At 42.4% G+C, this 72,089-nt stretch overlaps 1 protein-coding gene and 4 non-coding genes across 7 annotated transcripts; all 5 read left to right on the top strand.

The window, feature by feature from the left end:
• The first annotated feature begins 8,983 nt into the window (after positions 1-8,983).
• Positions 8,984-37,571, top strand: ZFR (zinc finger RNA binding protein). Of its 3 annotated transcripts, none has more exons than XM_075184699.1 (21): positions 8,988-9,134; positions 12,212-12,337; positions 14,049-14,130; positions 18,572-18,854; positions 19,477-19,618; positions 20,243-20,488; positions 21,772-22,016; positions 22,625-22,816; positions 23,418-23,685; positions 24,595-24,782; positions 25,492-25,611; positions 25,746-25,891; positions 26,429-26,591; positions 27,025-27,230; positions 27,681-27,831; positions 28,715-28,856; positions 31,553-31,650; positions 32,503-32,598; positions 33,660-33,771; positions 34,358-34,455; positions 34,643-37,571. In XM_075184699.1, the coding sequence occupies exons 2-21, from the start codon at positions 12,301-12,303 to the stop codon at positions 34,820-34,822; spliced, it is 3,195 nt and encodes a 1,064-aa protein (XP_075040800.1). In that variant the 5' UTR covers positions 8,988-9,134; positions 12,212-12,300; the 3' UTR covers positions 34,823-37,571. The 3 variants fall into 3 exon arrangements, with proteins under 3 accessions (XP_075040817.1, XP_075040800.1, XP_075040809.1); XM_075184708.1 differs by having other exon boundaries at positions 20,267-20,488; XM_075184716.1 differs by lacking the exons at positions 31,553-31,650; positions 33,660-33,771; positions 34,358-34,455; positions 34,643-37,571 and having other exon boundaries at positions 8,984-9,134; positions 32,503-32,589.
• On the top strand, positions 14,220-14,351 carry LOC142137216 (small nucleolar RNA SNORA66). The gene has a single exon (XR_012687860.1). It is a non-coding gene; the product is annotated as a small nucleolar RNA SNORA66 (small nucleolar RNA).
• Positions 22,369-22,501, top strand: LOC142137219 (small nucleolar RNA SNORA66). The gene has a single exon (XR_012687863.1). It is a non-coding gene; the product is annotated as a small nucleolar RNA SNORA66 (small nucleolar RNA).
• Positions 24,233-24,367, top strand: LOC142137215 (small nucleolar RNA SNORA66). The gene has a single exon (XR_012687859.1). It is a non-coding gene; the product is annotated as a small nucleolar RNA SNORA66 (small nucleolar RNA).
• LOC142137217 (small nucleolar RNA SNORA66) lies at positions 26,732-26,869 on the top strand. The gene has a single exon (XR_012687861.1). It is a non-coding gene; the product is annotated as a small nucleolar RNA SNORA66 (small nucleolar RNA).
• Positions 37,572-72,089: the final 34,518 nt, after the last annotated feature.

Here is a 72,089-nt window from a genome sequence, read left to right on the forward strand (position 1 = left end):
TAGCTAGGGAAATACATGATCAAATACAATGGATGTCTGATCTGCATATCTAAAGCTGGTCTCTGCACAAAGGGTTTACCTAACTCAATTACCTGTTCCTGGGCTCATTTAGTCACACCTTTATCTGAATTGAACATCAGGTGAATTTAGGTATTCATGCAAACATTTATTTGGGTCCTGACATCCAATATTCTATTTCAGCATATCAGATTTATGCTTTATCCTGACATCTCCCCCCTTCAAGAGATGGCATGGGCATTGACTGACAGGTCAATGCCCAAGATCATCTCATCTAATTTCCCCCTGGGTCCACTGTAATAGCTGCTAGCTGGCTCTCACTGTCATTATGAGCCTTCAACCGATTATTATAAAAATTTCTCTCTATCATCCTGGCAGGGGAATCATACCACTGCTTCTGGCTGGTCTGGGCCTGCATCACGTTCTCGTGTACCAACCCTGTTACAGTGTGCACTTTGTCTCTAATCCTCATGTCTTCTAAGTGAAAGCCTGAGGGAAAAATGGCCAGGAATTCCTGATACTGTACTTCTAAGTGGGAACCCCTTAAGGCTGGCACAGCAGAATACCTACTTCTACTCTGCCCTACTCCCCAGTTACAACCTTCCCTGTCAGTGGGACACCCTATGCACTTCTTATCTTGGGGCCTACATAACAGGACACTCCCCTCCCCCTTGGACTCATCTATCTGGGGATGTAGAGTAGCCGGGAGTATGGGCCCCTCATTTATCTCCTCTAAGCCGTTAGATGGCTGGCTAAGTGAGTGTGGGCTAGCAACTGACCCCCTTGTCTCTATGGAAAACTCAGACGAATGGTCAGAACTCATATGTAGATCTGAGTGGTGAACATTCGAACTACAGGTCCCAGCAACAAAGTAAGAATTGCTGTCACTCGCTACTTCCCGTTGGTCAGGACTATGTGTCTCCCCCACATGCTCAATCGCTCTGTATGCAGCTGGTTCAGGCACAGAATATACATCTTCACTCTGCCCTCCCTCCCAGTTACCTGGTACAGCATCTTCCGAGCACATTACCTGGGTAGAAACATTGTCTTTCTCTAGCACAACAGAATTAATCACATTGTCATCTGTCCCTATCCCATGACAAGATGTCAGTGTAAAAACAGGTTTGGATTCTAACACAATACTGTTATTGACATTATCCTCATTATAGGCAGTAGGTCCAATAAGACATTCTCTTTCCTTATCACATCCTGGCACCTCGGGTTCTTCCCGTAAATCATCATAATTGCCAGAGTTAACACTGGCACGTATCAGCTTCTCATCATCACATTTCACTCGCACAGCACCAGATGCAAAATGATTACAGAACAGTTCAGGTTCTTTACACAAAGTCACATCATTGGCAGGTTCAGCATTATCCCATACTACCTGGGCTGAGTCACATGGTGTAACAGAATTAGAGATAGTAGGAACAACATTTGCGGGAACATACTGAGAATTTAACCATCCAAGATCAGTAACTACTAAAACATTTGTGGGAATATCTTCAGGCACTTCCATTTTTCCCCCAGAAATAGTCTTCTCAACAATTATGTCCTCTTTAAAATCAGCCTCCTCCAATAGCAAATTCTGTGCAGCATCTGGTAGTATGCTGCTAGCATCATCAGCTTCCCCCAGCAGATTAAAAGGGGCCTCTGGATGCAAAATCTCGGTAGCATATTCCATGTTATCTGTAGCTGGCAGGGGTACCTTTTCCTCGTGGGCCACCCCTATAGGCTGGGCGATTACTGATCCAGCTTGTGAAAGAAGCTGCTGCAGGTGCTGCCTTTCGTCAGCCACCCGGCGACACTGATCTAGCCAGAATGGGGTATGAAGTCCACCCCTGAAAGATACCTCTTCCTGAGCGTATTCAAAACTCTCCTCCAGATAGTCCAGCCGTTCCATAAGACTCATCGTGTAGCCCGGAATAAGGACCATCATGCGATACTCGCTGAAAGGATGTATCGGGCTTTCCTCTTCCCAGTCGAGGTGTTCGATGATCTCCCTGCGTGTCTTGTTGTGGCAGGAGAAACCTCGCAGCTGAGCTTCTTCAATTAGCTCTGCCATACTCATCATGACAAGTGGATTCTTTGGATTTAAGAAAATGTACCTACTCGGATCCTCTGGTTCAGTGACATTATCCACACCTTGATCCTCTGGTTCTGTCTTGCTCCCCAGCTCAGGTTCCATATCACATTGCTTCTTTGCATCATCCTCCAATAATGCGTGAACCAGCTCCTTTTTAGTTTTATCTGTCCAGTCGAGACCTCGCTGCTCACACAGGGCAATTAAAACTTCTTTGGCTTTTTTCTTGTAAGCAGCTGCCATCCTTGCAGTCACTTTGCAAAATAAAAGATAGAAAAGAAAAACAAGAGAGAAGGGAAGGGAACTGCTTTGCACGTATGTCTTCAAAAATTATAGCCCTGAGTTTCGTCCTTGTAAAACTATTGTATTCCTCGCAAGGTTACAATCAGTTTATAAGTGCAAGGGTTAATTGCTTAAACCATGCACTTAATACTCTAAGAAATTAAATCATCCCACCGCTATGCCACCAATTTGTCACGAACGCGCTCCCAGCTGCCGTGACGTTGGGGTGTTTGCTGTATGAGGTCACACACGATTTCAGCCCGCAGTCTCTCTCACCTATCACACAGGTTCTTAGACCTACGGAATCGCCCCCAAACACAGCGCTCTCACACCCCCCAGACACTTCAGGTACAGCCACCACCTATTGGTTATGGGCAATAGGACCCCAATATACTGTCCCACGCTGGCACACAGGCTCCTAGTTCCACAAACTAGCAAGACTCACACCAGCACCCACAGGGTTAACTCTTCACACCTCCAGACTGTTACACAAATGTACATACAAGCACACACAGCTTGTTAATCAAATGTATCAACCAGTCACACACTGGGTAACCTGGATAAGCAATCTCTCTTCTACACAGGCTATGGATTCTTTAGAGTATCAAGGACGCAACTTATTAAATTTTAGATTTAATATACAAAAGGTACAGGGCATACAGATATAAAGAAAAATAATGAATAAACAAATAATAAATTTGACATAACAAGCAAAACAGTTTAAAATAAAAGAGATAACGTACAGAGCATTACTTACATATAATAATCTGTATGCCTGGGGCAGGCAGAAATGATGGACAGTCCTTCAACTAGATTGATCCCCAAAAGTCTGACAATTTGTTCCCTCAGAACACAGATTTTTAAGCAACCTCAAATGGGTGCGGCATTCACAGGGGCAGGGTTAATGCTAATCGGGGTTGTGTCCTGGGACACCTTTTCAAACCAAATTTACCTGTTGCCTGATTTATTAACCAATTCTACAATGTGATATATTTGTCCTGGACAGCGTTACATCGATCCAATCTTATCATTAACAAATCCCTTATGACTTGGTTCATCTTGTCATATCAAACATGCCTAAGTACAGGGCATTCGCAGAGCTTCCACTCCTTTTCTCCATTTCTCTGTGGGTCAGAATTCTTAATTTACCATATGAGCTGCCCTTCCTCATGCTATTGAGGAATAGGTGGTTGATCTCTGCTTTTATGGATTTTAAGTGGCATATTTTAAAACTGAATTCTTTCTGTCTATACAGTATTACATATAGGCTATGTTATCCCCTGGCCTCATTGAGCCAGGCTACAGGCTGAGCGGTACCTACAAGTCTATTCAAGTGTCACAAGCAAACAGTGCTATGTCCTGGAAGCTGCTAAAAGTGGCAGGCTTATCTCCTCACACTGGGATGTAAAAACCTCCAAACACCATTACATCAGACTCTGCGTCTTTTACTGTTACACTAGCTTATCAATGGATTCATTTGATACAACCTATTTACCCTGCAGTTATGAATTATCCCTTGTAAATAACTGCAAGCTCTCTAATTTACACCTAGGGGTTAGTTTGTGTTTATACTACCTATTGAAGGGAAGTAAATTAGCTAGGGAAATACATGATCAAATACAATGGATGTCTGATCTGCATATCTAAAGCTGGTCTCTGCACAAAGGGTTTACCTAACTCAATTACCTGTTCCTGGGCTCATTTAGTCACACCTTTATCTGAATTGAACATCAGGTGAATTTAGGTATTCATGCAAACATTTATTTGGGTCCTGACATCCAATATTCTATTTCAGCATATCAGATTTATGCTTTATCCTGACACCCGCACACACAGAACTTTATTGGACACAGTAAAAAATATTTTATTTTATATGTTTTGGCTGAAAATCAAAAGAAATAGCTAAGATGTCTTTGTAATATCTTTTTATCATTCCAGTTTGTAAACTCTGTGAAGATCTGCCTACACTGCTGGTCGTGAGTGCATACACACTTCAGAATTTGCTCAACATCGTTCCATCATTTATAGAGAGTTTTAATCCAATTATAGAATCAAATCAAATGATACAATGTGCTTTGGAACGATAAAACATAACACACTAATGCGATATCGACCCTAACAGTTACGACCAGCACTCACCTGAGCCTTCGTAACGTGTGTGTGTGACAAAGGGTTAATCAAAACAACTACCCGGTCTGTCTAAAATGATTAAATCCTTCCCTATTTATACCTCACACCAGCTTTGCCTTATCAATTATGCCACCACCGAGGTTTTTTGTGAAGAGCTGACACTTTTACTCAGGAAGCCTTCGGTTCTCCCTTACAACTAATCTATCACAATTTACTTTAATTAGAGTTATCATAAACCCAAAATGATCTCCCGTTTCAAATATGTAGCGTTTTGACCAAGCTGTCTGACACGTGAATTAGAAGAAAACAATATGGAAAATCAATCCACGATGCTTATGATAAAACAATTAATCAAATAACATACGAAGATATAATGCCATAGTTTCTCGTAAAATAAAAAGGATAGAACACAGAATTGATAATCTCATGTATGATCAAGTTTCTGTTGCTGGGAAAAACAGAAAAAGGGACAATATCAGATTGACTGCCCAAAAATGAACAAGATCTTAGAGTTGCAGGATAGTTTTAAAACTGCTGCAGGGCCCACAGCCCCCCTTCCTGTGATGTGAGAACTAGAAAGTCTGTGTACATGCAAATTAGGGTTTTAAGACTCCTGTTCAAAACAACTTTCAAGTCAAGTTTTATTTATCATGTCCTATCTTCTCACCAGAATGGCTTGCAAATATGATTTTATCCCTACACAACAGGACATAGGTTTCCCTTCATCTGCATACCACAGAAGCATCCTATAAGTATGATATTGGGAAAAATATGATATGATATTTTCCTGTGTCCCAGCTTATCATTAACATTTAACCCAGCTGTCTAGGTCCATAAATATTGGGAAATCGACACAATTCTCATATTTTGGGCTCTGTACACCACCACAATGGATTTGAAATGAAATAAACAAGATGTGCTTTAACTGCAGACTTTGAGCTTTAATTTGAGGGAATTTACATCCAAATCAGGTGAACAGTGTAGGAATTACAACGGTTTCTATATGTGCCTCCCACTTTCACACAAATAACCTCTGGAAATTATTCCCAATATCCAAACATCCTTGGTGGAAGCTGTCCACTGATCTTTGAATAATTGAAGTCGAAGCCCCACCCCCACAGCCGCTAGGAGAGGGGGAATCACTTCATGCGGAAGGCTTATCTGATGTCTTGGACGATGGACGCCTCTTAGAGTAAGAACACCTTCCTTTCTGAGATTGACCTCTAAGAGCGATTGGTTTACCCCTAATGGAGGACTGTCCTCTTGAAAGTGAGCTACCACGAAAGGGCTGCCGAAAGGAACTGAACCGTGGAATTCTGGGTTTAGAAGAATTAACTGGTAGGAACGTACTTTTACCTCCAGTAGTCTGACTGATCATATCATCTAATTCAGAACGGAATAGGACGGACCCTGAAAAAGGTAACGCCTCCAAAGATCTTTTAGATTCAAAGTCCGCATTCCATGAACGAAGCCAAAGCGTTCTTCTAGCTGCCACTGCTGAAGCAGAGACCTTGGAAGAAATTGAAGCCGCATTCTGGGCTGGCTCATAGAGATAACCAGAAGCCTCTTTTAAATGAAGTGCTAAAGGAAGGAATTCTGTATCCTGTAAACCTGCTATTAATTGGTCAGCCCATGACTCCATAGCTCTAGCCACCCACGCGGATACAAACAAGGGTCTAAAAGAAGAGCCTGCCCCAAGAAAAATATTTTTTAGGAACCCTTCTAATCTACGATCAGTAGAATCCTGGAGAACCGCTGCGCCTGGAACTTGCAAGGTGGTATGACGTGCCAGCCTAGCCACTGGAGTATCTACCTTGGGTATCTGTTCCCAGCGAGATACATCCTGTTCCTCTAGAGGATAAAGCATAGCATATCTACGAGGGACTGAAAACTTCTTATCTGGATGTTTCCAGGCAGAATAAGCAATTTCCGTAAGTTCAGGGGAAGTAGGAAAGCAAATAGTTTTAGATCTACTGCGCTTAAATAAACCCTGGATGGAAAGAACTAAATCCTCTTCCATGCGATCAAGGGTCTGACGCACCGCTAACACCAAATCCTGAATCCCCTGGTTTCTGGAATTTTCATCCCAGTCACCTAATTGTACAGAATCTGAATCCTCTCCTACCTCGCCTTCCTCTCCAGATGAACCGTCAGAATCAGAAAGTAACAAAGGATGAGAATGGCGAGGGCGCTTTGCTCTGGGAGCTAAACGTGTAGAAGAGTCTAAGAAACTATTCAATCGGTCCAAACGCTTCCCCAAGGCGGATGACCATGCGGGTTCAGATGAAAATATAGAGGGCTGTACCTGAGACAAGTCATGCACCAAACCGCCTGAGGTCCCAGTCTTAATTATTTTGCTAGAATTTGCAGAAGCAGAGCCAGAATCCACTCCAATTACAGTGGAATTTGTCTCTGCCTGTCTATTGATAAGCTGGGGGAGCATAGAAACAGACTGCGCCAAAGAGGAAACCCATACCGGTTCCTCCACCACGGCGGAAGTGCCACCCCGAGTCTGCTCGCCCTGTGCTCCCGAATCACACTCTGCACACACAGCCCCTTTGTCCACTTGTCCTACTGGTAGTTTAGAAGAACATTTAAAACAAGAAAAATATTTAACGCTGACACTCTTTCCTTTGTCAGACATTTTATATATATAATTCCTCTCACAAATTAAATATAAGTTTCCTGTGCTCTCTTTTTTATTTTATTTTTTTTTAGAAAAAAAATAGCTTTTAGCAAATAAATTTAACTTGTGCACGCTAAAAAAAAATAGGTTACCAGCTCTTATTTCAATAGGGTAAGGGTGGGAATAGTGGAACAGGTTGTGAACTCAGAAAATATCTAATATATAAAAGCCTAGCGGCTTGTGTTAGTGTGTGTGTGTGGAAAAAACTACCGGGTGACAGAGTGCTCAAGCTGCAGCGCCACCTGCTGGGCGGAGTTATATATTACACTGACCTACTAAATTCTTAGCATTATCTAATATACAAAAGTCTAGCGGCGTGTGTGTGTGGCGATGAAGATGACAAGAACCTTTTTAACACCTTTAGCTTGGTTTGACTAGAATGCATGAGTATCATGCACGGGTTAACTTGTATATATATATATATATATATATATATATATATATATATATATATATATAGACTATACCTACATATATATAAAAATATGTATAAATATATATATATATATCTCCCCTATGGGGTACTTAGCATTTTTAACAACGGAGGAATCTGAAGATCCTGAGGGGAGAAGCCAGCAGAGCCCTGTCAAGCAGTCTGTGTCTGATCGAGTCGCTACCCAGTCCTGCCAGGTAGAAAAGGGCGGGAAAATCTCGGGATCTTCCACTGAGCAGCCGGCAGTCTTACACTACCTCCGGCTGTCGTCTTTGTCATAAATAAAACATCGGACAGTTCAGTCCTGTGAGCATATATTGTGCCTCTCCTATCGCTCACTCGGGACTCCTTCCGCATCCACAACACCTCCTGCGGCTATAGAGATCCAAGCCCCCCCTCCTCCTCAGCGGAGGACTTGGTATCTCCCAACCTGTCCGGTCCTCAGACGGAGCACAACACTCTCTGCCTTATGGCAGTGTCGGACCCGCGGGGACAGAGTGATGACAGGCGCTTAGCGCTGTCACCGCTCACTAAATACCACACAAATCGTGGTTTCTTTTTTTAAAAAAAAAACAAAAACCTCCTTTCTTCTTAAAGGAACGGAACTCTGTTCCATTATAGATATCTATGAGGAAAAAAATGTTAACATTAAAACCTCACCTACACTCATTTGAAAACTAATAAAAAATAATAAAATCTAACACTAATCAGCAGGTACTGCTAAGCAGTACCAAACGCAGCCCAACTCCTTGGGCACTTAGACATAACTGATGTGAATAGGGTTGCAGAGGGGAGGAGTCAGCAGCAAGTTTAGTTCTTAACTGTTTAAGAGCCAACTCCAACGCCCTCAGACAACCCCAAGGTAGCAGTGTCCCCCAGAATGGATGATGGAGAAAATAATATACGGCACATGCATTTAGCATGCCTGTAACTGTTACTATTCAGCATGTATGTGAACAAATTGAAAAGCAGCCTGGGTAATCCATGTGTATCTACATGCACACACCTGAACTGGTAACCTTACATACATGTAACAGTACATATACTGTATTCTCCATTCACGTCCCTTTAATGTTTATTTACGCCTGTGTTTATGTAAATTCATCTTTAATACTCAAAATATAGTTTCACACGCAATGACTGCAGGAGCAGGAGCAGAACACACATTTGACCAGCACTAACAGCCATTTATACCAGACTGCTCTTTCCTTCCAGAATATTCCCAGCAGTCAGGCCACGTGACAGGCCGTTCCTGGCGCGGTGACGTCACTGGTTGGCAAGGCCCATGCCGGCTGAGGCGGAATCTGCGGGAGACGCAATGGTTTTTGTTAAGACTCTTGCCAGCTGCAAAATGGCCGCCGACGGCTTGCGTCGGTGTCACGCTCTGCCGCGGTGTGTCGTCACATTCCCCCTCCTCCCCCTTCCAGTTTGGTGCGTGTGCCGGTGGACGTCAGTTCCTGTCGGTGAGGATTGCAGAGTCGGACGCGGGTGTGATCGGGCAGGTGTGTATGAGAGATGGCACCGGGGAGAAGCTGGAGAGGGAGAGACTGTTAGGCAGGAGTGTGCTAGGGCCGCAGGTTGGTGACCACCACCACCACCACCACCACCACCACCACCACCACCTCCGCCTCCTGCAGGGCCCTGTCCTCCAGCACGCCGCCTGTACAGTAACGGCTATAACCTCTATGGAGGCTGCTGTGTCCTCCCTGGAGCAGAGCTGTGCGGCCCGGTCACCTCCAGGATGGATGTACAATCCTGATGACATGAGGAGGGTGGTGGTGGGGGGGGAGAGAAAATGGCGCTGGGTGAGCAGAGCAGGTGTATAGTCTGGTATCTCTATAATTGAGGTAACCTGGCACTGCATTCTACATGTGTCCAGATCAGCTCCATTGTGTACTACTACTACTAATATTTCTTCATGTTTTATTTATGATGTGCTGGCATAATATTCAACACTGAGGGGGCAATATACAAATTGCATAAAATAAAGGAAACATGTCTCTGCCCATAGGAGCCACCTTCAATATTTATGGTATTTTTCAATCATTCAAAGCTGGCTCCTATGACTCTGCCCATGTGAGCTTACACTCTTGAGAGGTTTTTAACTTTCATCAGCCTGTGTATTGCTGTAATGGGAAAAATGGTTAATTCGAATTTATATAACACAATGTTCAGTATTCAATAAAAAAAGTAAAAGAGGATACATGTGGTAGGATATATATATATATATATATATATATATATATATATATATATATATATATATATGTGTGTGTGTGGTTTTTTACTTTCTCAAAAGCGAGTAAGCTCAATGTATGCAATAAAAAACTACAGTTACATAAAACACACAACCAAGATAAAATGCTTTATTACAGTTTTTCCCAAACTGCGCCATGGCTACCTGGGGTGCTGTGGCAAACTCACAGGAATGCCGCAGCCAGGGCCGGTGGTAAGCAAGACGGAGAACCACTTGATAATTATTTTGGCTTAGTGGTGCCTTGAAAAAATTATGGACACCCAAAGGATGCCTCGAACTAAGAAAGTTAGGGATTCTCTGCTTTATTATAATGGTGCAAATAGGAGAAAAATGAGAACTTCATTGAAGTTTATACCAAATGTACAACATAATATCAATTGTAGCAAATTGTAAAATAGAGCAGAGGATATAAAGTCTTATACACACACAAACTTGAGAAATGTGCGTGGTAATAAAACAGAACTGTTAACTGAAACAGTTGGTATGAAAATGAAGTTAGTTCATCAAGTATCTGTCATTAGGTGAGAAGATAGATTAAAAGTGCATGTGATTATACATTTATACACACCACATGCAGATTTGTATATGACCACTTTCCATTTATATAATACGTAAATAATGTTCTTTTATGCCAATAACATAGTGTAAGGGAACCCACAATTTGTAAATGTGCTACGTTATAGTGGCAAGGAGTTATTAATACAAAATGCAACAATGAATACTATCTGATCAGAGAGCTTCTCAAGTCAGCATAGAAATATTTTGTGGGGCAGCTCGGAAAACCGGTGTAGAAAAAGTTATTAACTAAACTACATTTTAATGTTTTGAACAAATTTATCTTCAAGAATAACTGGGTGGATATCTCCCAACTACACTAAGACACCCTGTTACTTGGCTGCTTGGCCTGATCTCCCAATGAACGTCTCTTTCCAATCTACCTAACCCTTGTTTTGCAGCATTGGAAATGGTATTAAGCCGATCAGCATGTGTGTGGCCTGCGTAGGGCGTACCCAACACCATACTTTTGTTGTTGTTTCCATTTATAGTATTGTAACATAACAATAAATATCAAACAATATATCACTTGAGATTATTTATTTTAAAATAAGTATTTGGAGAAGTTACAATTGTAATTGATAAGATGAAGTCTATTGATCAAGGTCTCCCATGGCAAATTGCTGCAATGGTTTGATTTTTAAGAGTTAATATCTTACCCCTCAAAAAATGTTGTCTTTGTTTTTCTCACACACGTATCAAAGCATAGCCAGATGAGTATGGTTCATGTGGTGTCACCAGTACCTCTGATCCTCACCTTCCTGGTAGTTTGGCAGAGAGGGGACATTCAAGGCCTGTGCCATTCTGTCTTGTCATCTTTGTTGCATCAACCAAACTCCTCAGACACAGCACCCACATGCATATTGTTCTGTATTTATGTGTGCAGCTTGTTAACTCCACATGCTCAAATTCACATTTCTACTTTACTTTCATACCATTTCTGTTTTATTTGTTGTTTTTAACTTATTAAAGGACAAAGACAAATAAATCCCAATTACCATATGGCTTGTATACAAAAGCTGCATAGAATTTTCAGATATGTTTGTTTGAGGATCTAGCTGGAACAGACTATGGTAGAGATCGTGCTCATGGTGAAAGTGATTATCCTGCACACAGCAGTTTTCCGGTCATTCTTAATTTTGAAGAAACACCACACTCTGTATAGAATTGCTGATAACAGAAAATAATAGCTTTGTAGCGCAGCAAGAGTGGTGGTTCTTCAATGGGATCAATGACAGGAAGCCAGTTACGTGCAGCAAAATCTTTCCCCACGAGCACTATCTTTAAAAGTAATTTATATTTTAGATTTAATGCCCCTTTAAGGGACACCTCAATATCAAGTTGAATGGGTGTGTTGCGATTCATCTCTAAACTCCCCCCTTCAATATTATAGTTCAGCGATCTGTGTGTACTTTTATCTTGTGTGTTAATGTACAGACTGCGTATACTGCTAGGGCCACGTTTGACACTTGTTCACACTGTTCGACCAGGCTTTGTATGACCCCCTCTGTGTGGTACAGTCATCCTAGTTTATGTGCTTTAGTCATGTGACTGTTCCTTGCTTGGGTTGTCATTTGGTTTCTTGATTGAAACCGTTACGTGACCTTTTTCTGTGCTCTGTGATGAGAGAAAGCTGCGTCTCAGGATTACTTAAACTCCTCCACAGCTCTGTGCAGACTGTAATAAGACAGCAGATTAAGATAAGCTGCTTTCAGCCTCCGTCCTGGAATTCCTCCTCGGTAATAGAATTTGTGCCTCTTTTCACAGGTTTTACACAGAAATCATTCTCACAGCTGTTCGTGTAAGTTATGAACAGGCGATAAAAGTGTTTGGTTTGCCACGAAACAGAAGAACCCATGATTCCTATATGCCCTGTAGTTTCCTTCACCTATGGTGAGTATCTTCAGATCGTTCTCTTTCAATGAGATGGATCATGTTTTCTCTGTGTCAGTCTTTCTATTTCCTACCACTGTGTTATGTAACCTACAAGTATTTTGTTACTTTCCCTTCTGTCCTTGGGAAGATGTTCCCTGTTTATAGGATGCAGAGACGTTATTACATATTTTTTTTTCATTCTTCTTTCCTGTCGTGTTTTAATTATTTTATTCTCATTTCCATCCTCTGTATGTTTACAAGCACGTTTTTATTGGAAATGCATAAGTTATAACAAGTAAAATGAAAATGATTGTATATAACAACGATGACACAGCAGTAGGGAGCAGATGTAGGCCATGTGCGGTTGAATATAAAGCCAGAGGAAAATGTTAGTCAGATAACTTAGATACTAATGCTACCAAGGAATGCCATTAACAAAATCAATGGGGGGAGGTTCAACAGCGTTTTACACTGCCACTTTTACAGAAATGGGGCTTATTGTTTAAGCAATATACAATTGTGGGACACTTATTAAAATGGCTCATGCTTAAAATGTGGCAGAAATAATTCTCCCACTTTTTTTTGCCCACGCTGCCCTATATTTATAATGGGGGTGTTTTCTTCTTTCTTTTTACCCCTACTTTCCAATATTTGTGCTAACGTTTATTTTGATAAGATGGTGTGGCTCAAATGTGTGCAACAATATTTATAGTACTAAAGTCTTGTTCTGCAATTATAATCTGAAGAAAACATGGGCAAAAGTGCCACCACTCCTGGCTAATGGGTGTGGTGTACCATAAGCTGTTTAGGATGTTGTCGGACAATGTAACAGTGCATGTTTTCTTAATATTTGTATTGTACGTTGATACATTGCTTTACTTGTAGCAGATTTGTGTATTTGATTCATGGTGCTGTATGACACTTGTATTTTCTAACTTTAGAACCCTAAGTGCTGGTTTTATAAATGTCCTTTTAAAGAGCAGTGTTTGGCTTTGGGTTTATACTGTGGTACTTGCTTCATAGTGTGGCCATAATAAAAATAAAAAAGCCAATATCGGCACTGTTTGCATTTGATATATAATATATCTTTTATGTATAAGGTTACTGCAGTTGCAACTAATAATAACTAAGGCCAGTGACACGATTTGATATAGTTTGACTTGCTGTATGTAACCAGTGCTTACACCTACAGTCAGTGTTAGTGTAGAAGACAATCCATTAATCCCCCTTGTATATACATTCATTGAACACGAGTGAATGGAGCAAGCACCATCCAAAAGACTCCATGTTGGCGTCAGTAGTAGGTTCCATGCTCACACCCATTTACATACTTTTACCGACGTTAAAATAAAACAATAGTGACCGTATTGTTTTTATCGTCAGTGGGTGGTTTAGATCAGTTCATTCTGGAAAGCTTCCTGGTCCAGTTATACAGAGCTACAAGAAATGTAGCCGAACAATTGATGTTGAGGCCTTAGATTTGTTGCTGTGTCACTTGTATAAAGTACTGTGGATGATGGGATAATAGAATAAACTACAGGAAGCTCTGCAGCCTTTAGATTGTAAAGCCTAGCAAGCAGAGATGTTACCTTCATTGTATTCTCCGGTTCTACGTTTCATCTGCCCTGTTGTACAACACTGTATAGATATCTGTTAGTGCCACAATGTTTTCTTTGGATTGGTAGTGTCTGCGTTTTGTAATCTTCTTTTGAATCTCTTTCCAAATCAGTGCCCAGCCGGCTGGGTGAAGAAGCCAAAATGGCTACTGGCAACTACTTTGGATTTACCCACGGTGGTGCTGCTCAGTACAGGTAATACTTTCAGATTCTTATTCTCCATAAATCTAATAATGATATTCTATAATGCCGTTGAAACTGCAATGACAGTGTAATATGAGTTCTTGCAAACAAGATCACTAGCCCAGCATGTTGTTGCTGAAGCAAGGGGAACATGTTTGCTAAAATAAGCGTGGTTGTAGGAGTGTACGGTCCTCAGATATGTGACTGATCGCAGCTTCTCAGCCAGTACATACTGTGCAATGCATCAGTCATTCTTACTGTAACCTAGATGAATCCACAGATGCTGCATGTAGTAGATATGATGGCTTGTTTTTAAAGTACAATGTCGCTTTCTTAACTAATTTGGTTTACTTAGCATTCTGCTTTTACAGAAATTAAACGTACAGTTAAGCATTAATTTTATGTGACAGTTCAAAATATAGTTGAAGCGTATGGTCCTGCACACCTACACTTTCTGACAAGCTTTCTCAACATGTCCTGCTGTGTTCAGAACCATTAATGCTCAGTATAATGGAGTTGTGTGTCAGTGCTGATTAAGTACAGTGTTGTGGGGAGGAACGCACAGAGTGCTTGCTAAAAACAAGGTCAAAGTAAAGGTTGTTTTTATTTCTACACTTTTACACTGGCAATCCTTTTTCTGTGCCCAAGCTTAATTGTTTAAAACTTTATATATTGTGTCCGTAGAATGAATATAAATATTTATATAAAAAGCTCGGGCCATTTGTAATGCGGCTCAGAGGTTAGCCGCAGCTTTCTTTTCCACAGAATGACACTGCCACTGTAATCAATGGTTTCTTTGGTCGGTCTGTTACTCTATTGTCACTGGTTCTCAGGGAAAATACTTTGTACAGTATTTTATCACTGTGAGAAAACACTGCTCAGTTGTTTGAATGTAAACCACTGGTTTCATGTTGTGATTAAACTCAAATCACATTAAGCTTCATTAATGGTTTGTTTGTTTTTTTTTGCTTGTTTCTTAATCGCCAAAGCGCTGATACATCGTATTAAATGGAGACTAGGAACTAGCTTTTATATACTCTACAAACCGTATTGGTCGCTATTTATTACTGTGTGTCAGTGTTGTAGCAATTACAAATTTGGCATTTAAAGCACAGCGCTTAAGTTCTTTCAGTAGTCTGATGTCCTACAGCAGTGTAAAACACATTTTGCAGATAAAGTAATTCAGTGTTTAATGTTTGCATTTCCATATCAATCTAAGTAGATTCTGGGATCCTCTTGCGTACTGGCAGACTGCTCATTACATAGACAACAAGAGGGATGGAAAGGCAGATAGTGAAACTTTGTAGCAGTGCAGGACATTATAAAATGTGTAACTTTAAGGGCTTTTTCACCCCTGTCTGCTGATGTGCTTTTCATCCACTAATGTCTGAAAAGTGAATTTAAAATAAGATGAATGTTTTTTCTTATTGTTCCCACCATTTTATTCTACAATTTTTAACACTGAGGGGCATATTCATATTCGCGGCTGCGCCTGTAAAGTGCCACTACGGTACCGCAACAACGCATATTTCAGAAATCCGCAATGTTGCGGTACCGGGACCCATGCAGCCGCGCGTAATCGCGGCCGTGAATTCTAATTGAATATGCCCCTGTGAGTTAGTATGTAATATATTAAATTGGTGTGATTCGTGAAAAGTGCATTAAGCACACTCTACTCTTTCCCAGTGTATGTGTTTATGAGACCTATAGCTCCAGTGCTCTTTTCTGGGGTTTTGTTGTGGCAGTGGAAGAACCGCTTGTCTTTTTGTTTTCTAGTGTAGCTGAATATATACAGTGTGGCGGGCAGCAGAAGTGGACATAGGTTATCAGGGGTTGTGTAATTCAGAGATTAAGGATTAAGGCTGTTTAGAATAATAAAGGCTTTTATAATTATTTTTTTGTTGCATTTGCTCTCCAGTTTCACTTAATGCTTCTAAAAGCAGCATTTTTGTTTATATTTTGTTTTATATTCATCAACACTACTACATATAGCAATGTATTTGTAATATATTTGTCCAATAAAAATATTTGAGAAATTCTTGGGGGGAAAGGAACCCACAGAGAATAACAGGTGTCAGAAATACATCTCATTGTGAACGTTCTTTGCGCTGACTTACATTGTGTGACAGCGTAGGAGCTATCCTTCTTTATTTCAACCAGCCAAATTATCAGTGATTCAGTTCTTAAAGCTGCTGTTGTCTATCTGGGAAAGCATTGCAATCGCATGTTTCTGTGTGCCTCATCCTTGCTGTCATTTTACCTAATAGACAGCGCTACCTGTGTATTTTGCCTCCCAAGATACTCCTGTCTGATCTTTAATGTTTACAATGGTTGTCAAGTCACAACAACTTCAACACTGCCAGGACCCGTGTAACACATCTCCCTGTTTTAAGCTCCAACGGAGCCAGTCTGTGTCACCCAGCATTTGAATAACTTGTCCTTGGCAACCAATCGATATCAAGCAACTATGACGTGTTCTTACAATGTCAGTATATCTGTATCTGTAGACCTTTAAAGGTGTCTTTGTGTTTATAGATACTTTATTGTAATATTAGACACCAGAAATACCATCTTCTAAACGCCATTATGATTAGACTTGGGGAAGTTCCCATGTTTGGGTTTCCCTGTTATGTGGTATGATGTGCCTGCACCCATTACAATGTGCTGTCACAGTACAGCACATTACAATCTGCTACAGGAAGCCAGGAACTCCAATTTGAACCAACACTGACATTTAAAAAGAGAAGAGCCTCTTCAATGTTATGTTCATTATTTTTAAATCAATGTTTTCAGCCTCTCTATACATGTGACTATAACCATAACGAAGGTAATTGATAAAGTTGCAAACAAGCAGCCACTAATACTATTGCACATGAGAGCTTGCCGGCAGGACATGTAAAACAATAGTCATCTGGTGTTCTTGTCTGTCCTTACCAGATTACCACAGCCTTGATCATGTTACTAGTCCTTCCTGTGTTACATCTTATTACCACTGCCATAAGGATTGGCAGTGTACATTTCCAGATTATGCACAAACCAATCTGTTCCTTGTTGCACTTGGCTGCATTCATTGCTGGCCCAGTATGTCCTTATTTGAATTTTACTGAGCAATGTGCAATTTTTGTTTGACACTTGTAGCTTTTATGATTTCAGATTGTATATTTTTGCTGCTTATGTTATGAGATTGAGGCTGGACAACTTCTGCTGCTACATTCTTTTGGCTTTTGTTATTTGCCCTGTTGGGCTAGTCCTATTCCAACCATCTTGTTTGCAGTACATTATTCTGGCAGTATAGAATACCTGCAGCTGATGATGCAAAGGTGATTTAGGACTGGGATGGACATTAGCTGTTTGCCAATGCATACATACAGCAGACGGGAATAGGACATATTCCAGAGAGGGTCAGCGTGAAAGAGGTGGAGGGAGCATGGTGCACTCCCTCTTCCAGGTATGCCGTGTGACTCCCTGCACCGTCCAGAGAAGGTCATGTACCGTTGGCTGCCGCCAGTCAGATAAGATCAGGAGCAGCCGGGTGGGGGTGGTGGGTGGATTGGTGGGGCACAGGTAAAGGCTTGGCGGGCTGCCTGTTGCCCACCGGTGACCTATTCTCTGGTGCTGTTTGTAAACCACACATTAAAATTTTGGTTGTGGGTCCCCCAGTGGCAGCCGTTCAAAGTGACCAGAGTATTGGCCACTTTTGTCTTTGTAAAAGGAAATCCCTATGATATCATCATTTAATTTGAGGCTTCTTCTTTTTCATAAAATAAATTTGTGAATTATTTCTCCTGGCCCTATTATTGCACAACCTTTTGAGAAAGTGTTTGTATTTCTGATATGCTCCTGTTCATGGTAGCGCAGCCAGAAAACATTAGGACAATTTTCTGGGGTTGTACAAAATGCATAGTAAAAGTGTGTGAAAAGAATTCAGGATAAGTGTTTTGTGTGTGTGTGGCGGGGGGATTTTGCCCTTTTTTTTTAACCTATCTAATGTCCATGAAATGAAGATACTTAATTTAATACGCCAAATTAAAGCCATATAACTTCTTTAAAGTAAAGATCTACATATTTCCCTGTCTAGCTATGCAAAATTATTTTAATTTTAATAAAATGTTTCAGTTGTGATAGGGTTAAATAGCTCTGTCACCCACACACCTGGATGCTGAACAAATATTCAACCTATCATTCACTGTGAACTAGTGACATCTGGTTAATATTGGAGCAGCCCACAACATGTGTATGCCAGGTGTCTATTTTAACAATGTTCATTGTCCAACTTTGTATCTGTGTGTAAAGTCTGACACAAGAACCAGTTGTGGTTTGTTGCAGGGTATGTTTATAGTAACAGCTGCAATATACAATTGTGTGTAGTAGGACTTGACTTCTTCCGTTGCTGTAAATTCTCTATCTGTGCTTGTCTAATGAAATATTTTTTCACGTTGTCATTTATCATCAGCCAGCAGCCAGCATCAGGAGTAGCCTATTCCCATCCAACCACCGTGGGCAGCTATACAGTTCACCAGGCTCCGGTAGCTGCTCACACCGTTACAGCAGCCTATGCCCCTGCACCAGCCACAGTAGCTGTAGCTCGGCCTGCCCCTGTGGCTGTGGCAGCTGCTGCAACAGCAGCAGCTTACGGCGGCTACCCGACAGCTCATACTGCCACCGATTACGGCTACACCCAGCGGCAGCAGGAGGCTCCACCGCCACCTCCTCCAGTCACAACACAAAATTACCAGGTACTTCTACAAAGACTGCTGCTGTCTTTCTCCCCTAGAGGCTGCTTCTGGCATCGGTTATGTTGTAGCTGTAAGACAATGAGGGTTTGGTCACTTCACCTTGGATTGGATCATATTTGTTTAAGGGAATATTCTTGTTGCTTTAAGTACTGTGGTTATGCTGACTATGCAAAATCTGATGGGATGATCTTATTCCTGAGTCTTTTCTAGTAATTTTCCCATAATAACCAACATATTGCCATTTGTTGTGTTATTCCATGTCTGGGATTGACTTTAAAAACAGGTTCTTTCAAATAAAGCAAATTTGGCAAAGACCGCTTTTGAGTTTATGAATAATCTGTGCTTTTAGCTGTTATGAGCGTTTCGAATGGCAGCCCCCTTGCATGTTCAAAAATGCTAATTGAAATTACAATTATTCATGGCTCATATGTTTTGCTGGATGTTTGTAGAATCTGTATAATTGTCTTTTTTTTTTTTTAAAGTAGTTTCTATTTAATTAGCTTGAATACATCTAATCTAGTGTTGTTTTTTTGCATTATTTGGTGGAAGTAATTACAATGTGGGTGGTGCTTGTAAAAAGACTGTATTGTTGCCCTTAACATTCTGGTTTTCCTTTCTTTAGGATTCGTATTCGTACGTTAGATCCACTGCTCCTGCTGTGGCATACGACAGCAAACAGTACTACCAGCAGCCGACTGCAACCGCTGCAGCTGTAGCGGCTGCACAACCCCAGCCATCCGTGGCTGAGTCCTACTACCAGACAGGTAGGTTATTTTATTGTCATTTATGCTTTGCTATATTGATGCAGTATTAAGTTTTTAAGTAAAAATATTTTAGATGATAGATAGATATAGATATATATATATATATATTTATTCTGTTTAAAGTTCTATAACATATCAGTGGTGCAAAAAAAGTTATTTTTCACAAATGTTACTTTTTAAGCTCTCCATCTGCATAGAGGTTCCAGATCACTATGGCCTTATTCTGTCTGAATGTACAGTGTAGCAGAATATATTCATTACAGCCTCAGTGTAACAGTGGAGTATATTTAAAGAGCAAATGTGGGAAATTAATTGTTATGATTGTTACTTAGTGACCAGAAATAGCTGTCCAATCATAGTGCCTTGCTGAATAGGACGAAGGACTCCAGAAGTCATTTTTATTGGTCAGGATGGAACCTTTTCATTACTAGTTATATAGATATCAAGTGTTCGTAGTATTCCATTATGTGTGAGATGTTTACAATGTATTCTATGTATTTTTTAAAAAAATGTTTACAAGTTATACTGTGTAATAGTGTATTAATTTAGTAACCATTACCCAAACTGTTCAACTAAACCACATTATTTTATGCAACACATCTCTTCTTCCTCCCGTTGTACCAGCTCCTTTCGCCTTGTCTTTTCCAGTTGCCCCCAAGGCTGGCTACAGCCAGGGTGCTGCACAATACACTCAAGCGCAACAGACACGACAAGTGACTGCAATCAAACCGGCGAACCCCAGTCCCGCAACAACTACCTTCTCTATATACCCAGTATCCTCCACTGTGCAACCTGTTGCTGCGGCAGCCACTGTGGTGCCTTCGTACACTCAGAGCGCCACCTACAGCACAACTGCCGTCACATACTCTGGTAATCTCTGCTACATTTTCTATTAAATATACTTGTGGGTGACGTTTCATGTTCAAAAGGGAGTAAAAGTATCGGTGTACAGCTAAAAAGGAATGGAGCAAGAAAATGAGATCTGAGCAGTTCATTTAGGGGAAGGTAGCAGTACTGGTGGTGGAAGGAGTTATTATACCCAGGATGGAATAAGAGACATGGTTGGGGCAATGACTTTCATTATAAGAAGCTAGGTATCTGCCTTAGAATGCCTAAGTATTCAATTAGATCCTTATATCACCATTTATTTATATAGCGCCACTAATTCTGCAGCGCTGTGCAGAGAACTCACTCACATCAGTCCCTGCCCCATTGGAGCTTACAGTCTAAATTCCCTAACACACACACATAGAAACATAGACTAGGGTCAATTTGATAGCAGCCAAGTAACCTACTAGTATGTTTTTGGCATGTGAGAGGAAACTGGAGGAAACCCACGCAAACACGGGGAGAACATACAAACTCTATACAGATAAGGCCATGGTCGAGAATAGAACTCGTGACCCCAGTGCTGTGAGGCAGAAGTGCTAACCACTAAGCCACTGTGTTTGATAACTTCCGGGTTGAGCTTCAGAATATGGTTAACTATATCCTCTAAATATGATTATAACAGATGAAAACGTGAACATACCTACCCCCTTTTAAATCAACATTTGGGAGGTTGTGTCCCGGGGGATTTGTTTTAGTAGTTCCTACCCACTTGTGTTAATAGTAAGCGTTTTGCTAGTGTTTTTTAATGCATGAGCAATGCAAGTAAATAAGTCTTTAAAACAGAATAATTGTGTTTACTAGCATTCTGTTGTATTTTTCTCAACGCATCTTGTTCTAGTTTTATTTACCACAAGTAAGTGTGTTTGGAAAGTCTACATAGACTTCCAATAACCTCACAACAGTAGTAATAAACTCGAATGAAAACACATATAACGTGTTTTCATTTGTTTTTTTAATGCTATTTATAATTTCTCTAAATGGAATTTGGCATTTGTTATTTTAGTGTCTGTAAAAGTGAGGGAAATTCAGATTTATTTTTTGTATGAAGAGCATTTAGCACCAGACTATTTAGGCTCAATCTAAGGAGTCAGCTAGCCAATGTGAATAAATACGGCTGGCACCTAATTTAGTAGAATCCTTTTACTGACAACAATGGATACAGAATTTTCTTCTAGATTTTGTTTCTGAATTTGACACTACTTATTTGCCTGTTTATTGAATAGTATAAGCTTCCACTGATCACTTTGGTTTTCTCCTTACAGGGGCAGCTTACTCTGGTTATGAAGCAGCAGTGTATTCCGCTGCATCTTCCTATTACCAACAGCAGCAGCAACAGCAAAAGCAAGCAGCCGCAGCTGCTGCCGCCGCTGCCACCGCAGCCTGGACCGGGACCAACTTTACCAAAAAGACCCCTTTTCAAAATAAGCAGCTAAAGCCGAAACAGCCGCCCAAACCACCTCAGATCCATTACTGTGATGTCTGCAAGATTAGCTGTGCTGGGCCTCAGGTAAACTGCGCATCTGTTCCTGACCGAAGTCCATAACTGATCCTTTGTATTTCAATTAGTGGCTCCTTTAGTAGCTGGATAATTTGCAGACCTTTATTCACACCACATTATAGTCTTATATTTGGCAGCATATACTAACCCTATCAAGCTACATGTTGGTCAGTGTGGAAATATGTATACTGTCACCCACTCAGTCAGGACATGTATACTGTCACCCACTCAGTCAGGACATGTATACTGTCATGAGTTTTAGAAAGTCTATATGTGGTCTCAAAACAGTGTTTGGTTCCATACACTTCATATTTCTGTCCTAGGAAGCTGTGGTTACGTTTCTTTAAAAATTTGTTTTCAATTGCAAACTAGATCACTAGCCCTGCATCCAGTTGCAGGAGCCAGGGGAACACGTTTGCTATATTACTTGATGTGGAATTTGAAATGCAATAGACACTTGTTTTCTATGGCTTTCCTATTTCTGCACAACAGCCTATAACTAGCCTGTGTTGGCATCAGTCCAACCATTCATTTTCAAGGACTGCAACGTAACAGTCTCTTAGGGCTGTAGCTCTTTTATATACAGTATACTTTATTTTCGGAATGTTATCCAACAGACCTACAAGGAGCATTTAGAAGGGCAGAAGCACAAGAAGAAAGAAGCGGCCTTAAAAGCCTCGCAAAACACGAGCAGCAGCAGCACTGCTATCCGCGGGACCCAGAACCAGCTCCGCTGTGAGCTCTGTGATGTCTCCTGCACAGGGGCAGATGCATATGCTGCCCACATCAGAGGCGCTAAACACCAGAAGGTACGTTCACTTCTCTGTGGCCTGAGGCAAACCGCTCTCAATGATCTATTTTTTTTATGTAACTCATTCAGGGTTTTCTGTTTGTGAAAGAAGCCGTACATGGCTGTAATATTGACCTGATTGTAAAGTGACGTTCTTGTGTGTTGATAATAAGACATTCCTCCTTTTTAATGTAGATTTATTTTTATTCAAGAGTAAAAAAAAAAAAAGAGCTTTTCATCTCTAAATTATTTTTGGAAAAGGCCTAAATTTCCATGACTTAAACAGAATCATCTCCCAGGCTCTCTGCCTATAATGGTTCTCCTTGGTTGCCTTGTTACTGTGCCTAGAAAATATAATAAGGGCTTGTTCACACAACCCCAAGCTGAGGTGCATCGGTGGCATGAACCAATTAGATTACAGCCTATCGGTTCACTGGAAATAGTGACCTTACAGAAGTGCAACATTTAGAGAGAATACTACCAATGCATGTAGGCAAGGAATGGGCACTTTATAATGTGGAAATCACTATAACTAGTACTGTATTTGCTACTTGCTTAAAACTTTTGGACTTGCTGAAAAAAGGTATCAAGCCCGTTTACTCATTTGCATATTCCTTTAGGTTGTGAAGCTGCACACCAAGCTCGGCAAACCCATTCCATCAACTGAACCAAATGTTGTGAATCAATCTGTTACTTCAGCAGCTGTTTCCAAAGCAGCTGCGTCCTCGAACAGCACATCTAGCACTAACGGGAGCTCTGTCGCCACACCAGCTGCAAAGCTACTGACGTCCAGCTCCTCTCTCGGCACCGCAAGCGCCAGCAAAATGTCCAGCATCTCCTCCAACAGCATCGTTAAAAAGATAACCACACCAAAAATAACCTTTGTAGGCAAGTACATTTATTGTGCTATTCTGAACATAAATGGTTGATATAGTAGCTTGCTTAGTGGTTTCTGGTCCTGGTTGAAATTGTTACTATAGAAAATTATTTTTTCTGTAAGGTTTGTCATTGGTTGTCTTTGCTATTAACCCCTTGGGTATCTTTTATGACCTTGCCCTTTTATTTTTTTTCTGAATCCCATTTCTCTTTTAACCAATGTATGGTATATAATGTAGACAAGTGGCTTTACCCAAAATGAGGACTAGCCTCAGTAGTAAGCTCCTCTCCACAATTTGAGAGCCATTGTTTTAAAGGTCTACCCCCCCCCCCCCCCACCCCCCAAAGAATTGATTTTATATCCTTTTATGTCTTCATTGGGGGTTTATGTGGTGGGTAGTATCTATCAATACCGCACCTGACTTAATCGGGCAAAAAGCTAAAATAACAAAGCATATCATGGCCCCATTTCAACTTTTAGCTACTTTTTCATTTTTTTACATTGATTTTCTTTAGTGAGCTTTTGAGTCGTTTTTTTGTATCTTATGGTTGCTTTTTTCTGCAAACCAGATCACTAGCTCTGCATGATGTTGCAGAAGCAAGGGGAACACGATTGCAAAATAAAATTATGCAGAAGGTATATTTTAGCCTTAAAGATTTCTTTCAGGTTTGTTATTCCTTCTCCAACATGTTATCTTGTTTAATTATTCACAGAAATGTTTAGCTGTGGGGAAAAGGTTTGTCTAAAATGCTTTCATAAGTTTTATATATACAGGGTGCGATCAAAGACTATTTTATCTATTGTGCTATGACTATAACATGAAGAGTGAAGCTGTTTTATGTGTAGGGAGTACAACTATCTGTGCACAAAGTGCAATACATGAACCTATAACCGCTGTCCTTTAATTCTTCTCTGATTAGGTGGGAATAAATTACAGTCCACTGGCAGTAAGACTGAAGACAGCAAAATAAGTGACAATGTGAAGGTCACTCCTAGTTCTAGTGTACAGTCACAAGAGGTCAAGATGGATCCGATGTCAGAAGCTGCTCAAACCCTTGCCGCCCTGCAGAGTGACGTCCAGCCCGTGGGTCACGATTATGTTGAAGAGGTGGGTATTTAAATTTCTCTTTTTAATGGTCACTAGACGTTTCCTAGGAAATAGTTTCTCTAACTTGACAGTAATTGCACAGACACAGGCTGACTTGAAGCAAATACTAAAATACTAGTCAGGCCCTTGAGAATGTAATTTTTATGGAAGTTGGAGCTTTCATAACACCATATTGCATTGCTTTTATCTTCCCACCCACAGCTGTGCCTGAGCTCCTCATTGTGAGTGAACAGAGGTGACAGAATTAGTCATTCTCACACTTATTCTATGGAGTGCGCCTTCTTTGTTAGCGCCTTTGATTGGCTGCTCTCCAATATGCTTCCTGTAGCTGGCAAAATGACTGAAAAGAAAACATGTTGTAAATCTTAATGTTGAAGTATTTCGCCCTATAAATAATTGTATATCAGCAGTGTTTTTTCCCTCCTCTTCTCACCTAAGAGTCCTCTGCATGATGTCAAAGCATGTACAGGGTATATGTTGGCTTAACCTCTTCCATTAAGATATTGCCGCAGCGTGCAGAAGTATGCAATAGTTGGATTCCTTTTTTTTTTTTTTAAGCCAAATTGTTGAAAGAAGCAAGGATACTTTTTATGAAAGGGACGGTATTAATCACACAAAGATGTCTAATTTTTTGGGATGTTGCAGGAGATGCCTGCACAAGGTGGCGCTTAAGGTCTGACCCACTTAGAATGTTCTTAATGCTTATTAGGTTCGAAATGATGAAGGGAAAGTTATCCGGTTCCACTGCAAGCTGTGCGAGTGCAGCTTCAATGATCCAAATGCAAAGGAGATGCATCTGAAGGGAAGGCGACATCGGCTGCAGTACAAGGTTAGCACCGAGCGGGCTGGTGGCTGAATCTGTTTTTACACTTATTCCATTTATTGTTCTAAGTGAATGTATGTGGTTATAATAGTTCAGCAATCAGCAGACATCTATAAATAAAATTATTATGTTTGAAACAGAAAAAAGTCAATCCAGATTTGCAAGTGGAAGTGAAGCCCAGTATTCGGGCCAGGAAGATCCAGGAGGAGAAGATGCGGAAACAGATGCAGAAAGAGGAGTACTGGCGGAGGCGAGAGGAGGAGGAGCGCTGGAGGATGGAGATGAGGTAGAAACAGAAACTGCTGTATAGAGGTTAGAGGTCATGATGCAGATAGAGGGTAGGATTCTGAATTTAGCATCTCTGTGCAGGTGCATTGTTGTGGTGGTCACACAAGTCTGGGCAATCAAAATCTGATTAAGTCCAGATTTGATCCAGCTGGGTTGACTAATGACTCCTACAGGCACATGAATATGGTCTCCGGCCCACCACTTAAATTGCAGGGGAGAGCATACTGCTGGTTTGCAATATTTGCGACAGCTCTTTGTCATTTAGTAGTATTGCAGATACCTTCTGCAGTGAGAGTGATGGGCCATTTAGAATGAGGGAAGCAAGAGATCCTGGGTGCAGTTCTAACAAGTAGGAGTGAGGGTAGACTTTACCACAGAAGCAGTGAGCGTTTCTCTGTGCTATGAAGCCTCTATGGTCTCCATGAACAAGGACTATGAACCTTTAAAATATTAGTTATTGCAAAGTAGATCATGTAGTGTTGGTGATATTTTGGTAAAGCAGACCTCTCCATCTAAGTGTGCACATTCTTTAAAGGCGCTATGAAGAGGATATGTACTGGAGACGGATGGAGGAAGAGCAGCATCATTGGGATGACCGACGTAGAGGCCCAGAGGGAGGCTACCATCACGGCCCTCCGGGGCCGCCAGGATTGTTGGGAGTGAGACCAGGCATGCCACCGCAACCTCAAGGACCTGCTGTAAGTTCAGTAGAAGCATCTATAATCTGTGTTGTAGCTACACAATTATTGTTTAATGGTGTTCTACATTATTAGGTATATATTGATTCTAGAACTGTGAGATAAAGTAGTATTCCATTGTATATTATGGTTGCTTTTTTCAGCAGACCAGATCACTAGCTCTGCATGATGTTGCAGAAGCAAGGGGAACACGTTTGCAAAATAAAAAATATGCAGAAGGTATATTTTAGCCGTGAGGGTTTGTCTTACAGGCTTGTTATTCCTTCTCCAACATTGGACTTCATTGCTGAAAAATAAACTCTTACGTTGTGGGAAATGGTTTTTCTGTCTACAATGCTTTGAACATTCATTAGTTTGTATACTTAGTATTATCGAAGACTCTATTTGTACTATGACCATGAAAAGAGTGAAAGTAATTTCTATGTTTTTGCAGCCGTTACGCAGACCAGATTCTTCTGATGACCGATATGTTATGACCAAACATGCGGCAATATACCCAACGGAGGATGAACTGCAGGCTGTACAGAAAATAGTGTCGCTGACAGAGCGAGCACTTAAACTTGTGTCTGACGCCATGGCTGAGCAAGACAAGAGCAAGGAAAAGGAGACTGAGGAGAAAAAAGACCCCACCAAGGAGAGGTATAATTTCTGTTTTTACCAGTCTGAGTCCTACAGTGTAAATATTTTGTGTATGTATATTTTGGTTCCTATATATGTAATTATTTTACTTTCAGCTGTACTTTTTCCTTGCTTATATTCACTTATGATGGCAATGCTTCATGTCCGTCTTTTTATTATTACCAGTTCTCATTACAAGTTGTAGAATATCTATGTACTTATGTGAATGCAGTTTGGGAACCCACTAGAAATCAGAGACCTTATTGAGACACTTTGTGGGCCCAGAAACTGACCCAAATTGCTTTACACATCACACAACTTTTCACCAAGTTAGTACTACAAGTATGAACAAGCTGACAAAAGTTAGTTTCCCATTCGGAAGCCATGATGGAACTTGTGGTATTAGCAGCAGTTGAGTTGCCTAAAACCTGTTGCAGACTATGACTGTGCCTGATTAAATCTTATTTGTAGGGCACTGAAAGGAGTCCTGCGTGTTGGCGTACTGGCTAAAGGATTGCTGTTACGTGGTGACAGAAATGTCAGTCTGGTACTACTCTGCGCCGAGAAACCAACCAAGACGCTGCTGACCCGTATAGCTGAAAACCTTCCCAAACAACTTGCTGTAAGTGATGCGGGGTGAAAACAAGTTCCTGTATTACAATTTAGATTTGTTATTGTTAAATTATACCACTTGTTGATGGATAGCAGGCGGGGTGTTGGAGTAGATCTGCTTGTGTTAATGTAGTGGATTGTTGCCAGGCTGGCCATGGCTTGCTTTAGGGTCATGGTTGATAAAAATGGCGGTGTGTCAGAGTTCACTCCTGTTCCCACAGTTTTGGCCCATCCTGAATACTTATTACTCTGACCACTCCAGTGCGGTCGCCTCTTTGAATGGAGGCAGAGGGTGTGTGTGAGTGGTAGGGCCAATCACAAGCTGCAGTCTCTTGATTGTGGCTTGTGAGATTGGTCCTTCCAACCCATCCTGGTTTTTATTGCAGCTATAACAGACACAAGAGCCTTGGGTAGTGCAGCTCTGAATGGCATATTGCAATATTCTCCACTTGTACGTTTTGGGTTTTTTTTTTGGCAGACGGGAATGTTTTTACAAAAACTTGAAATATTGGGGCAGTTATGTGTAAAGTAACTTGCAAATTCTGAATAATGCTTAACTTTAGAAATTGCTCTTTACAGCATGACCAATTCATTTTTATAGCCTAAAAGAGAAGGGAAACCTTTAGACATCCGTACCGTGCGAGGTCATGGATTTTCAGAATGGTATAGAATGAAAAGTCTAGACCAGAAGTCATCACAAAGACTGCAAGTTGCAGCAAAGCTTAGAGAGAGCACCAGCTTCATCCCCAAGGGATAAACGGAAACGTTGTGGCCAGGTCGACAATTTAATATACAAATTTGTGGATTCGCTTTTCATTTCTTTTGATCGCATTTCCTTCATCCGGTACAAAGCACGTTCTCAAAACAAATGTATTCTGGTTTCTGTCCTGCAGGTAATAAGCCCTGAGAAGTACGAGGTGGCCTGTTCCATCCAGGAGGCTTGCATTATTTTGAATTCTTGCGTGGAGCCCAAAATGCAGGTCACAATAACGCTGACCTCTCCGATTATAAGAGAAGAAAACCTGAGGGATGGAGGTTGGAATAAACTTAACAACATTTCTCCCATCATAACTGTTTATTTTACTTGTGTTTGTACTTTTAAGATGACGTATTCTAGTATAAAACATGGTGTCACTTGTGTTCATGTGAGATGCAATCGATGAGGTTTCAACACAATCAGCAGTGATATCTATCTTTGTATTTTTATTTTCTTTAACTTGCATGATACATTACTTCATTATTTTAATTTTTTTAGTATGCAAGTGACTGTCCACTGAATGATTTTATTTTACAGCGGAATGTTTTTTTGTTTTTTTTTGTTTAGTTTTAATTCTTTCTGACAAGTTTCCTCTACTTGTCTCTCTAGAACCTTTTGCGAACTATGAACCTTTTGCATCTTTTAAATGAAATGTGACACCAGTGTTGGCGATGCGCTATGTTGTGTAACCCCATGAGGGCCTCCACTAGCTGTGAAAGCAGAGGCCGCATGATCCGTGTCTGCAGTATGTTGGTTCTGTCGCTAGTTAGGTCAGATAGAATGACGTTTGTTTCCTAAGCCGGAGACTAGGCCGCTGCACATTGTGTGGAACAGGCAAGTTGCAGTCTGCAATTCTCATTTTCATATTGCTGCAGAATTATCGATGGCTCTTAACAAGCAAACCTGTCCTGACGAGTAGTTTAGAGCTGTGGTGATGATACTTAACCGTCTCGTTTACAACTGTAGTTCTCTCATTTTACAAATCTATTGGAACGTGTGTTATCTGTTCTTGGCTTGCGTGCTTGATTCTCAAAAAAAAAAAAGGAAACAAAAGAGTCGTTTGTCTGACCTAGTGTGGATCAGGTGCTGTCGTCACACTAAACTTTCTTCTGAAAGACACCATTGCAGATATTCTCCCACTGAGTAACTCCCGCTTCTTACTTCCTGCGGCAATAACGAGGTTTTGCAATGCACTGTCTGCCACCTAATCTCGGGGGAAGGCTTTGTTTGAATAAACGTAGCTAAGCTTAGGGAGTCATCTCTGCATGTGTTTGCTCCCGATTCTAGACATCACAGATCCATCACAGGGGAAACCAAAGTCTTTACCTTATGGCGCTTCCATTTGACTTGGTATTGAAACGGTTTTAACCCTTGCTGCTAAACCTTTCCAGCAGCAAGTATATATGTGTTCTTCCATCCTTTTTTTTAGCTTTTCCTCTAAAGCCTTGTAACAGAGAATTGGTTCCTGCCAGGAATTGCTGCCACGACATCGGAAGGATTTTTGACCAAGGTTATCTTAGCTCAGTGTCACACCAGCCTTGTTATGTTAGGAGGGGGCTTGGTTGCATAGTGCAGGCATCTCCTTCTTTCCCTTCCCCTCCCCATTTCCTCTGAAATGTAAGCAGTGTTCACACTATTATCTGACGGTTACACATGTGTTTTAAATGACTGTTTTCACTGTGAGCTACTTGGTAGGCAAACAAGTCATTGTCCTGTTGTCCGCTACAGATAAAACAGGCAGAAAATTGAAGTTTAAGCGTTATGGTTTTTTTTTGTTTGGTCCAAGCTTGCAATCATTACCATCTTCATTAATCAATAAAGAAATCGCTTAAACTCCTGTTTTCTCCCAAATAAGAAGCATGAAATAGTGTGGGCACGGCATTCTTTTCACTGATTAACCTCTTATTCCAAGGGCATTTTACAAATCTTGTTAAAGGAGATGTCCACTTAAATTTTTGTTTCTGTTCATTTCATCCAACTGATAATCAGATTATTTGCAAACATTGACGTTCAATTTTCTGCCTTCATTGAAGATTTCGGTTGCTCAAGCTACCCCACAGCACTATGATTAAACTGTTTGCTGAAAAACATTGTTGTAACAATGTTAAAACAAATAAGCCGTTATCTTGGCTGTCGGAGAAGTTCTAATGTAGAGAATAGTGATGAGAGGACAAAGCTCAGTGCTTTTCAAAAGTAAATTGGTACAGGCCAGTAGAAGTTTCCGTCTCTGAAGTAGACAGGTTAGAAACAACTTTTTAATGGTTTTTTTTTTTTTTGTTTGTTTAATAGTACACATAATTATAATTTGCAAATAGTCTTGCTATCATTTGTGTGATGATGAACTTTCAAAACAAATGTTTGTGTGGAGTTCTCTTTTAATGTATGTGTATATTGCTAAAGTGTTCTTGAACTGAGCTTTTAAGGGGTTGATCAAACCAATGTACAACGAATGCAAAAATCCACCCAAAAATGTAGTCGGTGATTCTTGCCTGAATGGTGCTAGTACATGATCGTTTGGCTGTACAACACACAGGATCCACAGGATAGGTGTGGGCTTATATATGGCTACCGTGGATTTTTGCATCCTTTCTGTTTCGTGATCTTTCTAGTGCATTGTGGACAACCATCCTTCCTTGATCATACAATTTGCTGAGTTGCTCTTTAAGCAAACCCATTCTGTAAGGCCGCTGAAAGCAAGCGTATACCAATGTGGGCCAAAGTGACTCTCTGCACCTAGTGTTTGTCTCATTAGACATTAAAGGCGGCAACGAGAAATCTAGCTATACAGTTTCAGCTCTCTTTATGCGTTACTGACCGAGCATTGTGCAATGGGTTCATTTCAACCTTAGGGTTGCGTTAGTAATTATCCTTTGAATGGCTTGTGTGACACTGTAGCTATATAAAAGGATGTGTCTTGCTCACCTGGTCAAACACCCGTTCCTCACTGCACTTTTGCCAATTCAATTCATTTTAGATGTAACCTCGGGTATGGTGAAAGACCCACCGGACGTCTTGGACAGGCAAAAATGCCTTGACGCTCTGGCTGCTCTACGCCACGCTAAGTGGTTTCAGGTTCGCAACATCATTTTACTTTCTTCTTGTAGCCTTATGAGAGATTAGCACTATCAATGTTTAATTTGTTGTATAGTAAACACGCTTGTCCGTGGTAACATTACTCTTAAATTTAAATGACCAGAAAAATGTCAACAGAAAATTCTTAATTGTTTACTACTTACATCCTACTGTTGCCAGTTTTTGGTTTGTTTTTTTTTGTTTGTTTTTTCTTTTTTCTTCATTTTATGATTTGTCTTTTTGTTTTGTTTTTTTCTGGTCATGGAGTAGTCCTTAAAGACTCACTCACTTTTTTTCCAGTGTCCCCCATCATAAACGGTGTTGTAAATCTGTAATATTCCATAAGGCTGCATAGTATCTTTGCTTAACCAATGGAATACGTGTTAACTGCTTCCTGTTTAGCTTTAAAATGAACTTCTTTTAAAATTCCAGAGTAGGAAGTGAAAGGTACCATGAACCCATTTGGTATTGTGACTTTGCCGTATGGGAAAGTCACAGCGTAGCACCAAACAGATTCTGGCAACCTTCCAGTCCCTACCTGTTGGGGGAGAGGGTTTTTTTTGTTTTCTCCTGTTTTTATTTTCTTTTCTTGCTAGAGCTTTGTTCTTTTCTAATGTACGTATAATGAAATCCTTTTTTGTCTGCAAGGCTTACAAGTCAAAGTTTACAGAAGATCATGAAGCATAGTTTGCTTTTATTTTTAAAAAAAAATTATTTTAATTTTTTTTATTTAGTAAAATCTAAAATACCAATGGAATTGGCAGCCCATGAATTGCGCTGCCAGTTAAAGTGGTATTTTAGTTTCCCCATGTTTTGATGATGTAATAACTGACTCTTATTCTCATACACAAGGCTAGAGCCAATGGTTTGCAATCCTGCGTCATTATCATCCGCATCCTGCGTGACTTGTGCCAACGTGTGCCCACGTGGTCTGATTTCCCAAGCTGGGTATGTATGCTAGGATTATGTTTGCCTTATGGTTTGGTTGATTTGCATATCTGAAGAGACTGGAAATAGCCGTTTTGGTTGGGTAAGCAATGCTAGTTTAAGGCATCGTCCTCTCCAGTCTTTATTCTGTCTAATATATAATTCTTATATTGGTGTCTAAGTTGGTTAGATATACTCTGTTAGAAACTAACACAACGTGCATCTTTGGATCTGTTGGATATATAAAATTTAGTAGATGGAGTTATTTTAAATCAAACGTATGATTATTTGCACATTTTACTTCTCAAGTATACATGTTCCTAACTATATAAACTGTTTGTACTTGTAAGACTCCTTTAAAGATTAGAACATATCACCATGGAATAATACTTGTAGGTGTCGTTATCCGCAGTTCTACAACTAGTAGATGGCTGCGTTTTGGCAGGCATCCGTGTTATCACAATATAGGGAGGGAATACAGACCTATGTCAGTTTTCTGGAGTGCTAAGAAGCTGTCCCTAGGACTTTGTACTATTATAGAGCATGTCCACCATTGCTGGGTCCCCCCTTTCAGTCTTAGGTGTGGTAGTCCCTGGGGAATGTTTGGATACAAGACCCTACTCTGTAGCAGTGTATATCGAATAGTACATGAATTTACAAAAACTGAAGAGCATTTTGTAGTCAGTGAATGGGCATAGTTTTTAGTCCAACATACACTGATGAGTTATCAGCTGGCAAGAGCTGTTTTGAGAAGGAAAGTTCTGGAAACCACCGACATTGGGAAGATGGAGGATGTTGGGTCAGGTGTCAATGCATGTCTGCCTACAATATTCTCCCCCCGAAGAGAGAATGATCTTCAATTTTGGCAAATTCAGGTCCATTACATAAGTTGTTTTTTTTTCTTGGTGCAAGTTGGTGTAGGGCTTTTATTGGTGATATAAACACTTGGGTCCTACTATGTGTAGTCCAGAAGAAAGACATGTCCATAAACATGGATTATGCGAGCAGAGTTTCCGCCTCCTTGTTGCTAACCGTACAGAAACAGCGATGCTGAGAAACTGTCTGGTTCATGTGTTTTGAAGGCTTTAGAGCTATTGGTGGAGAAGGCAATAAGCAGCTCTTCAGGCCCTCAGAGTCCCGGGGATGCTTTGAGGAGAGTCTTTGAATGCATTTCATCTGGCATTATCTTAAAGGGTAAGTGAATACTTGTTTGTATTAGTGTTGTATATTCCGTTTGCCTTTGCTTGAAACGTTGATTAAAAACAAATCTAAAAATAAAAACTTGATGAAATTAGGAGCTTAGCAGTTGAAAAAAGTCACCAGTGTTACATTTTTAGGGGGAAATTCATTTGGCAGTGTTACTGCCGTAAGTAACGTGGCCTGTGCACTATTACCGTTACTACGGGAGGAATCGCGAGCAGAAATCCGGGTTACAATCACCATAGTGACGGTAATAGAGTGCAGGCCGTGTTATTTTCGGCAGTAACACTGCCAAATGAATTACACCCTTAGAAGCCACAACTACCTTGTTTTGCTGGATTTTACAGATCTTCAGGGTTTTTGTTTTCTAATACATGGATTAACTCAAATACACAGTTTTGTGTTGTACAAAGTAAGAATAAAGTTAAAAAATGTGTCAAAAGTATTTATATAACAGCCCCCAGCACTGCACTTGAAGATGTTATAAAGCACTGTTTGTAGTCTGCTCTATTGAAGGACACTTTACCTGTGCTGTCTCATCTGATAATGAGTCTTTCCTCTCCCTCTTCCTATCTGATAGGGGGTCCAGGCTTACTTGACCCTTGTGAAAAAGATCCCTATGATACGTTGGCTACTGTGACTGATCAACAGCGGGAGGACATTACTTCCAGTGCACAGGTAATTTTTCTCTACCTGCAAGAGGTCATTTAAGTCTTACACTTTAGAAAAACATTTAAGATCACTTTATAAGTTCGATGGCCGGTAAGCTACAGTTTTGTATGGTACCTCTGTATTATGTAAGCGACTCGGCTAGTGTGTAATTGTCTCTAAGTCCAGCTTCTCTCTCTCCCTTTCTCCTGGGCAGTTTGCACTTAGGCTGCTCGCATTTCGACAAATACATAAGGTTCTCGGCATGGATCCGCTCTCTCAGATGAACCAGCGCTTCAACATTCACAGCAACCGTAAGAGAAGGCGAGACAGCGATGGTGTGGACAGCTTTGAAGCAGAAGGGAAGAAAGATAAAAAGGATTATGATAGCTTCTAAGAGATCGCCATGATACAAACTCTCGCACATCTGTGCAACCTTTCCCGGAGAAATACATTTCCACTAACAGAGTCGTTTCATCCCGTCTGTCGCAGGGTTACGTGTCCTGATGCAACCAATTGTGTCTTGTGGTTACCTTGCTCCAGACTCCGATGTGTATCCTCTGTAGTTGTTAATAGGTTAAATATTTGTATAGTTGTTTAAAGTTAGAAGTTACTTTCCCCTGCCCCTAACACTGGCCGTACTATCCATGCGCAAAGGGCTGTGTGCATCCAATAACGGGAGATGTCGCTTCCCATCACTTGGATAGGTTTACGGGATAGGTTACATTAAAGGCATTGGGCACCTGGACCGACCCTCACTCCAGTGACGTGACTTTTTATCCGATAGTTGTAGTATTTCATTTTCAGCTGTGCTTCAGTTCTGTGTTAAGTTGTATTTAAAGAAAAAGATTGCAGTGGGGGAAAAGGGGAAATCAGTCTTTAGTTGTAAGTTACTTTATTAGATATGGCACAAGCCGTCACTACTTTTTGTTTTGTTCCTATGTTTTTGTGTCTGTAAATTGATACACATGAATGGATGTTATTGTGTGAAGACTAAAACACATTTTTACTTTTTTTTCTCCTTGTTTTAAACTATTGAGCACTCGGAAGTAAATGGCTCTGGAAATCTTGTGGCATTTGTCTTGATGGGTTGTATAGTTACTAAGGCAGCTTCCTGTTCATTCGTTTGCTCTTAGTCGTGCTAGGGACAGAATAAAGCTAATATATAACTGTTATGGTCTTTCAAACACTGATGCTGGTCAGTATTGCATGACGTCTTTCTTTTGTAGAGCCGCTTTTAGGTCTCATGCCTCTGTCTGCTAATGATTCGGGTTTCAGTATGTAGTAAGGCGGATGAGAATATGGTTCAATTCCTCAGCTAGTTTAAAGTGGTCCCCGTCACCTGCACATTCAGCAGGCAGCCGTCTTTATGGTCTGAACGAATAGGAAGGCATCCTTTAAATTCACATGGAGCTAGTGATGTGTGTGAGGCATCTGGTGCCTCATGCAGTGATGTCACTAGTTCTTTTTAAAATTGATAGGCCGATTATTGGCTTAGCTGGGTCTACCTTAAAACCTTCATCTACCATTCGTAGTCTGTGACTTGTAAAAATGAAACCTATTATTTAAGAGTTCAGACTGGCTGGTTAATATGAATGGTTCAGTACTGTGAATCATGGAGGCAGAAAATAAAAAAAAAAATTATTTTAACATTTACATTTTTTTATTTTATTTAGCTGCCTACCCAAACTCCACATTGGTGGACAACGACAATGTTAATCCTGTAAAACACTACACGTGTACATACTTTATGCTGCTGTTAGGTCTGTAACCTTTTTCCAGCAGCCTTTAGAGAGATTTGCTTTAGATCTGCCCTCCTTTCCACGTGTAATGTTTATGCCACGTTCATAGAGCGATGTGGAACTGGCACTCTTTGGAAGCGGTACAAACTGTGTCGCCTGTTTTCCTGCATGTTCAGGTCACATATAACCTCATCTTCTAGAAGTATAGTGCTGAAATACTGGTGTGTGTGTATAAATTTACAAATTAACATTAAAAGATTACCCGTTTTCGCCAACACCCCCCATATTGTGCTCTTAGGGTGACTGTACGAGGATGTGCTCAGGGATCGCGTGATCACATAGCAGCAGCAACTTTTTACTTTTCTGTTTTTCAGAACTTTCTGGATAATGGATTTTCACAAATAGATCCCATTTTTGTTCATAATCCTGCATTTGTTTTATTTATAATTTAGTAGGAATTCCAGTGGCAACATAATTACCATATCTAAAATATAATACCTTGTAGAACTTTCTAAGCATGAATAATGGCTTTAAAATAAGCCGTTTTCATTTCACATCTGTTACATGTTGCTAGGCTTAAACATCCCATTGGTTGTGGGGCTACAATTCCCAGCATGCCTTGCCAGCCAGAGGCAAGTTGTGACCTTGTAGTTTTATAACGCATGGAAAGCCACCGAATGTCTAATCAGAAGTCAAACATTTCAATTCACTTTTTGTCTTAAAGTAAATGTGTTGAGCAGAGTCCAATAACCAGTAACTCATATTGTGCTGTGAATCAATGTAATTGCTTCTTGACACATTCTCTCCTTACAATTGGAGTTTTTGCAAATAATGCAATACTATACACACAATACTGGTTTTTTTCATATTTCACAGTAATGGGAGTACTGAGCCCTGTCCAGGATTCTCCGGTCCTACTTGCTACCCATTATAGCCAATATAATGAGAGACAAGAATTTGCATCACTTTTAGCTTTTTTTTTTTTAAAAAAATTGTTTTTTAAGCAAGTTTTATAAGAAAAAGCTGATTGTTGTGTATGTTAAGAGAATCGGGAAGCCTGGACAAGGTGGTAATGGCTGTAACGCTGCTGCGTCTGGCCAGTCGGCAGTACAGAAGATGCCGGAGGTGTAGCAACTGTGACTTTAACGCTCATCTGAGCTTTTGAATCCATATATTACAGAGATGCGTAACTACTCTAAAACGGATGCGTAATGTGCAGGAAGTCCGTATTGAAAAGCGAATTGGTCTGGCCTTGCCTTCCATTGTCTCGTGAAAAGCTAGTATAGAGTATAAAGACCGTGATGTACTATAATTTGCATCATACTGTTCATGTAAACTCTGCCGCTGAAAAGTTTGTCAGAAATTGCAGTGAAATAAACCTTAAAGTGGACAATCTTAAGTTTATATCTCTTTGTTTACATGTGTTTATTGTTCCTGAGGAAATAAAACTGGGAAATATTAAGGTCACTCTATCCCTATTTTATTCTTGACATATTCCTTTTGTATTTGCCTTATGTGAAAGGAGTAATCATAGCAAAACCACCTGGTCTGTCTAATGATTAAACTTACCCCACAATGATATTTTTCAGTTCTTTCACCATTATTAAGATGTATTTCCAAAGCTGGTACTTTAAGTAGTCTTCAGTTACTCCCTGATTTATCTCTGAATAAAATCTCAGTCTAATTTATTCTGAGTTATTGTTAAACCAAACAATTATCTGCCTTAATCAAATATAGCTTTTATAAATAACCATGCTAACTTGACACATGAGTTCTTCACAGTATGTTATTAAATGGAGTTTAGCATGACAAAAAAGTCACCATGTTTATTGTGTAATAAAAAGGATAAGGAAAGGACATACAGTAATGTTGTTGCGTAACTATTTCCTAAACTAAACAGGAGAATAACCTAAACTGAAAATTCAAGTACTTTCGTGTGTCTGCTGGGGGGAAGGTGAAACACGGACAGATCTTCCAATAGCAGATTGACCCCCAAGAAATGACTACGTTATAACAGCATGCACGTGTTATTAAGCATTATTTTGCTGACCACTCCAGCCCTCCTGAGGTCCCTAAAAGTTCTATATGCTAATTTATCTGACCCCTTTTTATAACCATATCTGAGCAATTGGCCAAGATCAGATCACCTCTAACATCAATGAAGGGGGGTGTTTTAGTGTAGTTCACAGGTGGCCACACCCCCACAGGCTAATAATGGGCATCTCATAAATATCAAAATGCATGATATTTTTTAAAATACCACAGCATTTATCTGCCACATTTTTCTTAGTGAACATGTAAGGCTGATATCTGCCTGTCGGAAGACTTTGTAAAACACCCATTACATCACAACATCTCTCTACAACCAAACCAATCATACTTGGGAATTGTGATTGTGGAAGTTTGTGTCACCTAATTATGTGAGGTGCTGCGTTTAAATAGGACATTACCAGTGTTTTGTTTTTTTTTGCTTAATTGAAATAAAAATACATAACTAAAATGGTTTGTCACTTTTATGTTCCTTTTTCTGTAAAAATGTTCCATTTATCTATAAACTTGAAATATGCAGCAGCTACAATGCTTTATCAAGAACAGATGGATTCTGCCATGTTTCCACTCTGTAGTAACATCTTTGGTTTCCCGATGACCAGCCATGTGTTGGCTATGTAGGTAACATGGCTTTCTGAAAGATGCAACAACTGAAAAGTGATGAGCGTGTTGTAGTCGCTGCTGGTCTCTTCGCAGCCATTTCCTGCTACGCTTCACAGTATCTGGTGGCAAAAGTTACATGAAGAGTCATACGTGGTGCTTCTACTAATGTGTAATATCATCTGGTACCGAAACTAATATGCAGTGTTCTATCCAGTAATGAAACAAATGTACAGAGCCATATTTGCTTCCACTTTGAAGTTATATCTTTGCCTAGACTAACAATATAATGACACCAATGCCTTGGTGTCATCCTTGACGCCTCTTTCTTCCTCACATCCTGTGTCCTGACGTCTCCCATTTTGATGTATTGCTTTAAGAGCTCTTCTCTTACCCAAAATGCAACTCCAGCTCTTATCCAAACTCGTCATTTCCTGTTTGACTTCTGTGACTTCCCTTTATCTGGCATTTCCTTTCATCTATCAGCACTTCAGTCGGTCTTAAATGTTGCTGCAAGATCTTTCTCTCCTCATCCTCTGCAAATCCTAACTCTGGCTCTCCATATTCTCCAAAAGCAATTTATTTTGTTTACCCTCAACAACCCACATTTGTACATTATAAACACCCTAAAAAATATTCACCTTGCCTCCTCTGATGGCCAGCTCTCACTTCCCCTAACAATACTTCTCTCAAACCACTAGCTTTGAGATAGATGTTACTGACCGCTTACAGTGGTCGCTCTACTGACAGTTACAAACAAGCGGCAGCCTAGCAATAATACAGCATACTTGATAACTTCCCTGCCGGTAGGTCCTATAGCGGAAGTCCCAGGAGAACCGCTCAAAATTCAAGTCTTCCAGATGTTACAGAAGAGTAGACAAATATGCAATATAGTAACCACCAGGTAGAGATGGTACTATGCACTAATCCCAGATTGGTGGCAATGCTATACCCTAGCCATCAGTTTAAAAATCCTGCTATTCACTATCCATTAGATTGAAGGTACTGACATTATTGTAATCGCCTGAAACGGACAGGGCCTAGTCCTATTTAGCAGGTTTTAGGGGGCTCCAAGATTTCTTGCAACTCTAAAGCTGGGTGGAATTTCACCAGAAAGTGGGCGTGACTTGCGCATATCAGGACAAGGATTATTTTGCCTGCATAAATGTTGGGAGTTATGCTGTAAGTATTTCACATCCAAAAGGAAGTCAGGAGCGACATTTTTAGACTGAAAACATTGATGTTACATCGGCGGCCTAGATTTGTGCTTCAAATATAGGAACCTGGGTGCAGCGAGGACTGAGGCTATGGATCTCTGCAGCAGATGGAGTGTGAGGGTAAAATAGGGTTATATTCTTTATTGATTAACGATGTGCCAACTGCTCACCGTTTTAAAATGTCAGAGAAGTAGACTCTTTATTCTCACCTACTGTTCTAAAACAGCAGGTGCAGAACATTGCACTTGCTAGTCCCAAGGGATACAGAAAGAGGATGCCAGCTGTCTATTTCTGATCCTGGCATCCTTGTCCCAGCACTTCTTATTGAATGTGCTGCTTTCTCATTTCAATGGGAAATCCTGTGCCTCACTGCACGGATTGTCAAATCCCACAGCTAGAGGTAGTGTGGGAGAGAGCTGTATTGGGTCCCTCCTGCCTGCTGGTATTCATAGAAGCAGTTCTGTTAGATCAAGTTCAATCCTTTAGTGCTGGCTAAAGGCACGACCATCAAATTTAATAGTAATAAAATAGTTAAAATGTAAATAAAAATTGGAAGAGAAAATAAACATACATGCTTGCATTTGCAGTTCTTCAACTTTAAAATAAACAACACATTTGGAATTGATAGATGCAGGAGAGCTAGCTTATTACATCTCTAAGTAAATTAGAGGCCTGCACTAACTGTAAACATTACAAAGAGCAGTGGTTTTAAGAATCTATAATTCCATAATTCAAATTACTGCCAATATGCTTCCAGGAGACAGTGCTTTTTCTCCTTAGATGTTTTTTTTTTTTAGAAATTTTTATAATTCACGTTGGTAAACTAAAAAAAGAAAAAGAATTAAAGCTATATTTGGGAAGAAAAAAAAGATGTTGCTCAAACCTAAAACGAAAACTTAGTTATAAGGGGGGGGAGTGAGGACACGCCGTTCATGAAGTAGTCAAAATACACATATTTCATGCCACTGCTTCTTATCACAGTAAATACTACCAACCAGAAGTTCTTATGCTCTGTTAAACCAAATTGATTACTCTTCACAAGATATGGTAACTGACCACAGGATGGCAGCATTGTATAAGATATTTTGATCAATCAAATTCATTACGCAGGCAAACACTACTGAGGAAACCTCACTAATAGGATGAATAGTGGTAAGAGTGGGTGAGGAAGTGGGATAATACAAGGAGGGAAGGAAATTATATACAAGGAATAGGTAATTGGGCAATGTATCGGATCTTAAACACCGTAGTAATAACAGGAAAGCCAATAGGATGAATACTATGGCAGCTCTTCCAAAACGCGTTGGAGTTTTTAACGAAATCAGGGAACAGTTTCTGACAACATAGGTACCAGACATTAGCAGACAGATACTAAAAAGATGGACTAATATCAAAGAGGGTGTAACAGAGAAAAAGAAGATTTTTGTACTTATGTTAAATCTTTTTCTCCGATTTCATCTGGGGGACACTGCTACCAATGGGTTGTATGAAGGCACATAGAGTTGGCACTTAATTAGATAACTAAGTTTGCTGCCGACTCCCCCCCTCTGCAACCCCACAGCCCTCAGGAATACTAAAGTCCCAAGAAAAGGGCTCAACAACACAACTAACCGTAGAACAGCAAAAGGGAAGGAACGCAGTGTCCCCCAGATAGAATCGGAGAAAGAGATTTAACGTAGGTACAAAAATCTTCTTTTCTTTTATCTTTCATCCATTCTGGGGGACACTGCTACCATGGGGACCTTCTAAAGCCCCTAAAGGAGGGAATTCTCTGGACTACTAGCCCACAAAACACCGGCCGAAACTGGCATCCGCAAAGGCAAAATTGTTGAACTGGCAAAACCTCATAAAAGGTATGAACTGAGGACCAGGTCGCCGCCCTACCTAGCTGCTCTGCAGATGCTCCATGGCGAGCAGCCCAGGAAGCCCCTACCACACAGGAGTGCGCTGTGAGAACCTGAGGCACAGGTAGATTTATACACACATAAGCAAGCTTAATCATAGATCTGATCCCACGAGCAGTGGTCTGCTTGGTGGACAGCCAACCTCTCCTATGAAATTCGTAAAGAACAAAAAAAGTCCTGCAACCAGCAGAAGTCCTGTCCACATAAAGCCGTAAAGTCCAGACTAACGGAGGAAGAAGGCCCAGAAGGAGCAATCCCTTCTCTAAAGGCTGGAATTACTATCTCATGATTTAAATAAAACCAGGAACCACCTTAGGCAAGAAAGTAGGTACGATCCTATGAACCATCCTATTCTCATGGAATACCAGATAAAGAAGCCTACGGGACAAGGCTCCAAGCGCACACACATTGAGTAGATGCAATGGCCAGCAAAAACACCACCTTCCACGTCAAGAAACGCAGATCAGCCAACTTCAGGTTCGAATGGAGGCCGTTGAAGAACCTCCCACGGGGTCAACGGAGGAACGTTGGGAGGCTGAACATGAATAACCCCTGAAGGAAAGTACAAATGTCAGGCAGGAAAGCCAACCGGCACTGAAAGAAAATAGAAAGTGCAGAGGTCTGAACCTTCAAAGAACTCAGTCTTAGTCCCATCTCTAACCCATCCTGAAGAAAGGCGAGAAAACGTCTAATCTGAAAAAGGTAGGGTTATGACACTTCTTCCCTACAGTACATAGATCCTCCACACCTTGTGATAGATTTTAGCTGATACCGGCTTCCGAGCCTTTATGAGGGTCTCCACTACCCTGGAAGAGAACCTCCTCGAATGCCAGAGGTTGGTTTTAAAGCCAGCCGAGGTAAGTCTGAATGGTGTAAATGGTTCCGGACTGAAAGGATCTGGCCTGAGAGGAAAAGCCCAGCCTGACCTTTCCACCAGAAGCAAGATGTTGGCGAATCAGAGCCAACCGAACCAATTTGGTGCCACCAGAATGACCGGAAGACCTTCCAACAGTATTGGCTAAGAACTCACGGAATCATCGGAATTGGTGGAAAGTGATATCCTAAACGGGATATCCTTCACCGCCACAGCCAGAGAAACTCTGGTTCTTGCGCAGAATCTGGGAACCTAGTGATTGTGTCTGGGTGCCATCAGAACCAGATCTGGCAGGCCCCATTTCCAGACTAACTCCTGAAACACCTGAGGATGCAGTTCCCAATGTCCCGGAAGAATTGCATGCCTGCTGAGATAATCCACTTTTAGTTGTTCACTCTGTGAATAAACACTGCTGAAATCGCTGGAACAAATTTCTCCACCCACAAGAAGAGCTGTCCTGCATAGCTGCTGTGCTTCTTGTTTCTCCTTGGCGATTTACATATGCCACTGCAGTGACATTGAAGGATTGGAGGTGGACTGGTTTTCCTTGAAGGAGAGACTGAGCTTCCTGGAGGGCTAATAGCATGGCTCTTCGCTCGAGAACATCTATGGGCCGAAGCACATCCCTGTCTGTCCAACAAACCCTGGAGACGAAGCTGGAGAACAACAGTTCCCCGGCCCTTAAGACTGGCTTCTGTGGTTACCAGAATCCAAGACCACAGGACAAAAGATCGGCCTGTCATCAGAAGCTCTTGAACAAGCCACCATTTCAGAGGTTGACGAGTGTCCCTGGAGAGTCTGATTCGTTGGGTCAACAGATGAATCTACCATTGTCTTCATAGATTCCACTGGAACGTACGAGAGTGGAAATGACCGTATGGGAGGGTTTCGAATATTGATACCGTCAACCTTAGAATCCCCATGCCAAAGCGCATGGAAGGACCAGGTTGACTCAGGATTAACCATACAGAGAGTTGTAGGGATCTGTAGAGAAGGTTCTGAAAAAGATCTTCTGAAAAGTGGTTTCCATTATTAATCCTAGAAACCTCATCCTCTGTGAGGGCATCAACTGGGATCTGAAATAATTGATTATCCAACCGTGTTGCTCCAGAATTCGAATAGACAGTGTCAGATGCTATTAGAGAAAAGGACCTGATAAGTCTTTGAGGAGAAAATAGTCCAAATGCGGAATAATGTTCTCTCCCAAGGCACGTAAACGTTCTGCCATTACTGCCATAATCTTTGTGAAAACTCTCTGGGCTGGGGAAAGCCAACAGGGAAAGCCCTGAATTGATAATGGGAGCTTCCTTCTGTAAATACAAAGGACTGATCCCACCTAAAACCTGTCTACTCGTAGATGTTGGTTTAGCCCCCTTGAGGTTCAGAATTGATCAAAATGAACCGTCCTGTTTGGGTAGCAAGAACAGGTTTGAATAAAGCCCCTGGTGTTTCTGCCACTCTGGACATGATCCCCAAGATCCAAATATCTTAGGTGGACGCCACCCACTGATATTTGAATAATTTTAGGTGACCCCCTACCTCCACCGTCGCGAGGAGAGGAAGGTCCCGTTGTGCGGATTAGTATTTTTGAAAAAAAATTTAAGATCTTGGGATTGGGACGTCTTCTGGAGTAAGCATCTCTACCCGTTCGCCACTGTCCTCGAGTTGCAAGGAGTCTACCTCTATTGGAGGGCTGAACTTAACCTGTGTTCACAAGAAAGGATTTCCAAAAAGACCCAAAAACACAGAGTTCGTGATTTAGGGACATTCACTGGCAGGAAAGTTGTTTGTTTTTTGTTTTTTTTACCTCCGGTTGCTTGGTTAATCATACTGTCCAGTTCCGGACCAAACAGATAAAAAGTTTTCAATTAAGTGCGTATACATAGCATTATGTGTTTATATAAATACACATACATATCTTCTAACTCTACAGGGATAATCCCAGAGTTGTACCCAACACAATCCTGTGTATATATATATATATATATATATATATATATATATATATATATATATATATATATATATATATATATATATATATATATATATATATATAGTGTGTGTGTGTAATAATCCTCACAATAGAAGAATCTCAACAATAAGTTGACAACTATGTGATGGAATTAGTAAATATTCTATTTGTACATGTGTAAGGCAAAACTGATGTAAGGTACTCATCCCTCCAGAACCATGTCTAGGGCAGAGTACCCGCAAATAGAAAGCAAGACCAGCAAGTCAGATAGACACAGTCTACTGCTGATAGAGAGCAGCCTGTCAGTTAGACACAGTCTACTGCTGATCAGTAGCAGTGATACCCGTAGTACCCACAAATAGAGAGCAGTCTGTCAGTCACACACAGTATATACTGCTGATCAGTAGCAGTGATACCTGTATTACCCACAGATAGAGAGCAGCCTGTCAGTCACACACAGTATATACTGCTGATCAGTAGCAGTGATACCCGTAGTACCCACAGATAGAGAGCAGCCTGTCAGTCACACACAGTATATACTGCTGATCAGTAGCAGTGATACCTGTATTACCCACAGATAGAGAGCAGCCTGTCAGTCACACACAGTATATACTGCTGATCAGTAGCAGTGATACCCGTAGTACCCACAGATAGAGAGCAGCCTGTCAGTCACACACAGTATATACTGCTGATCAGTAGCAGTGATACTTGTATTACCCACAGATAGAGAGCAGCCTATCAGTCACACACAGTATATACTGCTGATCAGTAGCAGCGATACCTGTAGTACCCACAGATAGAGAGCAGCCTGTCAGTCACACACAGTATATACTGCTGATCAGTAGCAGTGATACCTGTATTACCCACAGATAGAGAGCAGCCTGTCAGTCACACACAGTATATACTGCTGATCAGTAGCAGTGATACCTGTATTACCCACAGATAGAGAGCAGCCTGTCAGTCACACACAGTATATGCTGCTGATCAGTAGCAGTGATACCCGTAGTACCCACAGATAGAGAGCAGCCTGTCAGTCACACACAGTATATACTGCTGATCAGTAGCAGTGATACCCGTAGTACCCACAGATAGAGAGCAGCCTGTCAGTCACACACAGTATATACTGCTGATCAGCAGCAATGATACCCGTAGTACCCACAGATAGAGAGCAGCCTGTCAGTCACACACAGTATATATTGCTGATCAGTAGCAGTGATACCCGTAGTACCCACAGATAGAGAGCAGCCTGTCAGTCACACACACACAGTATATACTGCTGATCAGTAGCAATGATACCCGTAGTACCCACAGATAGAGAGCAGCCTGTCAGTCACACACAGTATATATTGCTGATCAGTAGCAGTGATACCCGTAGTACCCACAGATAGAGAGCAGCCTGTCAGTCACACACACACAGTATATACTGCTGATCAGTAGCAGTGATACCCGTAGTACCCACAAATAGAGAGCAGTCTGTCAGTCACACACAGTATATACTGCTGATCAGTAGCAGTGATACCCGTAGTACCCACAAATAGAGAGCAGTCTGTCAGTCACACACAGTATATACTGCTGATCAGTAGCAGTGATACCTGTATTACCCACAGATAGAGAGCAGCCTGTCAGTCACACACAGTATATACTGCTGATCAGTAGCAGTGATACCCGTAGTACCCACAGATAGAGAGCAGCCTGTCAGTCACACACAGTATATACTGCTGATCAGTAGCAGTGATACCTGTATTACCCACAGATAGAGAGCTGCCTGTCAGTCACACACAGTATATACTGCTGATCAGTAGCAGTGATACCCGTAGTACCCACAGATAGAGAGCAGCCTGTCAGTCACACACAGTATATACTGCTGATCAGTAGCAGCGATACCTGTAGTACCCACAGATAGAGAGCAGCCTGTCAGTCACACACAGTATATACTGCTGATCAGTAGCAGTGATACCTGTATTACCCACAGATAGAGAGCAGCCTGTCAGTCACACACAGTATATACTGCTGATCAGTAGCAGTGATACCTGTATTACCCACAGATAGAGAGCAGCCTGTCAGTCACACACAGTATATACTGCTGATCAGTAGCAGTGATACCTGTATTACCCACAGATAGAGAGCAGCCTGTCAGTCACACACAGTATATACTGCTGATCAGTAGCAGTGATACCTGTATTACCCACAGATAGAGAGCAGCCTGTCAGTCACACACAGTATATACTGCTGATCAGTAGCAGTGATACCTGTATTACCCACAGATAGAGAGCAGCCAGTCAGTCACACACAGTATATACTGCTGATCAGTAGCAGTGATACCTGTATTACCCACAGATAGAGAGCAGCCTGTCAGTCACACACAGTATATGCTGCTGATCAGTAGCAGTGATACCCGTAGTACCCACAGATAGAGAGCAGCCTGTCAGTCACACACAGTATATACTGCTGATCAGTAGCAGTGATACCCGTAGTACCCACAGATAGAGAGCAGCCTGTCAGTCACACACAGTATATACTGCTGATCAGCAGCAATGATACCCGTAGTACCCACAGATAGAGAGCAGCCTGTCAGTCACACACAGTATATATTGCTGATCAGTAGCAGTGATACCCGTAGTACCCACAGATAGAGAGCAGCCTGTCAGTCACACACACACAGTATATACTGCTGATCAGTAGCAGTGATACCCGTAGTACCCACAAATAGAGAGCAGTCTGTCAGTCACACACAGTATATACTGCTTATCAGTAGCAGTGATACCTGTATTACCCACAGATAGAGAGCAGCCTGTCAGTCACACACAGTATATACTGCTGATCAGTAGCAGTGATACCCGTAGTACCCACAGATAGAGAGCAGCCTGTCAGTCACACACAGTATATACTGCTGATCAATAGCAGTGATACCTGTATTACCCACAGATAGAGAGCAGCCTGTCAGTCACACACAGTATATGCTGCTGATCAGTAGCAGTGATACCCGTATTACCCACAGATAGAGAGAAGCCTGTCAGTCACACACAGTATATGCTGCTGATCAGTAGCAGTGATACCTGTATTACCCACAGATAGAGAGCAGCCTGTCAGTCACACACAGTATATACTGCTGATCAGTAGCAGTGATACCCGTAGTACCCACAGATAGAGAGCAGCCTGTTAGTCACACACAGTATATACTGCTGATCAGTAGCAGTGATACCTGTAGTACCCACAGATAGAGATCAGCCTGTCAGTCACACACAGTATATACTGTTGATCAGTAGCAGTGATACCTGTATTACCCACAGATAGAGAGCAGCCTGTCAGTCACACACAGTATATACTGCTGATCAGTAGCAGTGATACCCGTAGTACCCACAGATAGAGAGCAGCCTGTCAGTCACACACAGTATATACTGCTGATCAGTAGCAGTGATACCTGTATTACCCACAGATAGAGAGAAGCCTGTCAGTCACACACAGTATATGCTGCTGATCAGTAGCAGTGATACCCGTAGTACCCACAGATAGAGAGCAGCCTGTCAGTCACACACACACAGTATATACTGCTGATCAGTAGCAGTGATACCCGTAGTACCCACAGATAGAGAGCAGCCTGTCAGTCACACACAGTATATACTGCTGATCAATAGCAGTGATACCTGTATTACCCACAGATAGAGAGCAGCCTGTCAGTCACACACAGTATATGCTGCTGATCAGTAGCAGTGATACCCGTATTACCCACAGATAGAGAGAAGCCTGTCAGTCACACACAGTATATGCTGCTGATCAGTAGCAGTGATACCTGTATTACCCACAGATAGAGAGCAGCCTGTCAGTCACACACAGTATATACTGCTGATCAGTAGCAGTGATACCCGTAGTACCCACAGATAGAGAGCAGCCTGTCAGTCACACACAGTATATACTGCTGATCAGTAGCAGTGATACCTGTAGTACCCACAGATAGAGATCAGCCTGTCAGTCACACACAGTATATACTGTTGATCAGTAGCAGTGATACCTGTATTACCCACAGATAGAGAGCAGCCTGTCAGTCACACACAGTATATACTGCTGATCAGTAGCAGTGATACCCGTAGTACCCACAGATAGAGAGCAGCCTGTCAGTCACACACAGTATATACTGCTGATCAGTAGCAGTGATACCCGTAGTACCCACAGATAGAGAGCAGCCTGTCAGTCACACACAGTATATACTGCTGATCAGTAGCAGTGATACCTGTATTACCCACAGATAGAGAGAAGCCTGTCAGTCACACACAGTATATGCTGCTGATCAGTAGCAGTGATACCCGTAGTACCCACAGATAGAGAGCAGCCTGTCAGTCACACACAGTATATACTGCTGATCAGTAGCAGTGATACCCGTAGTACCCACAGATAGAGAGCAGCCTGTCAGTCACACACAGTATATACTGCTGATCAGTAGCAGTGATACCTGTAGTACCCACAGATAGAGAGCAGCCTGTCAGTCACACACAGTATATAGTGCTGAGCAGCAGCAGTGATACCCGTAGTACCCACAGATAGAGAGCAGCCTGTCAGTCACACACAGTATATACTGCTGATCAGTGTCTGTGAGGTAAAACTGTCACTACTTCTGAACTGGCTCCAAGGAACGTACCAATTTGTGAAGGGGGAGCAGTCCTATATGAACGTGACAGGCTCCTCCCCAGTTTTTAACCACTATATATATATATGTGTATAATAGTACTTGTATCTGTAAAGTAAAAATGATGTGTTATTATTGAAAAAGAAAACAGACAGGCCATAAACAATCGCACCACAGAGATTATCACTTTTGTTTTGACCCTGGCTAATGCCTCAAAACAGTATGGAAATTAATTTCTGGATAATAAAATGAACGTCTCAGAATAATTTAACTGAACACTCATGTAAAATACTAAATACTGTGTCCATTAACTTTAGAGCCCTCTATAATAAAACTCTAAACGGTAGTTATATATATATATATATATATATATATATATATATATATATATATATATATATATATATATATATATATAGACAGTTTTCTCTATTACAACAAGGAACCTCATTAATTATTTCTCAGTGGGGTACTTAGCTGCTGAGGACCCAAGGCCTGTATGAGGATGAAGAGGGAAGGAGCCAGCTGCTGTAATTTAATAGCTGATGTCCCGTCTTCTGAGGGGAGCAGTAAACTGTGCGTCTGTCATTTAGGTGAGAAAAATTCCGGCTCTGGGGAATACCAAGTTGTTGGGGGAAGCCTCTCTGCTCTCACTTCCTGCGCTGTTTGTTCTCTAACTTTTCTGACTGGCGAGATCCAAGTTCCCCCCTCTGCCTCAGTGGGGGACTTGGTATCTCCCTGTAATGGCCACTCATCGATCAGGGCTCAGCGCTCTATGCCTGAGACAGCGCGGACCTGCAATCAAGGACTGTCTCTAACTGAAGAACTCGTAACCAGCGTTGCTGAAATGAACAAACTATTTAGTCCTATGGATGTAAGTGCTGCTTACAATATTTACCCCGTCCTAAGTAAAAAATAAACAATAATAAAGAATAAATAAAAGATAATCTAATGTAACTGACAGCAAGTACTGCAGAGCAGCACTGAAAACAACCCAACTCCTATAGGCACTTAAATAACATTGAGGTGCTACAGGGGCTGCAGAGCTTCTGTCAACAGTTACAGTAACAGTTTAATTAGCTATTTAAGTGCCAACTCCTGTGTCCCTTCATATAACCCCATAGTAGCAGTTTCCCCAAGATTGGATGAAAGAGAAAAAGTAATTAACCATACAATACACACAAGAAAATATATTAGGATACCTAGTAACCTGTTTTCTGATCACCTACTGGGCGTGACGGGAGACGAGGAATCTGCAGCTGTCATTGATCCTTTGATCCTAGAGACAGGCAGTCTTCCGAGATGTGCGCACACCCGCCGGGAGCTGGGGGAGGTATGTTAGAAGCAGTCGAGGAGGTGAGGATCATGAAGGGGTGGACGGAGAAGCCCTGGGCTGATCCGCACGGCACATACATTAAGGTGGCTGGTTCCTGGGGAGTAGTCAGCCACCAGGAAGCGAATCAATGTTGGGGCCGGCCACTAATAGGCTAAGGCTAGTGCCATTAGCTTGCGTCACACGGACTGCAATGCTGAGTCCCTACTGTAAAAAAAATATAAATAAATATATATATATATATATATATATATATATATATATATATATAGGAAAAAGGATAAAAAAAAGTCTTCAAGACAGCAACTCCTCAATAAAATTTGGGTTTTGGCTGCTATGGAAATATGTCTGCATACTAATATAAGAAAACCCACAAATTCTCTCAAATTTGGGGCGACTGGTTCTCATACAATAGCCCCCTTGTCCTCGACCCCCTGACTGACCAGGCTCAAAACATTTTGGCTCTCTTCCTATCAGTCAAATTAACCAGGTAAGCGGGAACACGTTCTCCTAATTTTTTCCTGGTTATTTGGGACCTACAGGGAAGAATGTGGTGCATTCTTGACACATTGTTGCAATAGATTATTTAAGTAAAAACCTCAAAATAGAGAACAAAATTTGGTGTACGTTTCCACCACGTTACCATGTACTGGAGGGTGCCCATTTCTGGAGATACACCAGTATTGTGCAAATAATATATTAGTTTCATCAGAAATTTCAATTTGACAAAAGAAAAGTAATTTTAATTTCCAGGAATGACATATAATACCTTCCAGGTCTACATTCCACAAATTTATATAAAGCAGTCATCATATAAAATAATTCTTAGATGCCAGGTGTAAGTGTACATTCGTTAGTATTTTTTAAATAATGTGCACAGGAGACATCTATGTGTATTTTATTATTGTTGTGTTTAAAACGTTTGGCCAGATTGGGTTTATTGGCCAATGAAGCTGTATAGCCAGAACATCTTGCACAACAGATGCTTTAAAGGGTTATTATAAACCAGATCACACAGAGATACAGTTGTTAAAACCAATCTGAAACCACACCCCATCTGCAGACTGGCCTGCTATCTCCCGCAAGAACATAGTTCTTTAACTTAGACAAATATTTTTAGGGGGTATTTCAACTTGCTGTGAGATACCAGATTTTCATTGTCTATTGTCTCTACTAGATATAATCCTTTTATTTCTGTACTGTAAATATTTACTTAGTGTATGTCGTTTTTTAATATTTTTGGATGGCGATAGCTGCCCCGGCAACATTCTATTGATAAATTGTGCAATAGAAGATTTTCTATTACTGCTGTAGGCAGGCATAGAAAATCTTGTGTCGTATGGTCTTAGTAAATAGCCCCTATATATAAAATTTATTCAAATCTTTCATCATCACCATTTATTTATATAGCGCCAATAATTCCGCAGCGCTGTACAGAGAACTCACTCACATCAGTCCCTGCCCCATAATAGCTTACAGTCTAAATACCCTAACACACACACACAGACACAGAGACAAGAGTCAATTTGATAGCAGCAAATTAACCTACTAGTATGTTTTTGGAATGTGGGAGGAAACCAGAGCGCCCGGAGGAAACCCACGCAAACACGGGGAGAACATACAAACTCCACACCGATAATGCCATGGTCGGGAATTGAACTCATGACCCCAGTGCTGTGAGGCAGAAGTGCTAACCACTACACCACCCAATCTTTGAGTTCTTATTTATAGAAACCATGCTAGCAGTTATTATTCTAAAGTATTGTTTTGTTGGATTTATTTTACTAAATGTCTGGTTAATATAATTAAATCAGTGTCAGACCTTGGGGTGACCTATGCCTCCTTAATTATAATATCCATTATAGGATAATTAGAGAGCACTGGTTTATAAAATTAATTCAGTATTAATCTTACGTTGACCTATGTCTTCTTAATTATATTATTAATTATAGGGTATTTGGAAGAGAAAGGTAAATGGCACATACAGCGTGGGAACGCTTTATTGTGCAGACCAGGTTAACCTGGGATCTCTCCTTCTTCCAATTAAAATCCTGGACAGCCCTGATTACTTGACTCATATGTTGGCAAAGCACAATAACCAGTGTTATTCTTTTTACACTTTATTTTTTTTTTACTTCTAAGCAAATATTCTGATTATTCATTTCAGCAAAAAAAAACCCTCTATAATATGAATTATCTCATAATCAGAGTAAACTGAGGGGTATATATATTAAACTATGGGTTTAAAAAAGTTTAGATGTTGCCTATAGCAACCAATCAGATTCTAGCTTTCATTTATTTAGTACATTCTACAAAATGACAGCTAGAATCTGATTGGTTGCTATAGGCAACATCTCCACTTTTTCAAACCCTCAGTTTAGTAAATATACCCCCTGGAGTTCTTTGCACCACTGGGAGTCAGTGAAACTCCGCTCACATAACCCTAGGTTATCCGTCAGCGGAGGTCACGTCTCTAAACTGTTAGATTCTGTACTGTGTGTTACGATTTTGTTTTTATTTTCACCCGATGTTTATGTGACATGATCAACATAAATTCCCCACAGGATTCTGGGAAGCCTACAGGATGCCAGAGGCATGTTTGAAATACTTTCCACTGACTGCCCCACAGATCAGGGTCGCTCGTCCTTCGCTGTACTAAGAATTCTGTCTTTGTCTATGTTGATACTGGTGTTAAAATTCTGCTTTTAAGATGAATTTGTAGTTAAGCACATGTAAATGGATGTGAAAATAAAAATCATTGCACCAAATCAGACAGTACGTATTTGCTTTTTTACATGCACCTAACCTGCATTGCGCTGCAGTGTGTTTTTTAATGGTCCTTGATCCATTAGAGCAGTGGTTCCCAAAATTTTGCAGTTCGCGGCACCCTTAGAATCTCCAAATTTTTTCAAGGCACCCCTCCAAAATAATTATTGAGCAGTCCTGTTTTAGAAGTAGTTGGGTCAAAAAATTGTAATAAGTATTTAGGTCAGGACAGAAATACTTATTTAGTTGTATGCAAAAATGCCCCCTCTGCATCCAGACACTCTGCCCTCAGGCACTCTGCGGCCTCTGCCCTCAGGCACTCTGCCCCCTCTGCATCCAGACACACTGCCCCCTCTGCCCTCTGTCACGCTGTCCCCCCTCCTCTGCCCTCTCACGCTGTGTCCCCCTTCACTGCCCCTCTCACGCTGTGTCCCCCTCCACTGCCCCTCTAACGCTGTGTCTCCCTCCACTGCCCCTCTCACGCTGTGTCCCCCTGCACTGCCCCTCTCATGCTGTGTCCCCCTCCCCATTCTCTGCTCTCTGTCCCCATCCTCTGCTCTCTGTCCCCCTTCTCTGCCCCGCTGTCCTCATCCCCTGCTCTGTCCCCATTCTCTGCTCTGTCCCCCTTCTCTGCCCCGCTGTCACCATCCTCTGTCCCCCTTCTCTGCCCCGCTGTCACCATCCTCTGTCCCCATCCTCTGCTCTCTGTCCCCCTTCTCTGCCCCGCTGTCCCCATCCTCTGCTCTCTGTCCCCCTTCTCTGCCCCGCTGTCACCATTCTCTGCTCTCTGTCCCCCTTCTCTTCCCCGCTGTCACCATCCTCTGTCTCATCCTCTGCTCTCTGTCCCCATCCTCTGTCCCCCTTCTCTGCCCCGCTGTCACCATCCTGTCCCCATCCTCTGCTCTCTGTCCCCATCCTCTGCTCTCTGTTCCCCTTCTCTGCCCCTCTGTCCCCCTCCTCTGCTCTCTGTCCCCATCCTCTGCTCTCTGTCACCATCCTCTGCTCTCTGTCCCCCTTCTCTGCCCCGCTGTCTCCATCCTGTCCCCATCCTCTGCCCCGCTATCCCCATCCTCTGCCCCGCTGTCCCCATCCTCTGCTCCACTGTCCCCATCCTCTGCCCCCCTGTCCCCATCCTCTGCTCCGCTCTCCCCATCCTCTGCTCTGCTGTTCCCATCCTCTGCCCCCCTGTGCCCATCCTCTGCTCTCTGTCCCCATCCTCTGCTCCGCTGTCCCCCTTCTCTGCCCCGCTGTCACCATCCTCTGTCCCCATCCTCTGCTCTGTCCCCATCCTCTGCTCTCTGTCCCCCTTCTCTGCCCCGCTGTCACCATCCTCTGTCCCCATCCTCTGCTCTCTGTCCCCATCCTCTGCCCCGCTGTTCCCATCCTCTGCTCTCTGTCCCCATCCTCTGCTCTCTGTCCCCATCCTCTGCCCCGCTGTCCCCATCCTCTGCTCTGCTGTCCCCATCCTCTGCCCCGCTGTCCCCATCCTCTGCCCCGCTGTCCCCATCCTCTGCTCTCTGTACCCATCCTCTGCTCCGCTGTCCCCATCCTCTGCCCCCTGTCCCCATCCTCTGCTCTCTGTCCCCATTCTCAGCTCTTTGTCCCCCTCCTCTGCCCCGCTGTCACCATCCTCTGCTCTCTGTCCCCATCCTCTGCTCTCTGTCCCCCTTCTCTGCCCCGCTGTCACCATCCTCTGCTCTCTGTCCCCATCCTCTGCTCTCTGTCCCCATTCTCAGCTCTTTGTCCCCCTCCTCTGCCCCGCTGTCACCATCCTCTGCTCTCTGTCCCCCTTCTCTGCCCCGCTGTCACCATCCTCTGCTCTCTGTCCCCATCCTCTGCTCCGCTGTCCCCATCCTCTGCCCCCTGTCCCCATCCTCTGCTCTCTGTCCCCATCATCTGCTCTTTGTCCCCCTCCTCTGCCCCGCTGTCACCATCCTCTGCTCTCTGTCCCCATCCTCTGCTCTTTGTCCCCCTTCTCTGCCCCGCTGTCACCATCCTCTGTCCCCATCCTCTGCTCTCTGTCCCCATCCTCTGCCCGCTGTCCCCATCCTCTGCCCCGCTGTCCCCATCCTTTGCTCCGCTGTCCCCATCCTCTGCTCCACTGTCCCCATCCTCTGCTCTTTGTCCCCCTTCTCTGCCCCGCTGTCACCATCCTCTGTCCCCATCCTCTGCTCTCTGTCCCCATCCTCTGCCCGCTGTCCCCATCCTCTGCCCCGCTGTCCCCATCCTTTGCTCCGTTGTCCCCATCCTCTGCTCCACTGTCCCCATCCTCTGCCCCGCTGCCCCCATCCTCTGCCCCCCTGTCTCCATCCTCTGCTCTCTGTCCTCATCCTCTGCCCCGCTGTCCCCATCCTCTGCCCCCTGTCCCCATTCTCTGCTCCCATCATCTGCTCCGCGCCAGGCGCCAGCCATAAAAAAAAAAAAAAAAAAGAACACAGAAACTTACCAATCCGTCGGGCGCTGGGACCCAGCAGCCTCCTCTCTCCCGCAGCTTGTTAATTACGTCGATATTCAGTCACAGCTGCGGGAGAGAGGAGGCTGCTGGGTCCCTGCCCCGACGGATTGGTAAGTTTCTGTGTTCTTTTTTTTTTTATGGCTGGCCCGCGGCACCCCAGTGACAGCGCCGCGGCACCCCTGGGAGCCGCGGCGCACACTTTGGGAACCGCCGCATTAGAGCATCATCACACATCAACACTGTTAAAGCTGCATTATTCTCAATGGGAGAACATAGTAAATGTAACAAGGTTTGTTTTCATATGTGTTTCCACCACGTGTGTTTAGCATCCACAAGATAGCAAGTTCCTGTATTGTCACAAACTGCAGATTTAGTGCATTTGTAGATGTATGTAAACACATATAAAATGTATATAAAATGCATATTAAATGCATGCATAAGTGCAATGCAGTTTAAATACGTTTTTGTGTCTTAGCATGCATAATAAAACACATTAAAATGCCGGTGTGTACATAGCTTTAAGTTGTCGTATACAAAAGAGACCATTGTGGCACCTGTATTTACAGGCGGACTGGGATGTTACGGGCCCAGCGTTTAATTTAGTTATATGCATAAAATATACAATTTTGAATTTCCTCAACCTTTATAAGTATACTTGACTGCTTTCCCGGAATATGCAGAGGCTCACGAATTTTAGGTAGTCCTAAGAGCAGGCGCTCTCCCGGATCCCGGCTGGAGGCGGGGCTTAATGACATGACTTCCAATTGTAAAGCGCTACGGAATATGTTGCCGCTATATAAATAAATGATGATGATGATGACAACTCGGGTTATCGCAGTGGGTGCACTTTTGTTATTGCACAGCAGGGAGCATTAATTGCATCACTGCACCCCCTCCCGCCCTAGCCTCCTGACTTTCCCCCCAGGCTCTCCCGGAGGGGAGGTAGTAAAAGTTGTCATGTATGTTTATAAGGACTCTTGGGGGTAAATTTACTAAACTGTGGGTTTGAAAAAGTGCAGATGTTGCCTATAGCAACCAATCAGATTCTAGCTGTCACTTATTTAGTACATTCTACAAAATGATAATTGGTTTCTATAGGCAACATCTACACTTTTTCAAACCCGCAGTTTAGTAAATCTAGCCCCTGGCCTCATTCTTGTGTCTTTATATCATATTTTCTACTTTTCACACCTTGGATAACTGGAGGCAATGGAGGAAAAGACGTGGGTGCCAAGTGGCAGGAACTACTGGGAGATTGGTATGGTCCTTCCAAAATGTTCAGGACTGTCCTGCTTTCTCCTACCTGTTCTTGCAGCCTTTACTACCTGCTGAATCTTGTGCACGCCCCCGTGGTAAGACCCGATTGTGATGTGGTCTCGTCCCCTTAGCTGTATGCTGGATTTGAAGTGCTGCAAAGCTGGGAGATATGAATATACATATAGGCATATTTGTGTCTATGCAGGTAATTCCCACATAGTTTTCTCATTACCTAAGAGAAAAAAACACTAGTTATATATTGGGTTTTATTTCAGAATGTGATAAGTTTACACTCACATTGAATTGATAATTTATATGTTTTGGGTGGTTTTTATTTTTACTAAGAGTCTGTGCTTTTATGTCTCCACACCTACAACCCTCCCAGTTACAGCTACACATCTGCTTGTTTCTAAACTGTGACTTCTCTATTCTGCATAAATGGATTAGAACGAAATATGTATTTCCCCTTTCATTTTAACCTGCTGAGTTCCTCTAAACCTGCTTTCTTGTTAAAAGAGAGTGAGATGGTCCCACATCGTTTAACTTTTGAGGTTTCTTCCTTTTGCAGTGCAAAAAACTCATTATAAAAAGCGGGTTAGTAATTTATTCATTTGTGGTCTACAAGGAATATCGCTGAGACTGATTTCAACCTGACTTATTTCATCACAGAAATAATTGTCTTCCTCCAGTATTCTCTGACTGAATTAGCATCTGATCAATTAATTAATTGATGTAATACAGACATTTAACACCAGTTAATAAGTGAAATCCAGGTTAATAAGTTTTGAAACATATGGCTTAATACTGGAGTAGACAAATATATTCCTGATGCAATAGGTCCCATCTTCAGCTAAGATCTAGCCTTCCAGGAGGTAGAAAATCTCTGTCCTGCTGCATTCTGCCTCAGGTATTATAATAGTGAAGGTGGAATCTAAATAAATATCTATTGTTTCACTAGTTTTAAATACAAACACCAGAAACTACCAAAAAAGTGATTTGATTGTGTAAAGTTTGATTTTCTTTCAAGTGGCATTGTGACAATCTTGATCAATTTTAATTGAAATAAAGAAAAACATAATTTACCAGAGATGTTCTAAAAATATTCCAGCTTGCAGCTTTTCCTCATTCATTCAAATGGGGTTTCCAGCATCTGTGCTACCTGTAGAAAATCCATTGACGTGAATGGACACATTGGAATGAATGGGTCCATTGGAATGAATGGAGTCCCCAAGACTTCCCTTCACTGCCAGCCAATCACTATAGCAGTATCTATGAGACTATGGGAGGGGGGACATGTTGTTTCTTGAACCAAGGTACAGTGAGGCCAGTATGATTTGTTTCTTGACATTATTCACTTTTTCATAACTTAATAGAAATCGGAGGGAGTGGAAAGAATCCTCACTCTTGAACCGTAAATTCCAAATTCTGGGGCCAAGTTTCGCACCCATTGTTAAAAATGTTCAAGTCCCATAAGTGCAAAACCACTCTGTTCATACAGGGGTTGAAGGGAACAATTCATTGGATCAACTCACCATTGCAATGCAAGAGACATCTATTCATTGACAAGAGATATGGAATGCCTCTCCAGCAGTGTGCGTGCGGCTTTGTTGGGAATTTAAACTTGCTGACATCACAGCCCAGCCAATTTCAAATTGCCCGGCCTCTTTAAACTTGCGCTGTGCTCAGTGCTGTGCCCGCGGACTGGGCTCCATACCTGTAATCCACCGTTCCTGCGCATTCTTCTGTGGCTGATCTAATGTTACTGATCTGGACGTTTCCTGACCTCTATTCTGCCTATCGTTTTGGTACTCCTTCTGTTTCTGATAGTTGCTGACCTGGTTTGCCCTAATGTTTCTTTCAGTCCTCTGTTTTGGCACTGCACAGCCCAACTGTCTACCAGTCCCGGCTTGTTGACCAGTCTTCGTCTTTTCATCTTGACACCAGCTTGTCATACCAGGGGAGAAGACATAGGGCAACAACTCACCAGTAGAGAAGACCAAGCCTCCTTGTGGGCGACCCTGGTGGACAATAGACTCCGCTCCTCTGTCCCTTTGGGAGGGAATAGAAAATCCACAAAATTCTGTGCTGATCATGACACTATCTGTACCCAAAAGATCATTATCATCATCTTTCATTTATATAGCGCCACTAATTCCATAGCGCTGTACAGAGAACTCACTACATCAGTCCCTGCCCCATTAGAGCTCAGTCCCTGCCCCATTAGAGCTCAGTCCCTGCCCCTTTAGAGCTCAGTCCCTGCCCCATTAGAGCTCAGTCCCTGCCCCATTAGAGCTTACAGTCTACATTCCCTAACACACATACACACACACACACACACACACGGGTCAATTTAATAGCAGCCAATTAACCTACTAGTATGTTTTTTACCCAAAAGACTAAACACTTTTAAAGGTACAGTTATATCCTGTTAACATTATCATCAACAATTAAGCAAATGCTAAAATGCATTTTAATGTAAAGCATAACTCTTTAACTTATTTTTTGGCTTAATTTTTTATAATTATAAAGAGAAATAACATCAACTATTAGGAATTAAGGAAAAAAATAGTGTCTGCAGAGTAAAACCAATCTACTAAATGTATGTTCAATAAGTTGCCGTTTTCTGAAAATAATGGGTTTGGAAGACTTTTTAAGAAGTGGCTATATTTAAAGCAGTTATGTTTCATTTAATTTTTTTTGTTTTATTAAAATCAATAGTTTAGTATGTACCCTCCCAATACCCTCTGTACCTCTTCTTGGGGGCCGGGTGGCTCTCCAAACACATATATTTAAATATAAGTGTGGTTAACTACCTGTAAACACTAGCATCAACAATTCAACAAATGCTAACCATGAATGATTTAACGTAAAATATAACTTTTTACCTTAGCTTGTTTTTTAAACAATATTATTATTTAAAGATAACAAAAAACAATGTGGATATAATTGTAAACAGAACACAGAAACAAGATATTTGAACATTTTAAAGTAAACATGTATTCATTGTGTTTCTTCTTGAAGGATACATTTTATTTATTATGGTGTAGAGGGGGTAGAAGACTGAAGTAAAGACTTTGTAATAGATATCGGAAGAGTAAACTATGGAGTATAAGGTTGACACAAGAGCAGCATATATTCTTCAAAATACCATGGGCCTGATTCATTAGTGATCTTATCTGCCATTTTATGCTTATCTTAAGCAAATCCAATCTGTGCATGCTCAGAAAAGGGAGATAAGCAAAATCCACTGCGTAAGTGAAGAATTTCTTAAGTTAAGATGAAAATCCATCTTAACTTCACTCTTATCTCCCCGTTTCTTCTTAAAAATAAGCATCTTAAATTTTGCACAAGATAAGATCACTAATGAATCAGGCCCCATATTCTTATCAAACAATTAAGAATTAGTATCATACTTTCAAAGTGTAATTTGTAATAATGTCCGCTGTATTGATTCTATCACGACACACCCTGTTTTAATTATGAGCATATCTTGTATTGATTATCCCAATCAAATCACACCCTCCCACCCCCATCTGGGGACCACTGGTTTGCTGGTAAGACTAAGGGCACCAGTGTTCCTGGCTTAAATAGTTGTGTAAACAACACTGTACATCAACTATGACTCAGCGCTTTGTGGTATAAGTACATTAACATAAACTAAATATATGATTCCTATTTAAGAGAAGTATCTAAGCAACGGCTGCATTATGAGTCAGTATTGATGCGATAATTCCATTGCTTTCAACTGCCTAGTACAAAGAGTCCATGTAACCATTATGTGCGCATTAACAAATGGACAGCCTATTAAACAGTATAATACCATTAAAATCCAAATGTGAAATGTTGCTTAGGGCCCTTACCTGCTGGTATTGCATTATATACCAAACATGATTGCTTTTGAGGTCACTCCATTGAGCAAAATGTCTTCACTTGTGGTGATGGATCACTGGAAAAGAATGCACCAAAATACGAGCCAATGCTACTGGCTATAGAATCATTGGCACAAATGGGTTCCATTCCCATACCCGGTTACACGCTCTTACTTTTTGGCGCAAGTTTGTATTGTTCTATCCACTTGAGTGGATATTATTATTATAACCAGCCTTCCCAGCTTATATATATGATGACAATGCCGATTATGAGTCATTTGCAGCAGGGATCTTAACTGTGCATGATGAGGGATTGTTATGACAGCAGATAAGAACCGCTTGGCCCACCTAGTCTTTATATTTTTTAACCTATAGTAACTTCCAACCCTATTTAATCCTAACTTATTTATAAGGTTATCCTTATGTCTATCCCAAGCATGTTTAAATTTCTCTACTGTATTAGCCTCTACCACCTCTGATGGGAGGCTATTCCACTTATCCACTACACTTTCTGTGAAGTAATTTCCCTCACATTTCCTATGACCCTACTTCCCCCCCAGTGTCAGTACATGTCCTCGTGTTCTAATACTTCTCTTCCTTTGTAGAATGTTTCCCTCCTGCACCTTGTTAAAACCCTTGATATGTTAAAATGTTTCTATCATGTCCCAACTTTCCCTTCTCTGCTCCAAACTATATATATAAAGATCTTTTAGCCTATCCGGGTAAGTTTTGTACTATAGACCATGCACCATTTTAGTTGCCCTTCTTGGTACAGTCTCTTATATCCTTCTGGAGATACGGTCTCCAGAACTAAATACAGTATTCTAGATGAGGCCGTACCAATGACCTATACAGTGGAATTATTACGTCTTTCTTTCTGCTACTGATTCCTCTCCCTATGCAACCAAGACTCTTACTTGCCTTCCTCATTGCTTTGTTACATTGCTTACCTGCCTTTAAGTCACCTGAAATAGTGACTCCTAGATCCCATTCCTCCTCAGCAGTTTACAATTATTAAGATGATATGCCATTTCCTTGTCTCCCTCAACAAGACTTTCACTCTCTGTCTTTAGTCTTATTATTCCTCCATTTGTTTTTCTCCTTTCACTTATGTACCTAAAAAAAGGTTTTACCCCCTTTACCTACTGATTGCGATATTTTCTATTCAACTTGTGACTTTGCACATCTGATTACCTGCTTAGTGTCCTTCTGTCTAGCACACAGGGCCGGACTGGCCATATGGCACTTCTGGCAAATGCCAGAAGGGCCGATGGCTAGATGGGCCGACCCAGCTGTCAACATGCCCGCCCGAGCAGCAGCACCTCCCTGGGCACTGCTCGGTGGACAGAGATTCAGTGACCTGCGGCCGATGCCAGTAATCACATGGGAGGGCACCTGTCACGTGGTGAGCGTCCCATGTGATTACTAGCATTGGCTGCAGGTCACTGAATCTCTGTCCACCGAGCAGTGTGCAGGGAGGTGCTGCTGTTCGGGCGGTTATGCAGACAGATCGTAAAGTTTAGCAGACTGCGGGCATATGTGTGTGCAGTATGTTAATATAGCGTGTGTGTGGGCGCAGTATTTTCATAGTGTGTGTGTGTATGTGTGGGCGCAGTATGTTAATATAATATACGAGGGAAGGGAGGATCTTAATATATTGTGGGAGGTAGGCTATTTAATGGTGGAGTGTAGGTGGGGGCTAATTATTTAAGGTGAGGTGACGGAACCTTTAATTTAATGCTGGGGTGATTTGGGGCTATTAATTGAACATGGAGCTGATTTTGGGGAGGAGGGCTATTTATTATATCTGAATATGAATTATTAGGGATTGTTGTGGAAAGTGGTTATATTTATTAAACGTTAATGCTAATTAATTTATTGCTGGGACTTGTTGAAGGGAGGGAAATATTTTTTGATTAAATGGGTATACTGTTAACTTAATGTTTGGGCTGGTTGGAGGGAAATAGGTCTACTTATTAAATGTAAATATTATTATTGTTGGGAATGGAGGGAGGCCTAATTATAAAACATGAGTGCCATTGATTTAGCACTGGGGTAGGTACCCTTTTTTATTTCAATATAGGGCATCCAATATTCCAGGATCAAGACAAGTAGGAACTGAGCTAAAGAAACCAGCTGCCACAAGTGGTGAAAGTGACAAGACAGATATGAGAGAGCAGGACAGTCTGCCAACTGTCCTGAATCTGGTGGGGCAGTCCTGAATTTGGGTGACTGTCTGGCTTATTCAGGATTTGGTCCGACTGCAAAGACTGTTGGGAGGTATGTCCCACTTCACAACGTACTGCCTGTGAAGGCAGAGCTGTGTTCATCTAACAGTAGTACACACAGTATTGCCTGTGTATTTGTCTAACATTTATCTAAAATGATAACCATGTTAGATAATAGGGGCCCTGCTGTCTTAAACACCCTGGGCTCCCCGAGCCTTAATCCAGCTCTGGTTAGGGGAAGGGAGCTGTCAGCTGCTCCCGGTCCTTGGACAGGACACAGTCTGCAGAGCAAGTCGAGGAGCTCTAGGTCATACTTGCCAACTCTCCCTGAGAGACTCCCTGAAATAGGGGTGATCTCCCTCACTCCCTGAAGAGTCTGGCATTCTCCCTGATGCTGAGCCAGTACAAGACGTGGTTGGCTTCGCCATCTGTGGCATGATGACATAGTTCAGAAATTGTGTCTTATGTCCTATGGAGGTGGTCATTTTCATGGAGACCAAGATTTAATCAAAGACTGACAGGTAAGACAACATGACTTCAGTAATGGAGACAGAAATGTAAAAGACACTTCAGCCTCTAGAGATTCATTAGCTGCTTTTCTGTAACGCATAGTTGCCTACTCTCCCGGAATGTCTGAGAGACTCCCGCATTTCTGGGAGACCTCCCGGGCGAGCAGGGCAACCTCCTGGTTCGCGCCCCTGCAAAAGATAAGTGATGGGAGGGTGGGCGGGCTTAATGACGCAAATATTGCGTCATCTTAGCCCTGCCCCCTGCTGTAATTGGCCAAAATTGTGACAATCGTTTAGGGGACGGTGCCAAAATGATGCGATTCATCAAGCTCCGTCCTCGCACGCCCACCTCCCCTGGGAGCTCCCTGAAGCCAACGAGGAAAAGATGACAAGTATGCTCTAAGTATCACAATATTTGGTAATCTTGTGAGACAAAGAGCTTCCCTGCTCACTATACAGGAAGTTCCCACTCTGCATAGATATGTACAGTGGGCTGGGGGTGTCATAATGTGGCTGGGAGGACGTGATAAATGTAATGTTTTATTACAATATATGTATCAATGCCCCATGTTGACCACACCCCCAGCACAATGTGGCCACATCCTTTTGCTCAGTGGCGGCACACAGTTTATTTGCTACCCGTCTATGGAAGGCCCCCCAAAATTTCACTGTAGCTGGGCCTGTACATACCATTATCTGATACTGGTAAACCCTATGCTGCAAATAGAGAGTCAAGTAATACTTTTGTATCTCACGGGACCATAGGCAAAGTGAGGGGGGGGTTTCTTAGTGCCCTGAACCCCCCCAGCCTGGGGTACTGTATGCTTGAGGTGGCTGGACCCTGCCCAGGACAAACCACTTTGCAGCTTGTGTGCAGATCGTTTCTGTCTGCACTGTTCACAGCCATCTCTCCCCAACAAGTATTGAAAGCAACAAGAACAGATAGGAGAGAGCGGGACAGTCTGTCAACTGTTCTGACACACTCAGTCAGGACTTTGTCCTGATTGTAGGGACAGTTGGGAGATATGTGCCGCTTCACACGGCTGTGCTCGAAATGGGAGAGCTGTATGCCCCTAACAGTAGTGCAAGCAGCATTGCCGTGTATATGAAAGGAAGAGTTGGGGAGCAGCCAAGAACTGTCTAATATTATAGCTAAGCCCCAAAGCATGCTGACCACGCCCACCGGCGGTGTGGCATGGAAACCCCTCTCTACAAATCCTGCTTTTGCCCCTGGACACCGTATAACAATGACCTTTGCAAGAAGTACTGTAATATTATTATTATCTGGAACAGAGGTGGGCCTGTGTGCTTTAAATGCCAGAGCTGATTTTTAATCCCAGTCCGGCCCTGCTAGCACGATACACCTCTTTGTCTTCATTATTCTGAGTCTGCTTATATTTCCTGAAGGCCATCTGTTTTGCTCTCACAATACTTGCTACTTCGTTTGTAAACCATACTGGCTTCCTTTTCCTTGTGCTTTTCCTAACCCTTTTGACACAAAGGCTGTTGCTTTTAGTATTGCATTTTTTAATTTTCCCCACCTCTCCTGCACTCCTTTCAAGTTCCTCCACTCTGCGTGGAGGAAGTCACTTACACATTTTCCCATCTCTACAAAGTCAGCCTTCCTAAAATCTAACACCTTTGTTTTTGTGTGTTATAAGTCGGTCTCTGTCTTTATACAAAACCATGTAGACAAAGGTTTTTTAATTAAAATCTCAAACTCAAAAATCACCTTCCCATCTTTGCTTTCTGCTCCTTCATTTGGCTACCAATGACCTCACACTGAACCTGGTCCCTGCTCTATCCCCTTAATATACTCATGATCCTCTGTTCACCCTACAAATTGCTTCCCATCCACCACACAGCTCCATACCCCCATCTCTCCTCTCCCCTTTTCCTGTGTCTTCTGTAATTCAAGATTTTTTTTTTGTATCAAACTCACATCTATCCACAAATTCCCCCAATCCCCAAGTCCGGTGGTTCCCAAAGTGTGCGCCGCGGCTCCCTGGGGTGCCGCGGCGCTGTCACAGGGGTGCCGCGATCACCCTCCAAAAAATAAAAGAAAAGACAAACCAAAAAAAACCCCAAAAAACTTACCAATCCAGTGCCGGATCCTTGCCCTCACTGACTGCCGGGCGTGACGTCATCACGTCCGACAGCGTCAGTGAGGAGCGCCAGCAGAGAGGACAGAAGACAACGGAACACGAAGAATGAAGGTAAGTAAAGGAATGGAGAGTGCAGGGGGACAGAGACACGCTGAAGGAGGGGGGGGGACAGAGAGAGAGAGACGCTGAAGGAGGGGGACAGTGAGAAAAAGAGAGACGCTGAAGGAGGGGAACAGAGAGAGAGAGAGAGACGTTGAAGGAGGGGGACAGAGAGAGAGAGAGAGACGTTGAAGGAGGGGGACAGAGAGAGAGACGCTGAAGGAGGGGGGGCAGAGAGAGAGACACGCTGAAGGAGGAGGACAGAGAGAGAGAGACACGCTGAAGGAGGGGGGGGGACAGAGAGAGAGAGAGACACACGCTGAAGGAGGAAGACAGAGAGAGAGAGAGAGACGGTGAAGGAGGGGGACAGAGAGAGAGAGAGAGACGCTGAAGGAGGGGGGGGACAGAGGGAGAGACACGCTGAAGGAGGGGGACAGAGAGAGAGAGAGAGACACACGCTGAAGGAGGGGGACAGAGAGAGAGACGCTGAAGGAGGGGGACAGACAGAGAGAGAGAGAGAGAGACGGTGAAGGAGGGGGACAGAGAGAGAGAGAGAGAGACGCTAAAGGAGGGGGGGGACAGAGGGAGAGACACGCTGAAGGAGGGGGACAGAGAGAGAGAGAGAGACACACGCTGAAGGAGGGGGACAGAGAGAGAGACGCTGAAGAAGGGGGACAGAGAGACAGAGAGAGACGCTGAAGGAGGGGGACAAAGAGAGAGAGAGAGACGCTGAAGGAGGGGGACAGAGAGAGAGAGAGACGCTGAAGGAGGGGGACAGAGAGAGAGACGCTGAAGGAGGGGGACAGAGAGAGAGAGAGAGACACGCTGAAGGAGGGGGGGACAAAGAGAGAGAGAGCCACACACTGAAGGAGGGGGACAGAGGGAAAGACACGCTGAAGGAGGGGGACAGAGAGAGAGACACTGAAGGTGGGGGACAGAGAGAGAGACGCTGAAGGAGGGGGACAGAGAGAGAGAGAGACGCTGAAGGAGGGGGACAGAGAGAGACGCTGAAGGAGGGGGACAGAGAGAGAGAGAGAGATGCTGAAGGAGGGGGACAGAGAGAGAGATGCTAAAGGAGGGGGACAGAGAGAGAGAGAGACACGCTGAAGGAGGGGGACAGAGAGAGAGAGACGCTGAAGGAGGGGGGGAACAGAGAGAGAGACACGCTGAAGGAGGGGGACAGAGAGAGAGAGAGACATGCTGAAGGAGGGGGACAGAGAGAGAAAGAGAGACAGGCTGAAGGAGGGGGGCAGAGAGAAAGAGACACGCTGAAGGAGGGGGACAGAGAGAGAGAGATACACACGCTGAAGGAGGGGGAGAGAGAGAGACACACACTGAAGGAGGAAGCCAGAGAGAGAGAGAGACACGCTGAAGGAGGGGGACAGAGAGAGAGAGACACACGCTGAAGGAGGGGGACAGAGAGAGAGAGAGACACGCTGAAGGAGGGGGACAGAGAGAGACGCTGAAGGAGGAAGACAGAGAGAGAGAGAGAGAAGCTGAAGGAGGGGGGACAGAGAGAGAGAGACACACCCTGAAGGAGGAGGGGGGGACAGAGAGAGAGACACGCTGAAGGAGGGGGACGGAGAGAGAGAGAGACACGCTGAAGGAGGGGGGGACAGAGAGAGAGAGAGACACGCTGAAGGAGGGGGGGGACAGAGAGAGAGACACGCTGAAGGAGGGGGACAGAGAGAGACACGCTGAAGGAGGCAGGGGCGCACGCAGGGGGGGGTTTCTGAGTCTCCAGAAACACCCCCACCCTCCGCGGATCGGTCGGGCAAAATGCATGTTTTGAAACATGACAAATATTTTTTCTCTTACAGCACCGCCGCAACGCTTCTGTCACAGCGCCGCGGCTGCTGTATAACTCCTGTTCGGCGAGAAGGAGCTGCTGCGCATGCGCGAGTACAGCAGCTCCTCCCTTGAATACCCGGCATTACTGGCTGGCTTCCCTGGGGCACGGTAGGGCTATTTCTAGTGTCACTGCAAATATTAAATAATAAAAGAGCTGCAGATACTGGCCACATTGAATCAGTTTTTTTATTAATGGACCAAAGACTCCATTTCTGGGCAGCCTGCAGGGGATGCAGAGGTGTGTTATTGTATATAAATATTGTATTATAGGATTCCTCTACTTTTTTAATCCTATAATACAATATTTATATATAATCACACAGCTCTGCATACCCTGCAGGCTGCCCAGAAATGGAGTCTTGGTCTATTAATAAAAAAAACTATATCAGATTGATTGTGGCCAGTATCTGATTTCACCCTGTAACCCAATAACAAATCTATATAAATAAATATATATATATATATATATATATATATATATATATATATATATATATATATAGTCCAAACTTGTGTAATGTTTTTTGTTTTTTTTGTTCGTTTTTTTCATGTACATTAGCAATGTTAGTTTTAATGTGTGTTATCAATGCTATTTTGATGTGCGGTATCAGTGTTAGTTTTAATGTGGAGTATCATTGCTAATTTTAATGTGGAGTGTAAATACTCATTTTACAGATAGGTTTAGATTGTTTTAATGTACAGTATTTTAGTGTGTGGTAGCAATGATTTTTCATTTCATGTAAAATGCTAATATAATATATAATACTTGTTATTTACAGTAAAAAAGTTTATGTTGACATCTTATTGTGGCACTTTATTTTTTAAGTTGTATTTTTGGTTTGTTCAGAATTCAACTATTTGGAAACCCCCCCCCTTAAAAATCCTGCGTTTGCCCCTGGGAGGGGGAGAGAGAGAGACACGCTGAAGGAGGAAGACAGAGAGAAAGAGAGACACACGCTGAAGGAGGGGGACAGAGAGAGAGAGAGAGAGAGAGACACGCTGAAGGAGGGGGGGAGAGAGAGAGACATGCTGAAGGAGGGGGGGGACAGAGAGAGAGAGAGACACACGCTGAAGGAGGAGGACAGAGAGAGAGAGAGAGACACACACTGAATGAGGGGGACAGAGAGAGAGAGAGACACGCTGAAGGAGGGGGACAGAGAGAGAGACACGCTGAAGGAGGGGGACGGAGAGAGAGAGAGACACGCTGAAGGAGGGGGGGACAGAGAGAGAGAGAGACACGCTGAAGGAGGGGGGGGACAGAGAGAGAGACACGCTGAAGGAGGGGGACAGAGAGAGACACGCTGAAGGAGGCAGGGGCGCACGCAGGGGGGGTTTCTGAGTCTCCAGAAACACCCCCACCCTCCGCGGATCGGTTGGGCAAAATGCATGTTTTGAAACATGACAAATATTTTTTCTCTTACAGCACCGCCGCGACGCTTCTGTCACAGCGCCGCGGCTGCTGTATAACTCCTGTTCGGCGAGAAGGAGCTGCTGCGCATGCGCGAGTACAGCAGCTCCTCCCTTGAATACCCGGCATTACTGGCTGGCTTCCCTGGGGCACGGTAGGGCTATTTCTAGTGTCACTGCAAATATTAAATAATAAAAGAGCTGCAGATACTGGCCACATTGAATCAGTTTTTTTATTAATGGACCAAAGACTCCATTTCTGGGCAGCCTGCAGGGGATGCAGAGGTGTGTTATTGTATATAAATATTGTATTATAGGATTCCTCTACTTTTTTAATCCTATAATACAATATTTATATATAATCACACAGCTCTGCATACCCTGCAGGCTGCCCAGAAATGGAGTCTTGGTCTATTAATAAAAAAAACTATATCAGATTGATTGTGGCCAGTATCTGATTTCACCCTGTAACCCAATAACAAATCTATATAAATAAATATATATATATATATATATATATATATATATATATATATATAGTCCAAACTTGTGTAATGTTTTTTGTTTTTTTTGTTCGTTTTTTTCATGTACATTAGTAATGTTAGTTTTAATGTGTGTTATCAATGCTATTTTGATGTGCGGTATCAGTGTTAGTTTTAATGTGGAGTATCATTGCTAATTTTAATGTGGAGTGTAAATACTCATTTTACAGATAGGTTTAGATTGTTTTAATGTACAGTATTTTAGTGTGTGGTAGCAATGATTTTTCATTTCATGTAAAATGCTAATATAATATATAATACTTGTTATTTACAGTAAAAAAGTTTATGTTGACATCTTATTGTGGCACTTTATTTTTTAAGTTGTATTTTTGGTTTGTTCAGAATTCAACTATTTGGAAACCCCCCCCTTAAAAATCCTGCGTTTGCCCCTGGGAGGGGGAGAGAGAGAGACACGCTGAAGGAGGAAGACAGAGAGAAAGAGAGACACACGCTGAAGGAGGGGGACAGAGAGAGAGAGAGAGAGAGAGACACGCTGAAGGAGGGGGGGAGAGAGAGAGACATGCTGAAGGAGGGGGGGGGACAGAGAGAGAGAGAGACACACGCTGAAGGAGGAGGACAGAGAGAGAGAGAGAGACACACACTGAATGAGGGGGACAGAGAGAGAGAGAGACACGCTGAAGGAGGGGGACAGAGAGAGAGACGCTGAAGGAGGAGGACAGACAGAGAGAGAGAGAGAGACACGCTGAAGGAAGACAGAGAGAGAGAGACACACGCTGAAGGAGGGGGACAGAGAGAAAGAGAGACACGCTGAAGGAGGGGGACAGAGAGAGAGACACGCTGAAGGAGGGGGACAGAGAGAGACACGCTGAAGGAGGGGGACAGAGAGAGAGAGAGAGACACGCTGAAGGAGGGGGACAGAGAGAGAGAGAGACACGCTGAAGGAGGGGGACAGAGAGAGACACGCTGAAGGAGGGGGACAGAGAGAGAGAGACGCTGAAGGAGGGGGACAGAGAGAGAGAGAGACGCTGAAGGAGGGGGGCAAAGAGAGAGTAAGACACGCTGACACAGGGTGTGAGATGGCGAAGGGGCGCAGTGATAAAGAGGCACAATGTGATAGCGAAGGAGTCTAAATACATCTTACGTCATTTTGACCCAACTACTTAAAAAACGGGACTACCTGGTAATTATTTTTGCTTAGGGGTGCCTTGGAAAAATGATGGTGACCCTAAGGATGCCTTGAACTGAGAAAGTTTGGGAACCACTGCCCTAATCATTACAGAAACCTGGCACACCTCCTCTGACACTACCTCCACTGCAGTTCTCTCACATTGGGGGTCTCTCCTTTAGTCACCCCCTCCCAGATTTGTGGATGTAAAGGGAGCAGACCTACTTTCTCCAAGTGTTACCTTCATGCCCCTAAAAACCTCATTCTGATTTTCTTCCTTTTAAAGCCCACACCTTTGTGTTACTGTCATCTACTGCCCCCTTCCGCTTCTCAATTTCTTGACAGTTTTACTGCCTAGCTCCCATGCTTCCTACCTGCTGACATACCCACTATTATACATGGTGATTTTAACATCCCATTCACAACCTTACAACCTCCGCTGCCTCAAAAATCTCTCTTGTTGCCTCCTCCAGTGGATTACATCTCCCACCCACTGTGATGAACACAGTCTCAACCTTGACTTCTACTGCTCCTTCTCTATCTTATCTAACTCTGCTTTTCCACTCTATGGTCAATAACTCTTGATCTTAATCTTCAACTTACCATGCCTACTGCACCCAAGTCTACAAGAATGCAAAGAAGCCTACATGGCCTTAAACTATTCTACCACTTTCATACTAACCCTAAATTAATTTTTCCAAACCACTGGGGAAGAGATCTCTGCGCTATTCTGATCTTCTAAACCCACAATCAGCCCCATCATCCCCAACTCTCTTAAACCTTCCCGTCTTTCGCACTGTTTGCCCCCTTCTAGCACACCACTTCAATATTGACCCATTCCCATCCTCTTACAAATATACATTCATCTCACCAATTCTAAATAGACCATCTGTGGACCCTGCTTCTCACTCCAACTACTGTCCCTCTCTTTCCTTTCTTCCTTGCCCTTTCCTTCTAAGCGTTTTGAATGGATTGTCTATAACTGCCTAACCCTCTTTCTCTCTTCCCATTCCCACTCTGGCATTCTGCAAACTGGATTTTACTCTAGCATTCCACTGACACTGCCCTTATTAAAGTGACCAGTGATTTACTCACAGGAAAGTCCAAGGGCCACTTCTACTTACCCAGACTCCTG

This window comes from Mixophyes fleayi, chromosome 1 (assembly GCF_038048845.1).
Source record: "Mixophyes fleayi isolate aMixFle1 chromosome 1, aMixFle1.hap1, whole genome shotgun sequence".
In the NCBI taxonomy this organism is placed as follows: Eukaryota; Metazoa; Chordata; class Amphibia; order Anura; family Limnodynastidae; genus Mixophyes; species Mixophyes fleayi.

What these genes read in the sequence shown, in the direction of transcription:
- ZFR (XM_075184699.1), top strand. Translation starts at nt 12,301, where the DNA reads ATGATTCCTATATGCCCTGTAGTTTCCTTCACCTATG. An exon ending in TGTAGTTTCCTTCACCTATG is followed by an intron (nt 12,338 to 14,048) that starts GTGAGTATCTTC and finishes TTTCCAAATCAG; the next exon opens with TGCCCAGCCGGCTGGGTGAA. An exon ending in AGAAAACCTGAGGGATGGAG is followed by an intron (nt 28,857 to 31,552) that starts GTTGGAATAAAC and finishes AATTCATTTTAG; the next exon opens with ATGTAACCTCGGGTATGGTG.